The sequence below is a fragment of the Henckelia pumila genome, chromosome 2, assembly GCF_033568475.1.
Source record: "Henckelia pumila isolate YLH828 chromosome 2, ASM3356847v2, whole genome shotgun sequence".
NCBI classification, from domain to species: Eukaryota; Viridiplantae; Streptophyta; class Magnoliopsida; order Lamiales; family Gesneriaceae; genus Henckelia; species Henckelia pumila.
In genome coordinates this window covers 113,499,944-113,572,032 of record NC_133121.1, presented here as the reverse complement: position 1 = coordinate 113,572,032, position 72,089 = coordinate 113,499,944, and the positions used below count along the sequence as shown (strand labels likewise).

Here is a 72,089-nt window from a genome sequence, read left to right as displayed (position 1 = left end):
TATGGCTTGAAGCTATGCAATCGAAAATAGACTCGATGCATTCTAACCAAGTTTGGTCTTTAGTAGATCCTCCCGATGGAATTGTTCCAATTGGGTGCAAATGGATCTACAAGAGAAAGCTTGGGCCTGATGGAAAGGTATTGACCTACAAGGCACGATTGGTGGCAAAAGGTTATACTCAAAGACAAGGAGTTGACTATGATGAAACCTTTTCACCAGTCGCAATGTTCAAGTCCATAAGAATCCTTATTGCCATAGCAGCATGGTATGACTATGAGATATGGCAAATGGATGTAAAGACTGCATTTCTTAATGGAAACATTAAGTAAGAGATCTATATGACGCAGCCTGAGGGATACACATCCATGGGAAGCGAGCATAAGGTATGCAAGCTTCAGAGATCAATCTATGGTCTCAAACAAGCATCAAGAAGTTGGAACCAGAAATTTGATGAAACGATAAAGGATTTTGGTTTTATCAAGAACCCGGAGGAACCATGCGTGTACAAGAAAGTATTTAAGAATGCGGTAACATTCTTAATACTTTATGTTGATGACATCCTACTCATGGAGAATGATGTAGGGATGTTGCAGTCAACAAAGATATAGTTATTCTCGATGAAGGATTTAGGTGAGCATCCTATATTCTAGGAATTCAGATCTATAGAGATAGATCTAAAAGAATGATAGGACTCACTCAATCAACCTACATCGACACCATATTGAAAAGGTTTTCAATGGATGGGTCCAAGAGAGGACATCTACCTATGTGTTATGGAGTTTCTCTATCCAAGTCTATGTGTCCCAAGACTGATGAAGAGATAGAGAAGATGACACACGTGCCATATGCGTCAGCCATAGGTAGTATCATGTATGGGATGATATCTACCAGACCGGATGTGGCCTATGCTCTGAGCGTCACGAGCAGATACCAAGCCAATCCCGATCAAATGAATTGGAAAGCCGTGAAGGATATTCTTAAGTACTTGCGAAGGACTAAGAATTTGTTCATGGTTTATGGAGGGAGAGAATTGAAGTTGGAAGGCTATACCGACTCTAGCTTCCAATGTGATGTGGATGACTCGAAATCAACCTCTGGATTTGTATTCGTGCTCAATGGCAGTGCTGTCTCTTGGAAAAGTTCCAAGCAGGACACCACAGCGGATTCCACCACTGAGGCAGAATACATTGCAGCATCAGCTGCTGCTAAAGATGCGGTTTGGATAAGGAAATTCATCCAAGAGTTGGGTGTAATTCCTGAATCTGTTGGTCCAGTCCCGGTGTACTGTGACAACACGGGTGCCGTTGCTCAGGCAAAGGAGCCAAGGTCTCATCAGAAGTCCAAACACGTACTGAGGAAATACCACATCATCCGGGAGATCGTGGAAAGAGAAGACATCAGTGTCGAGAGAGTGGCCTCTACAGACAATATCGCTGATCCGCTTACTAAGCCCTTGCCAGGACCATTGTTTGACAAACATCGCGAAGCAATGGGATTACGTAGTATGACTAGTTGGCTTTAGGGCAAGTGGAAAATTGAAAGAGTGGGTGCCCGGTTAGCCAACTTGTGGCTAAGGGCTTTTATGACTCTATGTAAAACAATCTTTTGTTTAATATAATTTACACTTTTATAATGGCATTGACTTTATCTTTCTTCATAATGTTATATTATGATATACTATTGTTGTTTTGATAAAGACCTTAAATATACTATAGTGTATGTAAGATGTGGTAGCACATGGGGATGGCTATCATGAAACACATCTTATAGTCACTGTATATTCTAAATTGTTCCTAGTCAATTGAGCCGTCCGCAAATAAGGATAAGGATCGCTCGAGATTGAGACTAGCATTTGCGATGCCGAGTACCACGTTTCATTGGTATGGAACATAGAGATGTTCAAAGCATGCAAATGGATATTCATATGATGAATGATCGAACTACCCTATTCGGACTTTCCAAGTGGTTATCACTTATCGAGTGGATAAAGTCCACGGTTTTGGTTGTACACCATTAGTCCTTATTACTTAAAATATCATTGAGACTCTATATGCTAGTACTGTACTTTGACTCGTTTACCGACTCTATTGGGGTCATCAGGTGTCGGGATTGGGTACAGTTACGACACATATAGGATTCGATGCTTTGTTGTCAAGGATTCACCACATACTTGCGAGTGTGGATATCCTATGCGATCTGAGGAGATATTAGTGTGACGAATCTCTGGCCAGAGTACATGATGTGTTTTAGGTTAATGGGTTATCCTAGTAACACATGCGATGTCACTAATAGATCTCCAAGATGTTATGCATAGTTATCGAATCTCGAACGACTCTCGATATACCAATGGTTGTTGATTCGATCGGGATATTTGGATGAAGGGACCGTACTGTACGCTAACCAAAATCTACTGGTTCTTGCAGGCACTATCAGTAATACCTAGGGAATCATGGGGCGATGTTGCTAGGCGCACTTACCATGATTCGATGGGTAAGTCGGAAATTGTTGTTCCAAGTCACAAGGAGTTGTGAGCCCACGGCTAGCTGTATTCCTGAACCATTGAGGGTTACACAAGTAATGGATTACTAAAACCCCGTAGAGATAGTTAAATTTAAAGAGTTAAATTTAATGAAAGAGAAGTTGGACTTCTTAACTAAAGGGAGTGAGATTTCCTAAAATGACATAGGGATGGGCATTTTTGGAAATCACTGAATTCGGATTCAGAAAAATTATCTTGACTCTAAAAGATGCAAAAATGGTTTCTGTGCACATTGGTGAAATCAGTTTATCAATCGGAGTCACGATGAATTTTATATTAATTTTTATAACAACAGGCTTGGCTTGTTGGGCTTAAGTTATGGATTGTGGGCTTTAAGGGGTTAGAGTCCTGATACAATTATAACTAGAAATTATCTATAAATATATGTGCAGTGTTCGAAAATTACATGCAATTCATTCATCAAATTTTTGAAAACACACATATTATTTTTTAAGGGTTTTTCGAAAATCCTTGTCCCTTTTCGGAGAAAATTCAGTCTTGTGGTTTTTGTGAAAAATTACAATTCTGAATTAACAGATCATATCTGTTTATTCTCTACGCAAACTTCTGATTGATTTCTAGTGCAGTCAATCAGAGGGTTTCTGTTTTCCATTCGTGGACCTAATTCCGGAGAAAGATCGTGACGCCATCAGTTCCCGGGATTTACAAGAAGAGCAGATTAAATTTTGTTGGAGTCCACAATCAAGCTTTTGCTTGACAAAGGTAAAATATTTAATAGTGATTATTTGTTTTACTTACACAATTTAATCGTAAAATTTTTGATACCCAGATATGGAATCGTTCCATATTAATAAAATAAAATTTTAAACTTCCGCTGCACCGGGTATCAATTCTAATTGATCTGAACACCGTTTTCCAACACGATTATTATATGGAGTCGACCGAAGGCATTCTTTATTTATTTACTATGTATAATTATAATTGTAAAATAATACGATGAGTACGAATATTATTAGGAGGACGAGGAATATAAATACTATTATTTTAATCAATTGATATATGTAATTGTAATCTGGTCGATAGCAAAATCATCAACGATCGATTATTATATGGAGTCGACTGACGTTATTCATTCTCGATCGAAGGCATTCTTTATTTATTTACTATGTATAATTATAATTGTAAACTAATACGATGAGTACGAATATTATTAGGAGGACGAGGAATATAAATACTATTATTTTAATCAATTGATATATGTAATTGTAATCTGGTCGATAGCAAAATCATCTACGACCGATTATTATATGGAGTCGACCGATTGGACCTTCGATCGACCGGATTCCTGTTTTATTTAATATGTATAATTATAATTAAATTTGTACAAATTTTCAAAAATAATAATAATAATTAAATTTGTACCCGTGAATTTGGCATGGAAATTACCTTGAGGATAGCATAATCAATTTTAAGGTATTCCTTGATATCCCCAACAGGCAACAACACCTTGAGGATGTTTCAGTTTCTCCTGCCATTCCGAGCAAAGTTTTTGGGTACCATGTCTTTCACAAACCATGATCATGCAAAGAGAGTTCTCTATCAATCTGAGTGAAAGATATAATATAGTTCTCTCTCAATCTCAGTGACAGATAACTCTATTTGCATTACCGCTAAACTTTGCTTCGACTGGCAACAAAAAGCTGAAAATTTCGAGGCTTCTGGCATAATCTGCTTTGTGGGTGATCACCTTAAAGAATCATGATCAATCTTGAGGATAGCATAATCAAGTTTAAGGTATTCCTTGATATCCCCAACAGGCAACAACACCTTGAGGATGTTTCATGTTTTTCCTGCCATTCCGATCAATGTTTTTGGGTACCATGTCTTTCACGAACCATGATCATGCAAAGAGAGTTCTCTATCAATCTGAGTGAAAGATAGAATATAGTTCTCTCTCAATCTGAGTGACAGTTAACTCTATTTGCATTACCGTTAAACTTTGCTCGGAATGGCAAGATAAAGCTGAAAATCCCGAGGCTTCTGGCATAATCTGCTTCGTGGGTGATCACCTTAAAGATTAAGATTAAGATTTTCTTTTTTTTTTCCGTCATAATTCACAATAAAAATCTAACAGAAAAAATAAAAAAAATAATTTATATAATAACAATAATAGATTGTTGATATGAGATTTAATATAAGTACAATATAAAACGTATTTTAGATCGTAATAAATTATTAAACATTGAATACGAATATTATTCGTAGGTCGATAGCAAAATCCGTGACGACTGGTTAATATATGGAGTCGACCGACGTTATTCACATTCGACCGAGGGCATTCTTTATTATTTAATTATTCTCCATTCGATAGCAAAATCATCGACTACCGCTTATTATGTGGAGTAAACCTTCATTCACAATCGACGATAGTTTATAATTAAATATAATATATTAAGCCTTTTTTTAGGGGGTATAATAGTTTGAACTAATACTGTTGACAATTAGGTTGTATTGTTATTATTATCTTCATTACAGTTTCAAGAATTATCAACGCATGTGTAACGAAAAACTCATTAACGAAACATAATTTTATATAATAAAATGAAATTTTTACAACCCTAATTCTTGAAGTAGTGAATGTTTCCATTCAGCAACCCAAGAGTACAAGTCAGAGTTAGGGTGATCATAGGCGATTTTCATAAAATGATAAGAGTAAAAAAATTTCCTCACATGTTTAGACTCTTTCATTAACATTAAACGGCGAACATTTTCATCTTTGAAAATGTCCATGGAATTCGAAATGCGGAGCTTCCTCTTAAATTTTTCCTCTATGCGATCAAGTCTTCTGGCGTCTGACATTCGCCGAGGAGGTATTGGCGCTTGTCTGTACATCCTCAGCTCCTCAATCTTCGACCACGTAGACATTGTTTTCTCATAGACAAAGTCTTCGTACATCCTCTTCACATGTTGTATGTAGTGGTTGACATTGGAACCTTCGCCTGCCATTGGAAAGTGAATGCGAGAGAGGAGAAGAAAATAAAGAGAAGAGTGCAAGAGTTTGAGCAGAACGTAATATTACGTAAACACGTAAATGCACTATTTATAGATAAACATTGAAAGTTGCAAATGTGTATTCATCCTTATCGTGAGTATCCGATGCGATGGGACGTTTTGAATGCATGTTCTCAATTAATACGCTATATTAATTGGTTGACGTCTCTTCGGTGAACTAATCGTAAACGTTATTTCGTAAGTACTGTTTACACGCTATTATTATTATCATTATTAGTATCATTATGAAAATAAATGAAAAAAAACCCTACTAATGGAAGCCCAGTTACACGCAGGTAAGGTCCGTAAGGACTCTTCTTGTATTACCAACATAACCAACATAGTGGAAAATAGATATTATTTAATATTACAATGCAAGAAAAACAAAACAAATTACTAATGGAAACACGAAATAATACGATATCAGAATAAGAAAAAAAATCTATCAGTATTGATGGAACCCATAATACGTATTTTGAAAATAGATACTATTCTGGGGAGATGTCAAGGAAGAAATACAGACGATGAGAGTTCAGAGCCTCTTAGAGTGCGTGTACCGGCCTTTTTAACAAATTTCGCCTATAAACATTATATATTTATAATAATAGCATAATAACATTAAGATAATAATGGGAACCTAGTAACCAGCAGACAAAAGAAAAAAAAATGAACAACGGGACAAAAATAAATACAATTGCGGTTCTTAAATCCCTCGATTTGCGTGTCATCTTCGGGTTGCGCATGCGTGCTGAGCCCTCGGTGTGCGTGTCTTCTTTGGAGTAATATTATTCATGAACTGAATCGGGAAATAAATAATCATGTGCATGCGTGCTGATCCCTCGGTATGCGTGTCTTCTTTGGAGTAATATTATTCATGAACTGAACAGGGCAATAAATAAAGTCTGGCATTTCCGTCCGTGTGTACTAAAATCATCATAATGTAGGATTAAATTGGATTCAAATTTGGTGAAGAATAATCTATCGTTATCACCATGGGTTTTGGATTGGAGCAAAATTGATCACAGTGGAATTGAAAACCCTAAACCCTAATTGAAAACTCTAAACCCTAAATTCCATTATTATGAAATTTGTTCCATGGAGATTGTATCATATTATTTCAAAGGTTATGATTGTGATTATTCGAATTTATAAACATGATTACCTCCCTATCATAATGTAAGATTGAGATTAGTGCGACATTTGGTAGAGAAGAAAGTATCGTTCTCACCATTGGATTAAGACTGGAATAATCATGTGCGACCAGAACCTATTCAATATAATGTGATACAACATGATTTGACCCATATTAAACACCAAGGATGCCCACGCTACCGTCTCGACCGCTGTCCGACCGAATATAATGATTGATCGACCGAATATATTTGCTTGTCGACCCATTTACGTTGAGCTTTAAAAAGGCTCTGTTTTGACTCCTATTTCCCCAACATTTGTATGTGCTTAACCATAGTCCTCTGACCTCTCATATCTAACAAGCATCGGCCTCAAGAATAAAATACCATATGCAATTTTATCTGAGATTACGATACAATTCAATAATCAGAGATATGCTAAAATTTTTCTAAAAACTTGAGAGAAAGTATATATATATATTTATTTGTCCTGCTTGAGAGAAAGTATATATGTTTTTTTTTATTTTAATTTTTATGAAAAACCATCATATAAAAATAAATTTGGTTATTCAACTAAACCAATTGGGTTATGATTATGAATAACGTTATTGCTTACAATTATGATTAAGATTACAGTATTATGTAATATGTATATGTTATTAACCAGTTGGCGTCTATGTAATAGGCAACTGATCATTATTTGGCTGTCGACTGTTAAAAACTTGATATTTGACGTGATCGATTGATATTTATGAGAAGGCCACGTGACAATCCTGTGAATATTTGTACTTTACTTTGCTATATAACCTCGAATACCGCGAAAGTAAAATAGCGATAAAGAATCGAATCCAGATTCAGTAGCGTGTCTTTTTGGGGATGCGCGCTTGAAATTGTCGGGTTTCACCGGACCCGCAATAAGACACCCTAAACCCCAAATAATGCTAAACCCTAAACCCTAAATTGAAAACCCTAAACCCTAGCTGTTCTGATGTTCTAGTTGTATTTTTTTCGATACCCTAGCTGTTCTGATGTTACTATTACTTTTGTATAGCCTTTTGGGGAGGTCTTGGCCTAGTTCCCCTCCTCCGTTAGGTTTTATTTGTACCGCTTTTTAATGTTTATATATACAAGTAGGGGTCTGCCTAAACACCCCCCCCCCCCCACTTCCGGCGGTGTTTCCTTCCCAAAAAAAAAAAAAACCCTAAACCCTAATTGAAAACCCTAAACCCTAAATTCCATTATTATGAAATTTGTTCCATGGAGATTGTATTATATTATTTCAAAGGTTATGATTGTGATTATTTGAATTTATAAACATGATTACCTCCCTATCATAATGTAAGATTAAGATTAGTGCGACATTTGGTAGAGAAGAAAGTATCGTTCTCACCATTGGATTAAGACTGGAATAATCATGTGCGACCAGAACCTATTCAATATAATGTGATACAACATGATTTGACCCATATTAAACACCGAGGATGCCCACGCTACCATCTCAACCGTATGGATTATGATTATTCACTCACCCATCCAATCTTCTTCTTCTATAAATAAAGATAAAATGCGTTTAATATTTCATATTCATATTCACCATTATTAAAAAAAATTTCATCTCTTCGTCTCCTTTTTCGTCTTCTACCTACTCTTCTACTCTTCTCCTCTCTCGAATACAAAATTACAATAATTAATATTTTATCACTATGATTGTTGTTGATCAACTTATTATGTTGGACATTCCACACCCCGTATGGATTTCTGCCGATGATACCTAACCTGGGTTACAAGTTCCATCCAACTACAATAATACGAGTGGAGTCCTAATTGCAGTCCTACGTAACCTCTGTATTACCTAATAATACAAGAGGAGTCCTAACGCTGCCTGCTACCGCCATGGTCACTTCAAGATGGCAGCTGCGTTAGGTTTTTATTCCAAATCGCCTATCTCATCCTGCATGATTTCATGATTTCATGAATCAATGTAAGGCTTTCGAAGACTTGGGCATCAATGTTTTATTTTCGATCGTCGAATAAACCGTTTGAAGGCCGAGATAGGTGGTGAAGAAGAAGTACTGGGATTCGAGTTAAGAAGAATTGTTGTTGCTCCTTGGTAATATCTTTATTTAGGCAATCAGTTTTTTTACACCTAAACCCTAAACCCTAACGTTTGAAAACAACAAAACAGATTTCCGTAATAATTTTCATTTATGTTTATGTGGAATTTTAGCTAACAATATTATTTATTAACAAACTTGTACCATTTTATATTTTTTTTATACCAACCGACACTCCTGGATGTGTTAGGCTTCGTTAAAACTCTACACTCAAAGCGGTCGAGTTGTTTATATTAACAGTCGACACCATACATTAATCGGTCGACACGTTTTTCGCGCACAGACTACAAAAGTTAAATACGAATAAAATGCAAATAATAATAAATACGAAAAACCCTAACGTTTGAAAACAACAAAACAGATTTCCGTAATAATTTTCATTTATGTTTATGTAGAATTTTAGCTAGCAATATTTTTTATTAACAAACTTGTACCATTTTATATTTTTTTTATACCAACCGACCCTCCTGGATGAATTAGGCTTCGTTAAAACTCTACACTCAAAGCGGTCGAGTTGTTTATATTAACAGTCGACACCATATATTAATCGGTCGACACGTTTTTCGCGCACAGACTACAAAAGTTAAATACGAATAAAATGCAAATAATAATAAATACGAAAAACCCTAACGTTTGAAAACAACAAAATAGATTTCCGTAATAATTTTTATTTATGTTTATGTGGAATTTTAGCTAGAAATTTTTTTTATTAACAAACTTGTACCATTTTATATTTTTTATATACTAACCAACTCTCCTGGATGAATTAGGCTTCATTAGTAACGAATAACGATCGATTGAAAAGAGAAATAAAACTCTACACAAACCGGTCGAGTTGGTAATATTAACAGTCGACACCATACATTAATCGTTCGTTGCATGCTGAATGAGTGACAAAACTAAAAATCAACGTCTTCTGGCATACTCCCCGACTGAAGGTATTCTTTTTACTTTTTTCCGTCCACGTCGGGGAATGACTAGAGGCGGCAGCACCAATATTTCCTCCTGCACTGTCCATTCACCTGGTACTGGATAGACAGGGTCTGTATATGCTTCTAACCAATAACGTGTGGTGTAATAATCTGTACAAAATTCATAAACAGAAATATTTGCATTGTAGGCAGCAGCAATGGCATGTGAACATGGAATCCTGTCAATGTTGAATTTACGGCATGTGCAAGATTTACTCTGTAAATCAACTAACTCGTTGCTTGTGCTACCGTACACGCAATACTTCCCCTCAGTTTCTTCAATGACTTCATATTTTCTAGAAACGATGAAATTCTCACGAACGATCGACTCTATCGCTGGTGTGAGATGTGTAGTTGATGCAACCGCTTCTTGACGATATTTACTTCTCCAGGTTGATGTGATTCTTTGCAGTGCTTCCAATAATGCAATTATTGGAAGCTCTCTCTCCTCACGCAACCTACCATTTATTGATTCCACTCCATTCATGGTCATGATGGAGTAACGGTTCTCGGTTTGTTTCGCTCTAGACCACCTTTCGGGAGAAGTGTTATCCTCCAAATATTTAGCAACCTCTGGAAATCTCTCTCTCAATTCTGTATACAAGAAATCAAAATCACTTTCCTTGTATGCTTTTGCCACCCGAATGAATAGCTCGGCAGCTCCCTTTTTTTGTTGCTCTTGCCTTTGATGTTTTGTGACATGTGCCACATACAAAACACATGATGTGCACGATTGTATAAAGATGCAACTGCATTTATGATGCCCTGGTGTCTATCTGATATTATCACCAATTCATCGTCGTCCTCTACTATGATTTTCAATCTGCTTAGAAACCAAGACCATGACTCAAAGCTTTCCTTGTCGACAACACCCCATGCAATGGGAAATTGGTGGTGATTTTCGTCCTGTGCGGTTGCTACAAGTAGCACACCGTCATACTTTCCTTTCAAGAATGTACCATCAATGCAGACAACTTTTCTCATGAATTTGTATCCCGTAATACATGCACCATATGCCAAGAACATGTATTTAAATCTTTTTTCTTCATCGACTTCTAAATCCGTGAAACTACCAACATTTACTTTCTCAACCATTTTCAAAAATGATGGCAACTTCCTAAAATTCTCAACAGAATCGTCCATCATGGTGTTAAGGGCCAGTTCTTTACCTCTACGTGCCTTGAAGTATGATACTTGAACTCCCTGATTACGCATCATTGTGATTATTGATTTCGGCACAGGTGTAGTCCTTTGACCACCGAAATTTTCTAGCAACACAGCTGACACTAACCCAGAAGTAGCCTGTCGATTTTTTATACTCATGCGCATCAAGTCACAGGTGTGAATGTTACAATATGTTCGAACGTTAAAACATGTTGAGTGTGGATCTTTCTTTGCACCTCGAATCCTCCAAATACAACTATCAGCAGCACATCGAACATCATACACGGACTTGTTAGATTTCACTATTTTGAACTCAAAAGATGACTTTATTGCAAGTCGGGACAATTCAATCTGAAATTCTGCCTTATTGGAAAATACCTTCCTAATAGAAATGTTGGATCCATCACGGAATGAGTAGGTACCATTGTCACATGACTCAGCTCTATCTACCAACGGAATTCTCTTTCGGATCCGATGTCCATTTAGATACCCTTCTGGCTCGGACTCAGACCGTCTTAATTGCTGCTGGTGTAATGAAGGTTCTCCTAAAATTAAAGGATCTTCAAGTTGTTCGAATGGACAAGACACGTTGAAATTCTCAGTTGTTTCCTTATCATTCTCGTTAGGAATGACAAAAAATCCATCAAAGTATTCGTCATTATGATTCAACCCCCCCCCACAGGACAAGACACTTTGACATTCTCAGTTGTTTCCTTATCATTTTCGTTAGAAATGACAAAATCTCCACCAAAGTATTCATCATTATGATTCAACCCCCCCCCCCCCCTTCCACAGGACAAGACATGTTGATATTCTCAGTTGTTTCCTTATCATTCTCGTTAGGAATGACAAAATCTCCATCGAAGTATTCGTCATTACGATTCAACCCCCCAACATTTACATCCATCGATCTGTCACGATCCTCGTCTTCACCATCAAGACCCCGCATTTCATTGCATGATCTACCACAATCAGCGAATTTACAATTGCCACATGTATCATCTCCATCTAACAACAAATTCCTCCCAGTACGATTGATCCCCCCAACATTTTCATCCATCGATCTGTCACAAACATCAAATGATTGTTCAAAATTAGCGATGTTAATAAATGTCATGCTATTATTACTGAGGTGCTGAGTGTTTTCAAATGCATGCACCTCGTTTTCCAGTCCAACGTTCACTTCCTCTTCTTCCACCATAACATTCAGCACAGGTCTCTTGTCTGGGGCACCAAAGTAAAGGTACGCACGCAGAGTTCTATCATCCTTAATATAAAAGGAAGGAGGATGGAAATTAGGAACAATCGGCAAATAGCTGAATTTGGTTCTGTTAATATCACATGCCAAATCCAGAATGTTAACAACCTCATTCTTAAAAGATTCAAAATTGCATGTCTCATCGTCCACTGTGATTAAATCCCATTAACAACTTTCATGTGAAGACCATTTGAAAACATTGTGCTCATCTCGTATCCACTTTCCATTACATTGAAGGACAACATTACTGATTGTCATAACCTATAAAAATAATTAGATTAAGCATAAGCAACTTTCAAAAAGAAAAAATAAATACACATGCGTTTTAACAAATTTTATTTGAATTACGAAGACGACATTGTCATGTCCAAAAGGTCGTCGTGCTTTACATATCAACCGAGATTTCATAATAATGGTCGAAATAATATTATGCCAATGGTGGAAACTACTTAAAGTCTTGTAGTGCAGTCTATATGCTTGAAAGAGCAGTCGAAATGATTCAAAAATCAGTCGATATTGGAGGGTATAAATCGTACTAATTATATGCAAACGGTCAGGTTGACTAAACCATTGCATTCTACACCAGCCGGCACTACAAAAAGTCGGTCGATCATTACAATAAGTCGGTAGAGATTCATGAAATAGCAGTCGAGATTACGGTCGGTATGACTTTACAAAATGCATTCTTCCTCGGTCGACGTTACAAAGAGACAGTCGAGCAATAGCCTATGTCGGTCGACCAAATGTAAACCACTCAAATTTCTTCCCCGATCCAACAACAATATAGTTACTACTAGAGTCGATACAAATATTTATTAAACAGTTAGCATTAAAGACATCATTGTAAAACATATACACTGAAAAATAAAAGATAAATGTCATTTAACATAACAGAAATAAAATAAAGGGGGCAGATTTGGAGCATTAATGATATTGCTTACTTTTTGTTCCCTCTTGGAAAATACGAGGGATAAAACAAGGGAAAGAGTTTGTTTGGTACAGGTGTGGGACTTTAAAGCAGAGTGATCCAGTTGGAAGGAAGTTTCTGAGAATATTTTGGTCGGAGAAAGGGGGGTCCCGGTAGAAAAGGAGCTGCGTTTGCACAGCAGGGGAATACGCACAAAAAAACAAAAAAAAAAAACAGGCCCCACGAGTATATGGTCGAGATAAAGGATTACCTAACCATTAACTAATCTGAGCTGGCACCACTTAAGAAATTAAGACGCATATTTAAGGGCCAACTAAGACAGTACATTAAATGAGTTCCTTTGACTTTAAAAAAAACACGCGAGTCCCTTTGACTTAAAAAAAAAACAAGACCGAGCCTATATATTTAAATGCCCCATGGAGCAGGCCCGGACCTTTAGTTCTAATTTTGAGGCATGTGCCTCAGGCCTCAAAACTTTGGGGGCACCAAATTTTAAAAAATTACTATTATATTATATAATTAATTCATGATCTCATTTCATTAATAATAATTAATGGATTGAGCGTGTGATAAAAACTTGAAATTTCACTTCACTTGATCTATTTATCGATTCGTTTCAGGATATTTTTTAACACTTGATTGCATAATTTTTGTGATCCATTGAAAGTTATATTTATCGAAAGAGGGTTTTTCAAGTTGAAGTTGTGCGAAACTCATCTCCGATCAACTATGTTATATGAAAGATAAATGATTTGACTATGCATCAATCAATAAAAAAATGTTGATAGCAGAATTAATCAATATTTTCGCTTCCAAAACTAAGAAACGATCAAATTCAAGTGAATATATACTAGTTCAAAACATGAATTTCACATTTTATTTGGATGATCTTGGTTTTATTAGTATTTGTTTATGACATATTTTTATTTATTTTTAATTTTATTTGTAGAAGTAATGTTATTTATACTATCATATTCATCGATAAAAAAATATACATGAATGTTAAGTTTTAAGGGCATCATTGTTTTTTTGATCGCCTCGGGCATCAAAAAACTCAGGTCCGGCACTGGCATGCAGCAGGGGGGAAAAGAAAGATTCGGTTGAGGAATCATGCATGAACGAAGACAATTTGAACCTAAAGAAATTAGAATTCGAATGTTTGAATCAAAGTGCAAAAAGGGGAAGCCTGAATGATTAATTAGAGGGGAGAAATTAAAATAACAATCAATTATAACTCAATCATACGAAACAAAGGAACATGATACATACATACATGTATTAAAAAGTTGGTACGTAGAATATTGGTGTCCATACTACCAGCTTTTCCGTTAGACCTGACAATAATATATGCCACTTTTGTATTCCTATTTTATTATTATTATTATTATTATTATTGTTGTTGTTGTTGTTGTTATTTTGGTTTAAAAAAATAAATAAAAATCAAGATGATATAGCTGTCACTACATACCATTTCAGCTGGGCAACGGCTAGTTGGGAAGCTGACTCTCTGACGGCCCATCAGCAGGGAATAATTTAACTCACATGTATTTGAGGCCCACATACCGCAGTTTTTTTGGGTCTGAAGCCCACTTAAATTATCAAATATCGATTATTGGTTTCAATTGGATGCTAAAATCACTGATTTTGTCAAGTGAAAGAAAAAAAGGTTTCCTTAATTTTGTGATAATTTATTGAAATAGCATATATAGTGTGCTTGTGTTGTGTGTGGTCAGCCATATTACTCTAAATTATTGATCATAATTGACATAGACTTTATCCGAAAGCGATGGATCAATATAATATTATTTTAAGATTGAACTGAATTATTTAGATGATGAAATAATTATATGTTTTTGTGTCTGGGATGGGACCTGTAATTATTTTTCTCTCTCTTGCTTTAATAATGATAACATTAATCGTGGAAAAGAAAATTCCTCCAAAAATTTTATCTTACAAAAAAGGGGAGAAGAAATTATATCTTTAAAATAGCAAGAAAATAAAGAAGAGCTTATTAAAAATAAAAAATATAGTTTAGGACAATATGTCCTCGACTATTTATTTTTCCAATAAAAAATTAATCAAGAGCTAGCTAGGTATTACCACCAACTAACTGTGAAGACGAGCGAAGTTGTAATGTCTCCGCTTCAATTTTTTTTTTTTTAAATAGAAAAATAATTTAGCCCACTATTCAAAGCTTCGATTGATTGATATTCAACAAAATATTATTTAATTTTTTAACTTGTTTTCCTTTTATGATTGAAAAATCAATGTTTCACTTGAATTCATCATCATCCTTGTATCGTGAAACCAACAAATAAAATAATTTTTTTTGCTTACAGTCTCACAAATTTATTAAAAAAATTTCACGGTAATCTCACAAATTTATTAAAGAAAATTAACTACCGAAGGAAAAGAAACAAATTCAAGAAATTACCCAAGGCAAAAGCTGAGGAGCCGCGATAAATACTTTAAAATGGGAACTATTATGATATGATATTGAATATAGATAATTATCAAGATAGATTTTTGGTTAAGATAGATATCTCAATCTTATCTATTTACATATTTGTATCTTGTAATTGTACCCTATAAATAGGAGTTCTCAGTTATGAATGAAACAGTTCTGAGTCATTCTCGGAACTCACTTTTCTCTATATTCTCTTCTTCTCTCTCTTTCATTATTAAATTTATAACACGTTATCAGTACGAATGCTTTATATTTTAATTGTTCTCATGAAGAGCACAACATATTATTGAAAATATCATATTTATTATATATAGACATTGATGCTCCAGAAGTAGCACAATTTATAATTTTGTGTTAATTTTCTTGAAGCAACACAACTTTTTGTTTATGTTATTGCATGCTTTTGAAATTGCAAAAAAAAAAAAAAAAAAAAAAAAAATTAGTTTCATGTTGATGCATGTAGCATACCATAAATTTGTATTGACTATCTAGCCAGATCTATGATTTAAGATCTGAAATCTAATAATCTTCAATATTCTTGCAGAATATTGATTAAAGATCTAGAATGATAAATTTTTCTGAAGAATGTAAATATCAAATATGATATCTATAAGATTTATAATCAAATATATTTCAATATTCCTGAAGAAAAATATTTTTGAAAATATTGATATTAGATCTAATATCAAAAAAAATATTCCAGGAGAATATTAATTTGATTATAGATATATATTTATTGATTACTCTCGAAGAAGTATTATATTATTTACCAATATTTTCCGAAAACTATTGCTCTTTACATCAGATCTCTCAATATTCCAGAATATTATTGATATGAGATCTATCTGTATTCGCGACGAATATTTATCAAAGATCGAAAATCTATCAATATTTCTGAAAAATATTGATTTTATATCTAAATATTTCCTGAAGAATATTGATTTTAAATCTAGCAACAATCCTGAAGAATATTGATTAAGATTTGTATCGATAAATGATATATCATCTAAAAATTTTCAATATCTTGAAGATATTGATTATTGAATTTAAATAATTCTGAAGGATATTGATGCACAGTAAAAAATAATTTTATCAATATTCTTAAATTTAATGATATAGTGCATAAGATTTGTTAATGTTCTCGAAGAATATTAAAACAACATACAAATCTGTTAATATTCTCGAAGAATATTGATTTATTGTGAATTATAAATATATATTTATGTTGTTTTCTCGATGAACGTATATTGTAATAAATATTTATTTATATATTCAATTATGCTCCAGAAGCAGTATAATTCATAAGATTTATATCGATATAAGATCTATCAATATTCATGAAGAATATTGATATAAGATAAATAATCTATCAATATTTTTGAAAATTATTGATTAGGTTTATCATTAATCATGAATAAAATCGATAAAGATGTCTATATATATTCATGTAGAATATTGATATAAAATCTAAAGATTTATCAATGTTTCTGCAGAATATTGATACACGATCTAGTATATATCAATTTTCATGAAAAATATTGATGAAAAATAGAATATGCATAATATTATCAAAAATATTGATTTAAACTTTATCAATATTCTTGAAGAATATTGAACTAATATGCAAAATCTATTGATATATCTTGGAAGAATATTGATCAATGATTTAAAATTTGTTAATATTTTCGAAGAATATTAAATGTAGTACTCCCGATATATTTATCAAAATTCTTGAAGAATATTGTTTGAGATTAAAATTTTGTCAATATATTTTGTCAATATTTCAGAAAAATATTGATCTATAATTAACAATAGATTAGTAAATAAAGAGCAATTAATATTGAAAGTCGCCTGATTGATGTGATTCATTCCCTGAAGTGAATGAGCGTAGTTTATATGTTGTGTCATGTGTAGATTAAATTTTCAAGAAATATGATTTTTTTATTTCACTAGAAGTGGAATATATAAAGATTACAAAATATCGGCATGAATATTTAGAAACTGTATGTTTCAAGTATTCTAAAAAAAAATATTCATACATGTAGTACGATAAATAAATAAAAAATATCGTAATCAAATATTGTACTAGATGTACATTGATTTATCATATCCCTATTTATAGAATAGCGTACCTGAAGTACGTTAAAAGATTTTACAGGTTTCAATGAAATAAATTTGTGGGGCAATTGTTACATACCCAAAATAATATTTTCATCCTAACCTAAATGGATTTATTAAATGATTCAGAAGATCATTAAAGTTTTGTCATTTCAAAGAAATACTAATTCACCCGCAGTGAATTAAGATATAAGGACTCAAATGAGTCGATATTTATATTCGACATATGAGGTATAAGAAGTTACTAAATCATACATGAAATACGTTAAAAGGATCTCTATCAAACATGATACATAATTTGTGGAGGAAATTGATTGCTACCCAAATTATGTTTTCAAAATAACTTAACATAGATATATTAAAGATCCAGAAGATCATTTGGTTATCATGAAAATGTGTTTGATAGTATTTGAGTTTTTGGAATCCAAAGACAATATTCACTCAATATAGTATATCATTACAAAATTGATCTAGAAGAGTTAATTTTCTTAAAGAAAAACAAGACATTATTGTTAATAATGAATATTGTTCTTATGTCTCATAAATAAATATAATATCAAGACATTTGATCTAGTAGATATCAAAATAAAATTGAGTGGTACACAAACTCAATTTCTCAAAAATAGTATTATATCAATGTCAGTATGATAAAATAGACATCAGAATAAACCAAGAGGATATTGACATTTTAATTTACTGATATTGTAAACATGAAGTTTATTAATATCGTAAATAAAAGTTTGTTGATGGCATAGACTTAAATTTGGTATCGCAAACTAGAAGTTTACATACCGATAAAACATATTGATACAAATACTTTCATAGTGTGGCATATTTGATTGGTTTTGACATCCTAATTATATAATAAATTATTGATAGTATACAAGGGTATTATCCAATTAACCAGAAGTTCTTGAATTGATAAATAAGGTGATTCTTGAACCAAAGAACCAGAGGATTCTAGCATTAATTCAATAATTCTTATGTGTTAATAGTATAGCTATCAATAGCTCAATTGGGACCGAATCCCTATATTTTTTGGAATGAAAAGTAATTATAAACGTGTGTCCATGACTCGCAACCTGATGTTTGCGAATATATTTACTGAGAATAATTTCCAGAATATACAATCAGTAAAAATGGTTTAGTTGATTAATTATCAAATGCCTCCAATCAACTAATAGACCATAGATGTTGAAAATAATGCGTCATATTTTGGGATGTGATATGTTTTCTGCAGTAAATATTGTAAATATTATGCCAACTAATTATTATTAATTTTTGATTTTGAGCCAAGTTTTATGGGTTAAAAGTTATTGATTATGCATTAAATGCACTACAAGAAATCTCCCGAAGAGACTGAAGACATGTTGGAAATACTTTGATTCTTATGATTTAGTATTTCGAATAAAAAAAACAATGAGATTTTATGACGCGATTTCTCAATTTTTGCTTAAGTTAAGCAATGTTTTCCAACATTGAGGGGGAGGAACATATAAGCTAAATATATATCAATGAAAATGTATTGTCTTTAAACTATAAAATGAACCCGATGTTCAGAGTTTAGTTTTAAAATACATCGTATGATGTAATGAGATATATTAGCTATTGTAATTGTTCGAGTTGAACAATTTTTGTTTTCTCGCTTTCTAATTGGTTTTAAATCTAAACCAATAACCCCTACTTAAAAGAATGGAAAATAACTAAAATGCCAAATTAAGGAGGCTGACCGTCTTGAAGAGATCATGACATAAATAATAGTAAAACCCCAGAAGAGGTTCATGTATCTGAAAATTATGACATCAATGTCCCTGTAGGACCATCTTACTTGCAAGTAACTTTGAAATATGCCAGAAGCTTGGTCGACCAATTAGTTCAAATATATTGTATCTTGAGAGAAAAAGATATAAGAAACAAAAAGATCAAAAACTCCAGAAGAAGTGATTTGAAAAAGGATCGATTAAATAAAATAAAAATAACATTGTTCTTGAAGAATGCTTATGGCATCTCAATATGATATCAATGAGTTTTCATACGACAAAGGGATGTGAATATCATAAAATGTAAATCTCTCTTGTAGCATGAAGTTTTTCATAAAGACTTGGAGTTTACTATGAGAAACTAGTTATATTGTCATGATTGTGTTGACTAAGTATTTATATGATTTGAAAAATCTCTAAAGATTTTAAGCGTCAAATCACCTTATATTCAACCTCATGACTATATTTTCGATAAAGCTACATAAGTCAATAAATGGATTAAAAATAATAATAATCCAGACACATGTAATACAATCGGCTTAGTACTTCAGAAGAGTTTACTAAAGCTGTCAAGTATTTGAAATATAAACATTAGATGAAAATTTGCAATATATGAAGTTTTCTTTTGAGCCATATATCCGATATTTCCCAGAAGGAATATATGTTAATTAATCATAGTACACAACAAAGTACTGAAATACATTTATATGGATATATTATATCAATTAATGAATGTTTGGTCATTTAAATGATCAAAAGATTTTTAGTCCTGAAATACTTTATATAAGCATCAATCGAAGATAATGTGGCGAATCTTTTCATATGGGCATTGCCGATATCAATCTTTGAGAAAAAAAAAATTCAATATCGGGCAACGACTTAAAGATTTCAACTGATACTTGCAATAGGGGGAGTAATTCTTATGACCTTGTTTATGATTTTTCTAAGTTATATTTTATAACAAGGTTTTTGATGAGGCAGTCAACAAGAAGCAAAAGATGTTGTACTCTTTTTCCTTCACTGGATTTTTATCTCATTGGGTTTTTTCTAGTAAGGTTTTAACGAGACACATCCGTCTTCAAAAAACATCCAAGATGAAATATCAATTGTTGTACTCTTTTTCATTCGCTCAGGTTTTTATCCCACTGAGTTTTACTGACAAGATTTTAACGAGGCAACATTTGAGTTTTCATGAAGTTTCCAAGCAACCCATCTTGCCAAACGGAAATAATCATCTAAGGGGGAGTGTTATGATATGATATTGAATATAGATGATTATCAATATAGATTTTTGGTTAAGATAGATATCTCAATCTTATCTATCTACATATTTGTATCTTGTAATTGTACCCTATAAACATGAGTTCTCAATTATGAATGAAACAGTTTTGTTTCATTCTTGAAACTCACTTTTCTCTCTATTTTCTTTTCCTCCCTCTTTTATTATTAAATTTATAACAGGAACAATTTAGTACAAAATATTTATTCGCAATATGAAGTACAAAATATTTATTCGCAATATGAAGTTAAAATGAAATGACAAGCTGGATCTTTTGCCGACACCTCGTTTCTTACCCACACATTATTAAATTAAATATAAATAAATTAATATGTATAAAAAAATTGACTTGTAGTAACCATTTAATTTCACCCCGTAACAAAATGTATTATTGTATATCCATGCTTCAATAATGATTCATTTTTCGGTTTTTGGTTTTTGTTTTTTGGTAGCCCAAATAATGGCTCAACCAACAACTATGAGGGATGTATCTGAATACTATTATAATTAAACAACCTACCTTATTATGTGTATTTTTAATATCAAATATTTATTTATTTAAATGGAGGATTGCTCTATATAATTTTGAATTATCTTTAGTTATCATCAAAAGCTAACAAAATTTTATTTTGAATCGATTCATAGTTTTTATTTTTAATAAAATAAATATTTCAATTTATAAGCAATTGTAACGTTACAATTCAAACCGAGTGCACCACCTTTAATCAACAGATCTCCTCTCTCTCTCTCATCCCCTCCTCTTCTTGCTAAATCCTCTGCAAGAAATCGCTGTCTCAAGTATAGCTGTGGGATTTGCGGGGTTTGATTCTACCGTTTATCAAAGAAAGCGAAATCCAAAGAAGAAATCAAGCGTATCGCTTTCTTGACATCACTCTCAGGTTTCTTTCCATTTCGACCAAAAGTTTGATTTTTTATCTGCATTTTTGTGTTTCTTTAAACTAGATTTTTTGTTGTTTTCGAACTGTTTGATTTTATTTATGTGTGCAATTGTGGGTTTCATGGAAGTAATTGTGAATTGGAATTTGTGATCTTTTTTTGGAGTGATTTGATTTAGTTTCGGTTTTTCTATGGAAACAGAAATAATGTGCGTTTCCAGTGATTCACATGTAGAGTTTTATAAATTTGGCTAGCTTCGTTTAGATCCGTGGCCTGGCATTTTAGATTTTTATAATTCAAAATTGTATTATGAATTGGTTCCAAAATTTTCTATTTCAATCAATGGAGTAAATGGCCACACTACTGCTAGCCTCTTTCTGGGATTCCATACCTTGGGACTTTATGATCTTTCTCGATCAATAGAACTCTGCGCGACGTTTCCTGTTTCTAAAAGACAAGACTCAATAGAAAAATATTCGAAATGTACTGTGTGGCATTCTTGACAGCAGTTTCAGTCTTTCAGAGATACTCAATAGATGAATTGTATTCGTGAAATGTATAATTGGTATGTCAAATCCCTGTTTTAAACTTTCATTTATGATTAATGGTTTGAGGGTGACAGGTGGAACTGGAAGGGATCTTATTTTCGGGCCAAGGTAGTTTGGACTTTGGAATTAGCCAGGATTGATAAATTGATTAACCCAAAATCCAGATTTTTTGTTTGTCTAATTTTGTATCTTTTTATCTTATCAATTTGCAGGATCCTTTTTTGCGGTTAGATTTTCAGACCGACAAACAGTAAACCACACTAGTTGCGTAAAACAATCTAAGAGCACTTATTCTTGCCAGACAAATCAAGAGAGAACTTTTTGCTCCAAAGCAACCTGCTATGGTAACGCTACTATTATGTATTTAACTCTGCCTCTTCCTTTTTATATGGGTATAGAAAAAGTGTTATGCTTTTTGAAACTGTGTATGGTTGGGAAGCAGTTTGAGAGATATTGATTTTACAAGTGTGAAGTGTTTCTGATCCATTCAAGTCACGATTCATGTCTAGATATCATTTATCTTTAAATGAAGTTTTAACACTAGTTGACAAAGAAGATGAATCAGCTACTACATTAGAAAGCGCCAGAGAGATTGAAAATGGTTCAATGTTCTTACAATTCTTTCATTTTGTGAATACTCAATATGGTCTAGGCAACCAATGAAAATCTACCACCAAACGTCATAAAACAATTGGCAAAGGAACTGAAAAATCTTGATGAAACCCCCCCAGAAGGCATTAAAGTTGGTGTGAATGATGATAATTTTTCAGTCATAAATGCTGACATTGAAGGCCCAGGTAATAATCAAGTGTTATTTTGCCATTTTCTTTTTTCGCATGAGAGATTATTTCCTTTGTGAATAACAATCTGTAACGTTGCAGCTGGGACACCATATGAAAATGGAGTTTTTCGCATGAAGTTGATTTTGTCCCATGATTTTCCACAGTCCCCTCCTAAAGGTTTGTTTTCTGGTTCACTTAACACAAATTCCACGTAGATAACCCGGTTCCAACTATGATTACCATATTTTCAGTTGTAAAATTCCATTTTGGTCGAAGGTAATTGTGTGTTCTTCAATTTTAATAGCATTTTGTGCGTGATATACTACAAACCATTGAATTTATCTAATTTTCTTTTCCTTTCAGGCTATTTTTTGACCAAAATTTTTCACCCAAACATTGCCACCAACGGTGAAATATGTGTTAATGCTCTGAAGAAAGATTGGAACCCAACTCTTAGTTTACGGCATGTATTAACTGTAAGTTCAGTCAATTTTGTTACATCACTTACATGTTCTTCAAGCAAGTGCCATAGTGAATCATGCATTGTTTCACCTTGCTGATCTTTGTAACTTTGTCATAATTTACGTTGATGTCACTAACTTAGGTTATCAGATGCTTGTTGATCGAACCCTTCCCTGAATCAGCTTTAAACGAACAAGCTGGCAAGATGCTGATTGATAATTATGATGAGTACGCCAAATATGCAAGGTAAATTTTGTATCATTAAACTGCCTTATTCAGACATGATTGCTTATGCTGCTGAGTTTGTGGGATGTAACTTTTGTATCTTTCTCATGATAATGGAACCATTAAGTTGGAGTGCTTTGTGTGACATCTAATCTTTTCCAAAAAAAAAAAAAAAAAAAGAACAAAATCATGTTAAATAGAACTAGATTAGATAAAGTTGGGAGTTATTTTCCTTGCATTCGATGTTGTATGAAAACTACTAAATCCAGCCAAGACTTGAATAATCCACTGACAAAGAGTGCAAGGTGATTGAGTGAGAAAACCAAAGATATACAGAAAAAGGAAATGATATTATATTTCAGATAGGCAGGCGTCTTGGTTCAGTCTTATTTTCAATCACTGAGATGATATTTACAGTGTTCATCACTTTATAGGCTATAGCCTACATCATATGTTTAGATGATTCTTTATCTTTCTGGTTTTGTGATATAGTAGACGCTATACGCATTGAATAACCGTTAAATCAACAGGCTTTACACCGGACTACACGCTCTGAAACCAAAGCCAAAATCCAGGAGCGGAACCGTGTCTGAGTCCACCACCAAGAACATGGACCAGACGAATTCTTCACTGAAGGGCGTGGACCCGAAAAATACTGTATCAGGTATTGTCACACCTTATCCGTTGACCCCTAAACCAGGAAATGTGCAAGATCTTCCATCTGTCATAACTTCATCAAATGGTACTGGAGTTGGCGAATCAACAGCGGCTCCAGCAACGCAAAAGAAAGAATCTGGGATGAATAAAGTTCCGGCCGACAAGAAGAAGATTATGGATGCCAGAAAGAAGAGCTTGAAGAGATTATAAAGCTCCCGTGGATGTTTTCTGTTGAACTGTTTGGAGTGATGTCTGATAATTATGGATTACTTTGTTTACTCCGCTGGTTATTGAGCTGCTTGTTCTTTGTGCATGATTTATTTTTACTTCTCGGACGGGTTTAGTTTCTTTTAATTTCTAATTAATTGCAGTAGTCGCATTTGAAAAATAAGGATACAGCGACCATGAATTCACTAATTCTTGCCGAAAAAATATATGTACGACTTGGTTGTTTTTTATATCTTTCGATATGATTTACTTTTTTTTGTGCCAAAATGCAATCTCAATCGTACACTAGTAGATGACATGAATTCAAAACTAAAACATATGGGGGAAAAAAAATTTAACAGATGCTGAACAATTTACGAAAATGGGGCGAACTTGAATTGATTTAGCATACATTCCCCTAAAATAGACTAAACAGTGCTTCAAAAGAGTCACAAAATACATCAAAATGAAATGAAGATTTCATCACCACCACCAAAAGACAACAGGCCACAAACATCGTCAAAAGCTTGAAAACCATAAAAGAAACGATGAAGAACGGAACTAGGAAAGCATTACGCTAGTCAACCCTTCTCTGCTCCCTCTTCTTCTCTAGATATTATCCCCAATTTTATACTCATATAATATAGTAATAATTTACTAGTGGTCGGAACATTACTTGGCCATCATCACCTTGACAAACTCTTCATAGTTAATTTGCCCATCTCCATCAACATCTGCCTCTCGAATCATCTCATCAACCTCGTCATCGGTTAGCTTCTCGCCAAGATTTGTCATCACATGACGCAGTTCAGCAGCAGAGATAAAACCATTTTGATCTTTGTCAAAGACACGAAAAGCCTCTTTCAGTTCCTCCTCAGAGTCAGTGTCCTTCATTTTCCGGGCCATGAGATTCAAGAACTCGGGAAAGTCGATGGTTCCATTACCATCGGCATCAACCTCGTTAATCATGTCTTGGAGCTCGGCCTCCGTTGGATTCTGCCCCAAAGATCTCATGACCGTGCCAAGCTCCTTGGTTGTTATGCAACCTGCATTAGGTGTCGACTATGATTAATGGTATGTAAATGCTGGGATACCTCACATGTGAGGTCGTAGCTTCTTCATATCTTTAAAACCAACCAAACCAATGAGGTGAAACAAATAGCAATCATAAATCAAAACACAAACCATTCATCATATGAAACGACAATCACAAGAAACTTTTTCCAATGCATCATTGCATACCAAAAACAATCAACCAATGGTTTTACATGATGAGGACTAATGAGGCAATCCATACCACGCAAACATGTTACCAAAAAATACGAGAAATAACTGGCAAGATCGATCCTTCCCCTCACAAAAGAATACATAGTAATACATAAGTAAAACCAGTAATTAAGTAGCATTTGCTTGTTCAGTTTTTCGTATATTTGGAAAACAACAGTTGTAACATGTTTGCATCATTCAATACAATACAATGTATTTTTCTTCTGCTTGATTTTTCATCATTGCATATCTACCTTCCCCTGCCCGAGCATACAATCCTAATGAGGGAAGCTCAACAAAATTAGCCCGCATGCTAACAAGATATTCCCCTGACACCCATCTGAATCTATAACACCTAAAGAGCTCGGGAATTTAAAAATGAAAACCTACACACATAACATTGGTTTAAAAATCCAACGAAACTAAAATGAAAAGGAATGCCAATGTAGAAACCCGGAGATCAATTGATAAACATAACCGAAAAAATGCCATAAATGAAGAAGCACATCCGACATTAAAAAAAAAAAAAAAAACAGAACACACACACCCCTATAATTTCCCTACCTAAAAACGACACACAAACATAAAAACCAATCCATGCACCAGAATACAATAATTAATGCACAAAACGAAATGATCGAACCATCGCCATCCTTGTCGAAGAGGCTGAAGGCCTCCTTGAACTCAGAGATCTGGTCATCTGTCAACTGATCCGCCATTTCTCCACCTCCAAATCCTTCCTTCACAATCTCGAATCCGACAAACAACTACACCAACGCGAGAGAGTGGAAAATGAGATTGAGCTGTTTCGATTGGCTATGTATATATATATATATGTCAGCAGAGCAGCTACGGCTAAATTAAAGAAAGAAATACAAGCAAAGAGAGATTTATTAATTTTGTAATTAATTAATACGTTTCAAAAAGCTTTTTTTATAGATAGATAGATATACACATAGATAGCGAGGTGTCCGGGCCGTTCTCCCCGCTTTGCCCTTGGCTCACAATGAATTAGCGATGCATTCACGCAGGGGCTCAATTGTAATTTCCCATTTTTCTTTACGCGGTTCGCACGCGGTGTCCCCACGTTTCACTTTTATCACAATTTATTACAAATATAATAAATAATATACGTACTTGGTCTGGGCTTTTTGTCTATGGGCTTGATCCACTCATTTATCATGTCCAAGACCAAATCCATGTACAAATCCATTATTACTTGGGTTTATCATTTGTGTCCAAGTCAACTTCTTTTTGAGTTGCGGAAAAGCAAATGATAATGATAAAGCCAATGGAATAACGAACCTTAATTTCAACACGTCCAATGTTATATTTTATTCATCATGCAACTTCAATTCCATTATATATATATATATATATATATTATATTATATTAAAAAAATATATATAGAAGGATATGGATTTGGTATTCCTAACCACAAAAGAATGGAAAAGAAAAGGAAAATGTCCTCCATCGATAAAGCAACAACATACTTCAATACTCCACTAACTGCTACCATTAATTCTATATTACAGCATCTATATCTTTCTTATAACTTTAATATTTTTTGGGTAGTGTAAAATTATCATTTTGTTTTTTGTTTTTTTTTTAAAATAAAAATATAATATATTATCAGAAACATTAAATTTTAAACTAATTCATTATAGACTATATGCAGTCCAATTTTTGTTTTTGACTTGGCTCCAGTCAAATATGAGTAACGTAGGGGTTTGATTTAAAAAGTGTCGACCACTCGTTTTCCACATCATATTTGGTCATTTTGACTTCAACAAAATAAATTGGCTTAATTATTAAAATAATGGCATTGATAATATTTTTTTTAAAAAAAAAAAACTTGATTTCATTTCCATTTAAGAAATAGATCAGGCAATATACTGAAATCATAGTATACATTAATATTAATTGATTTTGTAGGAAAATAACCAACATATTCATCTTCTTGGCGGACCCAACTTTTGTTCTCTAAAACTGATTGGATTCTCCACCTTTTCACCTTCCGTTCTTCCTATATAGCACTCTGTAAATTTCTATGTTTTGGAACAAAAACCAAAATTGAATCTTTGTTCAATCTGAAACCATGGGTCTCACGGATTTATGGGTTTTTGTCGCTCTCGCTCTAACTATTGCTTCAGCTTCACTGGTGCAAGGGAATTCTGAAGGGGACGCACTTTACGCACTTCGCCGGAGCTTGGCCGACCCGGATAACGTGCTACTGAGCTGGGATCCGAACCTCGTGTGTCCTTGTACTTGGTTCCATGTCACCTGCAACCAAGACAACCAAGTCACCCGCCTGTATGCTTATATAAATCCCCCATAATTGATTTGATTTGTCGTCATGTGTGCTTGATGCTCTTATGTGTTCTCTCTGGAATTGGAGGGTTTTTTTAATGGGTTGTACGCTGCTTGATATTTGGCTTGCTTTTTGCTAGTTTAAATCGGTTGTCTGTGTTATTTGTGTGAATTAGTACAATCTAGTACTGATTTTGATATAATTCTTGGGAAATCTCTGCATCAAACTTTTTGTTGAATTATGTTATGTTTGGCACTCTCTCTAATGTTTTTGGTGCATTCAAGTAAAGATATGATTGTATTTTAGTTTGATTTTTTATCGTTTGCTGTTATTTGAGGAAGTGGGGCGGCTGATTGATAATCCATGGAGGTTACATAACAGTTCCATCATTGATCTTGATTGAGAACTAAGGGAGTAATTCCACTGCTAGCTGTTGTGGAACATGGAAAAATTATATCATCTTTTTGCAGATTTAACATAATCTGTTTCTAGTATCACATGTCCACAATTGTGGTACAGACTGAGAAGAAAGATCAACTGAAAAATATTCGCTGACTTGCTTTTTCTTCCCATTTATGTTTAGGTGTTGTGTTTCTTTTGACAAATGAGACACTGTTCTTCCGCAAATCACATTACAGTTCTCTGGTTACATGGTGTACAGAGTTTACTTTTTTACTTGTATTATGATGTCTATTGACCACAAGCATTTTCTTTTGGTGTTTCTTCAGGGACCTTGGCAACTCAAATTTGTCTGGTCATCTTGTGCCTGAGCTTGGGAAGCTTGAGCATCTCCAGTATCTGTGAGTATTACGAGTATTATGCGACTCATGCTTTGTTTTGCTATTAGGCAGTGCATTGTTTCACTTCCATGCACAGGATTTTACCCATCGTTAACCATCTATTTATTCGTTTTATCAGATGAAAACAAAATTTTGTTTATCACTTTCATTACTTTATTTATGCGTTTAATCACCTATTGCTTACTATATTTTACAATACACGGAAATGTAACTTTCTTTTATTTTCTTTTCGTTTAATATATTTCAGAGAACTTTACAAAAATAATATTCAAGGTACTATTCCAGCTGAGCTTGGTAATCTGAAGGGCCTAATAAGTTTGGATCTGTACAACAACAATATTTCAGGAACAATCCCTCCATCATTGGGAAAATTGAAATCCCTCGTCTTCTTGTAAGTTTGACCTCGATTCTCCATACCTATTGAATTCACCAACATTCCCTGGCAGGCTGGTATATTTTATGGTGTGATTCACTTTCATATACCAATCATAAACAGCGGATTTAAGTACCCACCCCTTCCTTTCTCTTCTATTTTCTTCTTTGCACTGTGCATACCCATGTGAGTTCATGAGTCATGACTACTTCCTATACAACATTGAAGTAAATAAGTACTCTTGCAGGCGTCTGAACGACAATCAGCTAAACGGACCAATCCCAAGAGCACTTGCTAACGTATCTAGCTTGAAAGTTGTGTAAGTGCGCTTATGATTTGTGCTTCTACACGCCCCACTGGCTCATTTAACAAGTCCAGGATGAGATTGATATATCTCCATTTGTTTTTTCAGGGATGTATCTAACAATAACTTGTGTGGCACAATTCCTACCTCTGGCCCATTCGAGCACATCCCCTTGGACAAGTAAGATACATATCCATTTTATTTATTCCATCGCCGCACTCTTTGCATCTATCTACCAACAAATAATCTGATATATGATATATCTGTTTAAATTATTTTGTGCTTGTATATTTCATTCCCTAACCTTTCTTTGGTTTCTTATTCATGAAATCCCTTGGCCTTCTTGTTTCTTGCAGCTTCGAGAACAATCCTCGCCTAGAAGGTCCGGAGCTGCAAGGACTTGCAAGTTATGATACCAACTGCGTGTAAAGAAATGGTGTTAGATGCCGAACATTTTATATTTAAGGTCTCATATTGTTACTTCCTTGTATTGTCAAGTTGGTGCATTGGTTATCTGCTTTGTAAACTTGATATCATTCCTACTGTAGGCACTGGTTGATCGAGAAAAATTGACCATTAATCATACTCCTATAATTTGAATTGCATCTAATATCGGAGCCTCCCTGTCCGAGCTATTTCCTTCTTGTCGATCACGCAAGGACGGTTTTTTTTTCCTATTTTATTAACGTCTGAGCTATGTCAATACTCCACTCAAGCTCGATTTGACTTACATTAAACATGATTCTAGTAACAAAAGCCAAATGGTGTTCATAAATGTTTTGATTATTCGAACAAAGATTTTAGTTCGAAATTAAACCATCAAATGGAACAATCGGACGAGAAATATCTAGTAAATAAGAACAAGACGCCGAACCACAGATACATGTATTAATTATAAATAATTCACCGTACAGACAAACTAGTTTGGCTACAAATAAATATAAATCCCGAATCCTCTTTCAGCGGTATCTCCATTTACAGTCAAATTCCTGAGGCCAGTCAGATGGTCTTCCATCGAACAGGCAAAACGAGGCACAACATCACAATGCTTTATATTATTTATCAACGAATACAAAAAAAATAGAGAACAAAGGAAAGTTTTACAATCTACGGAAATAACAAACGGCTAGAAAAGATCCAATAATAGCTATATCAACTGAAATATAAAGTTGGGTGCTATGCAAAAGGATTGCCTCCAATAGATGCTACATGGCCTTGAGCGGGGACATTCCTACAAGAATAGCAACCAAAATCATAACTGGCACTACATTCACTCCATAATTACTAAATACCGCATTCCTTCAATAGCTGCATTGCATAAGTACACACTTCACCTTTAACAGGAAGTACGTGAGGTTGACTGATTGAGAAACCATGTTTTCTAGCTCATTTTACATTTTTTTTATTCAAACAAGTAAACTACATTTCATAGTCAATTTAAATTTCTTTTATAATCTCATCAAATACCATAAGAAACAAATGGATTCCCGATCAAAAATGAAACATGTGAGTTATATTCATTGATCGAATAAAGCTGACGAAGGAAACAAAGGAAAATACAAAAGGAAAGCCCAGCCATCTTTAACCTGAGTTAAGTGCAGAAACAATAGCTGAAAGGTGACATAAGTTCATATGTATGCACACAAATGCACATCTCTTGCTTAACTGCACAACTTTTTTACAGATCAAATCACTCAACACAATCTTATTTTCTACCTAAATATTAACTAGTACACCTGAAGCCCGCCCAAGCTCCTTAAAAAAGATATCGGATTCGATTATTCTGAATAGGAAAAAAAAATTAGCGGACTAAGATTTAAAATATAATTGCAGCTATTGACACACAATTTTGTATCCTGGCAAAATTCGTATTAGCAGACAGCTCTGAACCACAACCACAACCACAACCACAACCACAAACAGAACATAAAACTGAACATTACACACCAAATAGAAATTAGTCATGAGAAAAAAAAAAAAAAAAAAGCAAAGGGAGAGACGTAAATAAGACTTACGATATTTGAATGCTTGGCGTTTGACCTGCCATAAATCCCAAAGACCCTGCAAGAAGTGGAAAAGACATAGTTAGGTGAGATGGATAGTGGGACAATTATCAATTTTCCTCAAATAGATGACAGTCAAACAGAAATGTATTTCCACTTGGAGAATCAAATGTAACTCCACCAGGGACAAAGGAATAAGGATGCACCTGAATTTTGGGGAAGCCAGGATGTACTCACACCACCAACATAGGAGGTTGGCATCGGGTCATTTGGCATCGCAGCCGGCAAACAGCCCATTCCCCAAAACTGCAACCAAGCACACAGCGTCATAACCAGAACTACACCCAGCAAAATATTTGGCATAATAAAATATATGTACGCATTGGGAGAAAAGAAGCATGGCATTTCTTCGAGTCCGTGACAATTTTACTAGCGATTCTTGTTATTATTTTACTACGACAATACATTAACAATTGTGGAAATGACAAATGATTGAAAACACAACTAAATCCGGAAGACTGAAAGGATGGAGTGATCCACCGTTGCCAAAAGCGCAAGGCACATTAATGCACTCATGTGTCTTGGGGCTTTAAGCACAATAAATAAATATTCTAAAAAATAAAAATAGAAATAAATTCAATTTTTTGAAAAAAAATTATTATCTAATATTGAAATCATCTTCATCTTTCAAATATCAATATCAAATATTAAAATGCAAGGGCAAAAACCAAGGGGCCAAGGAGCCACAAGGGCACGGGCTATGGGGGGAAAGGCGACGTGCTGTTGGGCTTTTCTGTGCTCTTTTATTATGGTAAATAGAGGAGAAATTGCACTTCAAAAGGCAACACATTCATTAGAATTTCTTTTTTTGAAAAAAGTCTTTTTTTTTTTGGCTTCATGGAAGTCGTGCACTTCGAAGTCACTAGCTATTTTACATAGTTACTAGCTATTTTAACTCCAGCAAAACAAGTCACTTGGAACACAAACTTAGGTGTGCAAGTTTCTTAAGATTGCTTGCAACTAGATAGGAATAAATGCAAAAAGAATAACTTGTTTCTGTTTGGAATGACATACAATCAGAACTCAAACAACTGAGGCATCCATGGTGAATTGGTGACCCAACCTACTGAATCAAATATATAGACCACAACATGGCCAGACATACCGTATTGCCAGATTCGACTTCAGAATCATATGGAAGATCAAATGGATTGGTAGGTTTCGGATCAGTTGCAAGTGGATGCACTCCAGCAACCTACCAGCAAAACAAATTATATCATGAGAATTCAATATATCGATGGGATCAAGGTGGTTATGAAATATCATCAAGCTCAAGTAAAATGGAAGGAGCAAACCACTGGAGGAACGATGCAGGAATCATGCAATGCCATATTATGAAACTGTGATGATAAGCTAGAGGATGGAGGTTCGCTGCCATCCAAAGTCCCAACATTTCCACTGTTATTATCCAAAGCCTGCAATTATAGAAAATTTCAAATAAGTTCAAAATACACAAATATCAGATTCACAAGGGGTATTAACAACCTCATATACACCAAAGCCGAGGGATTTATCAATGTCCAAAGCATGATTGCCTGCAGCATGTTCGCTACTTTTTGGCATGTTGTGGAATGACAGAAGTCTGGCAGGATCTTCAAATGCATTCCATGGCTGCAATTTCTAAAATTATAATCAGTCCAAAGTTGTTTTATATATGCCATTCATATTGCGACAACTAACCCCTAAAGCATCCAACGGCTGTAATCTGTTCATTACCTTAACACTAGACAAAATAGGACAGTGCTTACATGAGTTTTATTTGGGTTTCCTTGAGCATTTTGCAGACCTTCTGACCAAAAAGTAGGTCCCACTACCAAAGGTTCATGACTGACAAATGCTTGAACAGAAGAATTCTGAACAAGTGAAAAAGGGTTGAGGCCTTCTCGAAGTTTTCCATCAGAAGGTGGCAATGCAGAAGCGGCAGAATTTCCTGTACTCACAGGCAGTATGTTCTGAGGTCTATCAAATGTCGCCCATCCTTCATTAGTTGGCATTACCACATCAAAAGCCTTTGAATTGAAAGATGGAGCTGATTGTTGCTCAGGCGGCAGAGCAAATAAGTCTCTTGCTGATGGCTGAAGGGTTTGCAATGGTTTTGGCTCATCCACTATTGGAACTGAAGCAGGAAACTGTTGGAAGATATCTGTATATTGAGCTGATGATGACTCTTGCTTTTGAGAGTCACTGACAGTTGGGGTTGGAGGAGCAACAACCTGCGGTGCAAAGGGAGCACCAAAAAGGTCCACATTGTTGAAGTTTCCAGACACGGAAGATTGCAATGGATGAGGGGAGATTGAAGTATTGTCACGGAATATTTCAACTTTTTCGGATTCAAAAGCAACTTCCGGCGAGCCTAAGGAAGTGCCTGATTTGAAAGACATGGAATTGCTATCATATGACCCAACGCTTCCCAAAGATACTGTCCTCTGTATAAAAGAATATTGTCCAATCAGGCAGTGCGAGTAGGAGTCTACCACAGAATGCAACACAAAACCATAGCCATAGAGTAATATAATAACGGAAAATAAAATAGAGTAACTCGTCAGCCTAAAAGTACGTCACACTTTAAGAAACAAATATTGAGCTTTTGCGCCTTTAAAGGATAATGGACACGTATTTGTGAAAATACATCCAAAATCAACAATAAAGCAATTAGCAACGCACCAAGGCATAAAATACTTCTATTTCAAAGTTATCACTTGGTATTGTAGAAACACAACCTGTGGATGCAATGGTCTTCCTCCAGCATTTCTGCTAGTAGCATCTGAATTAGGTAGAGCTGCATGATGCTTTGGGATTTCTCTTGAGAGTTCACCACTTGGACTCTCAGTTTCTCTCTGAGATCTTGGTGATAATGCATCAGATCTGAGTGGATCACCTCCACTAGAAATAGAATAGTCAGAAGCTCTGGGATTAGAACCTTCATTTGCAAACCTGTCATCGTTTGTGTGATCGCTAAAACGACTAGGACTCAGGAAACCAGAGAGTTTTCCCTCATAAAGGCCTCGATCTGAACCGGGCTTTCGAGTTAGTGCAGGTGCATGTTTCCCATAGCGCCGTTCTTCATACTGGAAATCATATGGTGGACTTTGGGAATAAGAATGATACGAACTTGCACGCCTTGTGTCCTCTTCATGACTTCTTAAACTCTGAAAAGACAGGACATATCATCATGAGTTTCCATTCAATGTCAGTGAAATTTACCGTGAACAAAATAATATTAGCAGCCTCGCTAACAAGTCTTAGTCCAAAATTCTTAAGAATAATTTTCAACTCAAGAGATATTACTTGTGGATCTTTAGGAGGCCTATCAGATGGCTTTTCCAGAGTATACTTTTTTTGCACGTAAACATTCTTAATAAACTCACGAACTTTATCAACATTGCTACAAGAAAGAAAAATGATTAAATGTCAGTTACTTGAATCACCAGTTCCTTTATCATGAAACACGGTAAAAAATAGAACCTATTATCTGGAAGTCTCTGCCTCTGTGGATCCCATGCCTTCAGAAACAATTCCCTTGCACGCTGGATCATTGATATCTCGAGTTACCAAATAAGAAAAGAGTCTGTGAGCAACAATCAGGAAAATGTTTATACCTGATTACCACCATTTTGAAGAGCCTCCACTTCTTGAGAAGTAAACTTAGCCATTGAAACAGACTTGACACGATGAGTAAACTCACGACTGCAACATAAACATGGTGAAATTTTTCGTACTCAATATCTAGAAATAATGAAAGATTGAATCTATCACCAAATATTGACAAAAATAAGAATTGTGCACTGGATTGATCAAACTCATGAGGTGATGACCGACTTACAATGAATTCTACATAAAGGATACACATGTAAGCATGACATAACTGGACACGTGCTTCCTAAAAATCTGTAAAGGACAGGTCTCTGAAGACAGAGAATCACACGTGCATTCTAAAGATCTGTGAAGGACAGGTCTCCGACGACATAGAATCAAACATTGAATTATTAACAATGTTTTTTGGTGCTCAACTAATGCCATCATCAACATTTAAATATTTGATGCCTTCGACATAATTTTCTACAATTTAATCACTGACTTCTGTCTAGCAACATTTCGTCAGTAATTACCTTGCTAAATCCCCTTAAAAAACGTCTCTATACTCCAAATGTGCCAGAATATCGAGACGAAGAAATGAAACTCTGTTTGGGTATAGATTTGAAACACAAAAGAGATCAATTTGATAGGGGAAAATTGTCAAATTCGAGCAAATATATCTCCAACACTTTCACTCCTTCATATCAACGACAGCTTGAATGCTGAGAAACACCAAGTCATGTTGAGAATATCTCACTTAAAAATCCAGTTATAATCAATGTGGTGCTTTACTTGATCAAAAAATAAAAGATTGTGCGAGGTAATGAAGAAAGTTGAATTCTTTATAACAGATTATACTCACTGTATTCCACTGCATGTCGTACAAACAAACGTCCAGAAGTTTGTGCACACATATTGAGGGCCCTGCACCCAGAAAATAAACTTGAGATACAAACCTGAACACATCGACACTTTTATTGAGGCTAAAATTCTCAAATAATAAGCAAATCAGATTTTTGAAGATTTTCATTGCAGTAAACCAGAAATCACTTCAACTCACCAATTAAAAAATTTATACGATTAAGAAAATACAAGAATTTGCTCTATTTTAAATTTCGAAACAACTTAAAATCATGCCATTTTTTGTTCTCTGAAACCACCTAGAGGCCTCACTACCTTAACCCGAGTAATAATCCTGTATAAAATAACTTGTAGAAAATGATAAAATTCAAACCAAAGAGAACCAGAAGGGGTCTATTTAAATATAAAAAAATAAAAACAATTACCAAGCTGTTACAATTAATGCATCGGCGATTCGGAGGGAGCTTCATCAGACCCCTGATAATCTTTTCATTCTTTTCCTCTTCTCTTTTGGTACTCATTTTCAAAATCTCCAACCCGCAACTCAAAACGAAGAATTCGAAACCACAGTACTGTTCCCCGAATCAATATATATACACAAAATAAGAGGGAAAAACCATAAAATTCGAAACCCCAAAGCTATTAAATAAGGGAGAGAGAGGAATTATCAGAATTATTAAGAGTTTAGCTCAATCTTTTGAATGGGATTGAGAGAACGGACTCCGAATCAGCCTCTCTCTCTCTCTCTCTCTCAGTTTCAATTTTGTTAATGATGATAATCATTGTACAATTATTGCCGTTAGAAAGTGCTAATGCCAGAGATACTCTATCTTGAATTGTTCCATGCGCTTTAGGGATTGTGAGTTGATTTGGAAGGACCGGTGCTATTCTGGCATTAGCAAATAGCAATGTTTTCAAACCGTAAATTATAGTTATACCCTGGGCTTTTTCGTTACTTGCGGAAATTGGCCCAAACTTTTTTTTGTGTGGAATTTCACTATTTTGGAAGCTAAGAACTAAAATGAAAAGCCAATGCAATTGTAAAAAAAAAATATAATAACAAGGGGGTGACATAATTAATTTTGTTGTGAAAAGTAAAATTTATAAAACTCAAAAATTCAAAATATTCTCAAACTCCACACTTTAAATGTATTCTCTCAAATTGTGTTTTTCTACACAAATGGAGAGACCTATTTATAGATCTCAATGGGAGATTAGTCCAAAAATTAAATCATTATCATCTACATCATCACACACTAATTTTCAAAATAATACAACTCAATTTTCAATAATTCTAATATAATATAATATATTTTCAACACTCCCCCTTGTGATGATGATCGTCATATGATGATTGTCTTTATTACGTGTTTTATGCTGCCTCGTTAAAAACCTTACTAGGAAAAACCCAGTGGGATAAAAACCATAGCAAGAAAAAAAGAGTGCAGCCACGTAAACTCCCCCTCATGTTAATATGAGTGATTTTTTACATATTCCGTAGATTGCGCATCTCAATGTTGTATATATGCTTTCTGAATATCGTCGTGGGAAGTGCCTTTGTGAAGAGATCTGATGAGTTCTCACTTGATTGAATGTAACATATATCAATATCTTTATTCTTCTCAAGCTCTTGAGTGTAGGCAAAGAACTTTGGGGGATATGTTTGGTTCTGTCACTTTTGATGTATCCTTCTTTCATTTGAGAAATACATGCAACATTGTCTTCATACAACGTCACAGGCTTCTTGTCTACTGATAATCCACAAGAAGTTTGGATATGTTGTGTGATTGATTTTAACCACACACATTCACGACTTGCTTCATGTAATGCAATAATCTCGGCGTGATTTGATGAAGTTGTTACGAGTGTTTATTTCTGTGAACGCCAAGAAATTGCAGTGCCTCCACGAGTAAATACATATCCGGTTTGGGAACGTGCCTTATGTGGATCAGATAAATATCCAGCATCAGCATAACCAATGATACTTTGATTGGTGTCTTTTGAGTACAAAAGTCCCAAATCTGTCGTTCCTCGTAGATAACGAAATATATGTTTAATTCCGTTCCAGTGCCTCTTTGTTGGATATGAACTGAATCTTGCCAATAAATTTACAGCAAAAGATATATCAGGTCTAGTGCAATTTGCAAGATACATAAGGGCACCAATGGCACTTAGATATGGTACTTCTGGACCAAGAATAACTTCATCATCCTCACATGGACGGAATGGATCCTTTTTTATGTTTAATGATCTTACAACCATTGGAGTACTTAATGGATTTGATTTATCCATATTAAAACGTTTAAGGATCTTTTCTGTATAATTTGCCTGGTGAACAAAAATTTCACATTCTTTTTGTTCGATTTGCAAACCCAGACAGTACTTGGTTTTTCCAAGATCCTTCATTTCAAATTCTTCTTTCAAGTACATCATAACTTCTTGAATTTCTTTATTCGTTCCAATGATGTTTAAATCATCAACATATACAGCAATAATTACACATCCGAATGTTGTTTTCTTGCTGAAAACACAAGGGCATATTGGATCATTTACATATCCCTTTTCATCAAGTGATCACTTAGCCGATTATACCACATTCGGCCTGATTGCTTCAACCCATATAATGATTTTTGCAATTTTACAGAATAAAATTCTCTGGGTTTTGAACTTTGTGCTTCAGGCATCTTAAATCCTTCAGGAATTTTCATGTATATATCACTATCAAGTGATCCGTATAAGTAAGCTGTAACAACATCCATAAGACACATTTCCAAATTTTCAGACACTGCCAAACTAATCAAATATCGAAACGTAATTGCATCCATAACAGGATAATACGTTTCTTCATAATCAATTCCAGGTCTTTGAGAAAAACCTTGTGCAACAAGTCTAGCTTTATATCTGACTATTTCATTTTTCTCATTTCGCTTTCGAATAAAAACCCATTTGTATCCAACAGGTTTTACACCTTCAGGTGTGAGGACTATAGGTCCAAAAACATTACGTTTATTCAGCGAATCCAATTCAACCTGGATGACATCTTTCCATTTGGCCCAATCATGACGAGTTTTACATTCACCAAAAGATTTTGGTTCATGATCCTCATTTTCATTTATGATGTCACAAGCCACATTATAAGAAAATATCTCATCAATATCTTTTATGTCTTTTCGGTTCCATATTTTTCCAGTATTAATATAATTGATAGATATTTCACGATTCTCGTCAGTTTGCGGTTCTGACAGAACATTTTCATCATCAGGTGTTTCTTCTGGAACACCATTTTCTATTTTATGATCATCGTGCTTCTCTATGCCTTTTCTTTTTCGAGGATTTTTATCCTTGGAACCGACTGGCCTTCCACGCTTCAGGCGTTTAATGACATCATGAGTGTCTTCAATCTGTTTCTTTGGAATTTCAATTCGAGCTGGGGCATTTACAACATGTATATATGATTTTTTCACCCCTTTTGTGTCTGCAAATACATCTGGCATTTGATTTGCTATTCTTTGCAAATGTACAATTTGCTGTACATCTTTTTCACATTGTTTGGTCCTTGGATCCAAATGTAATAATGATGGTACATACCATGTGATTTCTTTTTCGATGTGTTTCTTTTCTTCCCTAACACTGGGAATATTTCTTCATTAAAATGACAATCAGCAAAGCGTGCTGTAAACACATCGTCTGTCTGAGGCTCAAGATATCGAATGATTGATGGACTATCATAACCGATATAAATACCGATTTTTCTTTGAGGACCCATTTTTGATCGTTGAGGTGGTGCAATAGGCACATACACCATACATCCAAAAATTCTTAGATGAGAGATATTTGGTTCTTTACCAAATGCAAGTTGCAATGGGGAGAATTTATGATATGCACTTGGTCTGATGCGAATTAATACCGCAGCATGTAAAATTGCATGTCCCCATATAGAAATAGGGAGTTTTGTTTTCATAATCATTGGTCTAGCAATCAGTTGTAGACGTTTAATCAATGATTCAGCTAATCCATTTTGCATATGAACATGAGCTACTGGATGTTCAACAGTGATTCCCATTGACATACAATAATCATTGAAAGTCTGGGATGTAAATTCTCCAGCATTATCAAGTCTTATTTTCTTGATTGTATAATCGGAAAATTGATTTCGCAATTTTATTATTTGAGCCATCAATCTTGCAAATGTCACATTCCGAGTTGACAATAAGCATACATGTGACCATCTGCTAGAGGCATCGATCAATATCATAAAGTATCGAAATGGTCTACATGGTGGATGAATTGGCCCACAAATATCACCCTGAATACGTTCAAGAAATATGGGTGATTCAGTTTGGATTTTAGCTGGTGATGGTCTTATAATAAGTTTTCCAAGTGAACATGCTTTACATTGAAACTTATTATTCTGAAAGATCTTCTGGTCTTTCAGTGGACGACCATGTGTATTTTCAATAATTCTTCGCATCATTGTTGAACCAGGATGTCCCAATCGATCATGCCAATTTGTTAATATTGATGAATTATCCATCACCATATTTGATTCAATTGGACTTATATGTGTATAATGCAATCCAGTAGGGAGCATTGGTAGTTTCTCAACTACAAATTTCTTTCCTGACTTATATGTGGTAAGACACATATATTTCTGATTTCCATCAGTCATTGTCTCAGTATCATACCCATGAGAATATATATCATTAAAACTCAACAAATTTCTTTTCGATCGTGGTGAATATAAAGCATCATTTTATCAAAAATTTTGTACCATTAGGTAACAAAAATTTCGCTTTACCAGAACCTTCAATCAAGTTTACAGGACCTGATATTGTATTCACCATTGTTTTTGTTGGTTTTAGTTCCAAGAAATATCTTTCATCTCACAGAATAGTGTGCGTTGTACCACTATCCGGTATGCAAATTTTCATGATATTATTTCCATGTTTGCTCATAGCATTTTTCATATCAAACTTCACAATAATGTAATAAAAAAAATTAAGTACAATACAAATGTAAAATATAACATGCTTTATAATACAAAAATGCATGAAAAATACAAATTTGTTACAATCTAGTCCCACCAATCTTTTAATCAATGTCTTCGAAATCATTCAAAAAATCTGCAGCACTGAAACTAGTTGAACCAATTAAATGGTCACTATTTTCAACAAAATTGGTCTCTTTTCCTTTCCCATTTATCGATTCTTTATAGAGCTTACAAAGGTGCTCGGGGGCTCGATAAGTTCGTGACCAATGTTCCGGAGTGCCACATCTATAACAAACACTCTCGGTTCTTTTTGAGTGATTTTCATTTTCACTCATGTTTTCATGCTGCCTTTTTAGTGGGTGGTGTGTGACGCTCTTTTGAGATGAGTTACTGAAATAACTATCTCGATTATTTTCATATCCACGACTGCATTCACGACCACGGTCATTTCTACGTCCACGTCCACGCCCACGTCCTCGACCTCGTCCACGACCAAAATCTGGTCTATTCCTTTGATTTTGGTTTTCATTTTTCATTACGACATTTGCTTCAGGAAATGCCGTTGATCTAATGGGTCGGGATTGATGATTTCTTACTAACAATTCGTTGTTCTTTTCTGCCACAAGAAGACATGCGATTAGTTCGGAATATCTCGAAAATCCACGCACTCTATACTGTTGTTGTAGAGTTATATTCGATGCATGAAAAGTGAAAAATATTTTCTCAAGCATTTTCATCTCTGTGACTTCAAGTCCACATAATTTTAATTGCGAGACTATTCGATACATCGCAGAATTATAATCACTGACTTTTTTAAAGTCTTGGAATCTCAACGTATTTCATTCATCACGGGCGGTCGGGAGTATCACTTCCCTTATATGCTCAAATCTTTCTTTCAGCCCTTTTCATAAAGTCATTGGGTCTTTTTCTGTGAGATACTCACATTTCAACCCTTCATCAAGATGTCGGCGTAAGAAAATCATAGTTTTTGCTTTATCTTGTGAGGTTGATATATTATTTTCTTTAATGCTTTCACTTAGACCCAATGACTCAAGATGCATCTCAACATCAAGAGTCCATGACATATAATTTTTTCCAGTGATATCGAGTGCAACGAATTCAAGCTTTGCCAAGTTTGACATGGTGGTACTAGAAAAATAACAATGCATTTTATTAGTTAATTTCCATTAATATGACAATAAAAAATAATGGATAAACGATGAGTATAAGTAAGTGTACAAATAGAGAAAAAGCATGTGTTGGAAAATCGCTGGTGAGTACAAAACTCGTGAGCATGAATCACATAATTGTTATGAAAAATATCTTTAGAAAAGCCAAAAACTCCATCTTCTTCTTTTTAAAAAAAAAACCGAGGAGAAAATGTTTTGAGATGAAGAATGAATTTTGGTGTGATTGAAAATGAGTTTAAGTGAAAATATTTATAGGCCAAAAACTAGCCGTTTGTGACCGTTAGGGGTAAAGAAAAATCGAGTATGTGTTGAATAAAAATTTGTGATAATGATACAATGCATATAATAATAATCATAATTAAATAATTATGTATATCATATCACATTATTATAAGATCGGTGTCGTAGACAGCCTTTTATATAATATTGTGAAATTATACCAATATAGTTAGTATAAAGTCAGGTATAGTATATCATATCACATTATTATAAGATCGGTGTCATAGACAACCTTTTATATAATAACATGACATTATACAAATATGATTATAATGTTTAAAAACCTTAGAGACTTTTATACTTGTCGTATCCCTTACCGGGAGTGTGGGATGCCGTCTTAACATCCTCCCAGGATTTATAACAAGTTTTTTAAAAAATTCATAACATGATATTATATATTAATATATACACAATAAAAATATATAAACAGTAAAATAAAAATTCTTACTTGTTGAATATTTTTGACTTCTTCTTGTATTTTGGAGCGTCAAAAATTATAGATAACCTTCGAGCGATCGTGCTGATAACGTGTTGTGAAAAGTAAAATTTATAAAACTCAAAAACTCAAAATATTCTCAAACTCCACACTTTAAATTTATTCTCTCAAATTGTGTTTTTTTACACAAATGGAGAGACCTATTTATAGATCTCAATGGGAGATTAGTCCAAAAATTAAATCATCATCATCTACATCATCACACACTAATTTTCAAAATAATACAACTCAATTTTCAACAATTCTAATATAATATAATATATTTTCAACAAATTTAAATTATTTATATATAATATGAGTGATGTTAAAAATGATACAATTGGAAAACTTTTTTTGTTAGGTTTAAATCTATTAATTTAACAAATATTTTATATTCACAAAAATTCTGATAGGACTGTCAATTTTATCAAACTTTTTAAATCGGATTTGAATGTATTATTTGTATTATTTTTATGTCAAAAAAATTAACTTCAATTAATGGACATACATTATTTAATTATTTTGTTTTATTTTGATGATTGTGAGGAAACTCACAAAATTTATATAATAAATCATAAAATAATGGTGAGAAAAGAATGAGATTTGAAAGCCCAGAAGTTTCTTATTGTTACCAAATGTGATCCGATCCAACAAGAGACGAAGCCAGTCCCCCAAATTTCACACCAAACCAAACCTCATTTCATTTTATTATCCTCTGTTCTGTTCTGTAATGGCATCCACAGTGTTGAACACGCCGCCTACTTTCACCACACATGCGGCGTGCCTTAGCGCCGGCAGCTCCTCCCCTTTCTCCCGAGTGTCGTTTCCAACGAGTAGGATTCCTCGGCTATGGTGTCGTATCCATCCTTCTGGCTACGACAGGAGAAGTGCTCGATCGCCAACCTACTCGCGTCACAAATTCTCTTCCTTTGCTGCAAATGAAGAAAATGTTGGGGTTCAGACCGAGACTCAAGGTGAAGACCCGGTGCAAGGTTCTGAATCCGAGTCCGAACTCGATTTTGAGGTAGCTTCTGAAGGAACTCATTCATCGTCTGTTCTTTGCCCTTGCCCTTCTGAAGTGGTTGAGATGTCGTAGTTCTATTGATAAGATTTCTTTTACATGTATTACCTGCGGATAATGTTGGACTGAGTTTAATGGAGCTTTGAATTTTGTCTGAATTTTATTTATTGTTCATAGACCTGTGATTATTATGCGGTGTTATCGTGAAGACTTTACAGGTTCTTTTTTTTGAGTTAAAATGGTTTTCATGGTAGACTTGAATGTTTCAGTTAACACGCCTAATGTTTGGATAATGAAACGGGTTGCATTTTGTTGAATTCAGTTACCGTTGCTATTAAGCATTAGCTAGTCATATCTCGGAAAGAAAAAGAAATACATGGTAGAATGGACATTTCACACTGTTTACTGGAAATGAAGCAGATAGAACTGAGTTACTTAAGCTGACGAGAAGTTGGACAACACGGGGGGAAACAAGGATTGATGCACAGTATATTCGTTAGCTCCCAACTAATGGCTTAAATTACTAGGTTGCATAAATGGCACGACACACTTCGTGCCTGACGAGAGAACTTTTGTGATTGTGAAATTGCTAAATAGAGAATTTGGATGTCCTTTAGTTATGGAATGGGATCAAATGTATACCAAAAATGCAGTTGCATTGGTTTAAAAAAATTTGAGGTTCTCTTTTTGTTTTCGTTTTGTTTTGTTTTTTTAAAAATAAAAAAGTTCTAATGTTTGTTGCCCTAGAACTATAACTTTTGGATATCCATTGAACACTCTTAAAAAATTTGTTTGTTGCTTTGTGTTTGCATGTGCGGAGATGATGTAAAATTTTTCTTTGTTTCCTCGTGTGTATCTACTACCTAAATCTAATAGTTTGATGAGGAATCCCTATATTCAAGAAGTTTTACTGTAGTTGGTGTATATGCATTATGGTTAAGCTGTGATTCTCTGATCAAGCTTTGAAACTGTGCATAATCTTTGTAATTTGATGTACAGGGGACTATAGATGGTGCCTTTGCCGATGATGCTTCTGGTGAAGGCGAAGATACAGCAGAGGAAACTAGTTCTGTTGTCATATCTTCATTAAATTTGTATAAAGAGGCTTTATTAAATAACGATGAATCAAAAGCTGCCGAGGTAGAATTTTTCCTCAAATCTATTGAAGACGAGAAAATGGATCTCGAGAAAAAAGTTTTAACTTTATCTGAGGAATTATCGAATGAGAGGGATCGAATCCTTAGAATAAGTGCTGATTTCGATAATTTCCGTAAGAGAACTGAGAGAGAACGGATTTCATTGGTGAAAAATGCGCAAGGAGAAGTAATGGAAAGTTTGTTGTCTGTTTTGGATAATTTTGAGAGAGCTAAAGCCCAGATCAAAGTCGAGACTGAAGGGGAGGAGAAGATAGTTAACAGTTACCAGAGCATATATAAGCAGTTTATTGAGATTATGGGATCCCTTGGTGTTGTCCCTGTGGAGACTGTGGGGAAACCATTTGATCCCACGGTAAGTTCCTATTAATTTTTTTCCCCATCCGTTAAGTTCCTATTGTTTTGTTTGTATTTTGCTTAGTTGTCTAATAATGCAATTATGTGAAATCAGCAGTCTTTCGTTGGGAATTTGTGTCTTCGATAATTAAACTCTTCAGCTTACCTTGATTGTTACTGCCACTACCATGTTGCCATTGACTCCATGCAGGTAAACTTCCATGTTGGCTCAAAATTCAGTCGAGTAATAGATGAACTCGTTGAAAAGCTGTATAAGGTCTGTTCAGGTTATTTGAAGACCTGGATATGATTTTAAGTCAATCTAATTCTCAACTGATTAGAGCCAACTTGGTGAGTTTACTGGGCAGAGGTTGTATGGCATCTCAAAATCTTATTCGAGATTTCTTCTATTTTCTTCCCAGTATGATCCTATATTTGTTGTGGGGTTTGGGGATCCTTGTTGGTCTTCTATCGCGTTGGGGTTTGGTGGGTGGGGTTACCTGTCCAATATTTCTAGTTTGTCCTTATGCTTATTATCTACCCGCGGCAATGAGGACCATTTGCTCGTGTTCATTATGGCTTCATTTGCTCATGTTCTTTAGCATGTGTCCAGATCTTGCTTTAATTTGCTGCTACTTGTCATTTTCTCATTACAAAGTCGCACCAGATATTGTTCTGCTGTAATAACTTCTACCTCCTGTTCTCTTGACAAAGCTGCATGAAGCCATAATGCGTGAGGATTCCTCGGAATATGAAGAAGATGTTATCATTGAAGAATACAGGAAGGGGTTCCAACTTGGTGAGAGACTCCTACGACCATCAATGGTGAAGGTGTCAGCTGGTCCTGGTCCTGTGAAACCGGAAACTGGGCCTTTAGAAAACGAAAGGGAAGACAAAGTAACTGATGACAAGGGTAACACCGAAGCCACGGTTGCTGAGGAATAGTTGTCCGGTTCTAAACCAATTTTGTACCAAAACTACTTGTTACAAGAAGTGGCTCTGTAGGAGTAGACTGTGTGGTCGTCTTGGTAATTCATTGGGGCGATGATAAATACAGATCAAGAGAGGATGACTTTTGCCTTCATATTCCATTACTTGGCTATTATCAGAGTGAATTTTAATTGAGGTTGTATTCGGTTTCAAAGAATATTTGATCTGAAAAATTAATTTATCGGGAAAATTGCAAATTTAGGTAGTGTTTGAAAGTGCTTGTAAGAAGCATTTTTCAGCTTTTTCGTTGACAAAAATTTAAAATTTTGTAAAATATTGTTAACGAAAAGCTGAGAAGTGCTTCTTAAAAGCTCTCCCAAACACTACCTTAGTCGTGTATGTTTGTCACTTTGCGATTTTGGTTTTCTATGTTTTCACATTTCAGTTTAGTTGGCAATTTCGGTTTTTTTTATTAGAAAATGTTTACGTGGTATTGTACACGTCAGCTCCACATCATCACTAAATTGGTGTCACGTCCGCGTCACGTCGAAAAAGGGACTAAAATTGCCAAAAAAAATAAAGATAGCGGATTAAAACTAAAGTTTTAAAATATAAAAGACTGAAATCGTAAAATAACAAACATACAGGATCAAAGAAATAATTTTTTCAGCGTGAAATTGTAATTGACGCATCATTTTTTGCGATTTAAGAATAGTATAGATAGATATAGATAATAGTATAGATATAGATTTATAATTGGGTAAATTCATTTTACTGAACTATATATGCTACCTTTCACTTCACATATATTTTAATCTGTATATATCGAGGGATTTTGCAAGAATATAATAGCATCTTCATGTGACATTAGGTTCTAAGCTTGAGTGATCAAACTATAAAAAATAATTTATTTTTTACTCGTTTCATAATTTACTGCACACGCTTGTATGCATTGTGTGTTTGTATTATTAGTTTTATGATGATAATTATTTCCGTAGTTTAGTTAATTTTTATATAAAACTATTACCTATATATTATATTGAAAAAATTTGTTATTATTTTATAATAATTTTATTTTGTTTGCATAATGGGTGAATTTTTTTTTTCTTGAAATTTCATGGTGCTACCATATTAAACATTTTTGTAATTTGTATAGATAATGTGTAAATTTTTTTTGTTTTAAAAAATTGATAAAAGAGGGTAATTATGGTTCTTCTGGATATATAAGTTATAAATTTGGTAAAACTATGACGTGCAATGTAAGTGGGTTACTAATAACCGAAAACGTAATAATGAGGTTTACAGGGGCATAGGCGAGTTGGTAAGGTCTGAGGTGACGTGGAAAGAAATTCCCCAGCGTTGCGGGTTCGATCCTCGTGTGAAACATATTTCCCGCTGAAATATTGTGGGAGGTATGTTCTGGGGATTGGGTCATGTGCTCCCTCCTTTAGGTCCCTGCCGCTCGTGCACATCCCTCGATTTACCCTCCGCATGAGCCAATGGGCCTCTGACTCATGTGGAATGGGGTCCCCTTCGGGGTCAACCTTTTAAGAAAACGTAATCATTAGATTTAGATAATATTTAAATTGTTTGAATAAAATTATGTTTATGAATATTTATCGACTTAAATAGATCAAAGCACAATTGATAAAAATACATCATGACCATAAATCATATGTGTTCATTTATTTGTATGACACACTTTTAAATCGACGAGATTACGATCAAATCCGCAAAAATACTTTTTCATCAGATTGGAAAAACAATAAAAATAAAATTAACAGGAAAATGAATTTTACCAAAACCAAAACTACAGTGTACTTAAAAGTACGCATAAACTAGGTCCAAAAAAAAAAAGTACACATGAACAATCAATATTTATCAAATAAAATTCTTTTAATTAACTAAATTATCATACTAATGTCAAAATAAAACCACTAAACTTGTTATTAGGTTAAACCAAAATCCGCAAGAAGTTGAAAGTTAGCAAAAGCACAATTGATAGAATGAGAATTTCGATTCATACTTTATTAATTTAGTTAAATTAACATAATTGAATCGAGTTATATTAGACTTAAATCAAATCTTCTCATCCAAAAGCAGATCAACATACTATTACACCCATCCACTCCCACTATTTCATCTCGACAAATTTTGAGTTGTGGTGGTAGTGATAGTCATTTGTCCACACCTACGCTTCATTGAGTTGGAGTGATGGAATTATAATAATAAATATGAATTAATTAATGGTAATATAGAATGATAATCAACGGTTATGTCATTTAAAAATGAGATTAAAGGAACGACTAAGACAATATAGAAAGTACGAGATTATAAAAATTAAAATTATTCACTAGAAAAGAACTACTTAAAAATTTCATATGCAAAATAGTTTTATTTTTTTAGATATATTTAAAATTTATGATAACATTATAGAACTATTATATATATAACTATTTACATTACTTTCATAATATTATACTATTTTTGATAATTTTGACAATAAAAAAATCTTATGGTACCAAACACATCAACATCTTTAAGTTGTTAAAAATAAGTTCATCCAAACACTTTAACATCTTATTTTTTAAAATAAGACCTGACAGCTTATAAGTTCCTAAAACGGCTTTTAAGCTCTAGAAACTTATAAGTTGTTTTCAATAAGCTTAGTCAAATACTTTTTAAATCAAAGAAACCAATGTAACATCAAATAATTAAGTAAAAAAACTCATAAGAGAAAATAGATAATCACTTAATGTAGTAAAACTAAAATAAATGTAGACTATAGGTAGTTTGGATGAGAGGAACTCAAAATAACGATCAAAATAAATCCTTAAAGACCTAAATAATCTCCAAATTTGGTTAAATCAAAGACGACAAATATATTTTATTAATTAATTAGCCAAACTATGAAAAAAGCAAGAAGAAGACAAAATGAAAACTAAGCAAAACTTATCGACAAATTAACTTAAATTAATTAAATCCAAAGAAAAATATCATAGCATCAAATAAACCAAAAACCCACATAAAAAGGAAAAATTAATCAAGAAAATGATTTTAGTATTTTTTTTATCACACGAGAAAAATTATGATAATAATTTGAGAAGAAGTTAATAACTTATCATTTGTCACAATTATTAAATTAACATTTTTAATAGTATAAAATAAATTTTGAGGGAAGTTTAACTAATTTTTCTCACGGAAATTTCAATGTTTAGTGGGAAAATATTTATTAACCATTTAATATAGTGCATATAAAAATGACAAAAACTAATAAATAATCATTAGAGGAAAATTATCAGTGTCCATTAATTAATGGTTAGTCATTACATATTTAAGATATATTTCATCTGTATCATATATATTGTTTTTTTTTTTTTACACAGATTAAAAAAAATTTATTGAAAAAGTAAATTTTATATAGACTTCCTATTTTATTCCTATTTAATGTATTAAAAAATGATTGCACAATTTTCAATGTGTAGTTAATATGGATATATTAGTAAAGAAGTGTGAAAAAATATTACTAAATATAATATATGACTATATATTTGAGACAAAAAAAACGTAAACAATATAATTGGGACAAAAAGAATATAAGAAAATTACAAATAACTAATATAATAAAACAATTCGCTAAACTAAATACCGAAAGATACATGTGAAAATCCACACAAATGGGAAGTATTATATTTATATACTAGCGGTGGTGACGCACACACAATACGCGTATAAATTTATGTGTTGTGTATATAGTTATGGTTTTTTTTGTTGTTTTTTTTTTTTTTTGCAATTTAAAGTTGAGCATACCAAGAGATCAACTAAGGTGTTGTTGCTTAACTAGCAAAAGAACACACACGATGCGTGTGTAACGCTGATACTGTAACTATCAAATCATTTGTTAAAAGAATAAGAATATTGTGAAATTTCAGTAAGAGTGAGAAAGAATAAGTTTACATGGAGAAAAATTCCAGCGGTTGTAATGATAATATAAAGGAAAGCAGTTGTGTTTTTTATATTTTCACAGTGGTGTGCTTATACATATCAATTGGTTAGTAAAAGGGGCTGAGCTTTTATAATGCACGTAGATAGATTCTAATTTTTATACGCAATTTATTAATTTATATGTTATAAAAATAGCATCACAACTTACGATTCCATGTTCTCTATATATATAAAAAAAAAGTAAATAAATATGGGATACATATATCAATTATTAAAAGTTTGGGGGTAACCTACATGTTCGAATTTGGATTAAATAATAAATTAATTAATCTCAAATTTTTAATGGAAAATGTGGCGCTCAGAATCGAGAGAGGTGCCAAGATTTGACTCTAAATATAATATAGCAGCAGATTTTATTTTAATGAAAGAAAAAACGTGCATGACTGTGCGTAGCTCGATCTAGTCCAATGTTTGTATGTAAATAATCCATCCAGCTAAAGATTCTCAATTTCTGATGTCTCTCGATTATTTATTTTTTTAAAGTTAGAAAAACAAGAATGTTAAACAAAAAGTTTCGAGGAAGAGTTCGTGATAATGTAGTCTCAAATTCAATCGAATTTTATAGTAACATTCTGATAATATATTTTTGTCGGTACTATCGGAATTCAAATTTTTTTTTTGAAGTTGAGAGAAAATTACATCAAAATACAATTCAATACAACGCTAGATGACCAAGAGAAAATTAAAACAAGTGGTATGAAAGAAAGATCCTTGAAGTAGTTGAATGTAAAATGAAGTAGCTAGAGATACAATAATATAATGCGAGTCCTCTGACTGCCAAATATATATATTATATATAAAGTCAATTCATTGAAAATATATTAGTTATATAGTACTTCATATTGTTGTATGATTATTATATTTTTATCTGTTGGATAATAGTGAGTGATACATTTTTAATTAACAATCAATAAATATTGAACCAACCACATATAAATTAAAATAAGAGTCGATCGGATTCCTTTCCATTTGCCACTCTCCATTATTCTATATAGAAATTAAAGTGCACATCCTGCACCTACCCACGACCTTTACATCAAATTCTTAACTTTATACAATTTGGAATTTTAGATGAAAATAAAATGTCGAGACTCAATAATTTAATTTGGAATTTTCAAAATAATAATAATAATAATCAATATTATTATATTTATTGAAGTATCACATATCGACAATTTTATTATTATAGTCATAAATATATATTTTTATTCTATTTTTCTCGATCATATCCAAATACATAGATATATATTTTACATTTGTTCAAAAAAAAAAAGATATATATTTTACAAGAGTGCAGAAAAATAGAATAAGATATCAAAATATATAAATATATATATATCAAATTAGTTACAATAATATTTATATATTTTGATATTTTATGAAATTTTTCTGCACTCTTTTTAAATATATATATATATTTTTTTGAACAAATGTAAAATATATATCTATGTATTTGGATATGATCGAGAAAAATAGAATAAAATTAAATTCACACAAGCGAGTTGATTAGGTGCGGAGCACGTGTCATGGAGGTAGGTTGGCAAAAGAGATCTATGTTTCTAGGTCCCTCTGCATATATTATTATTATTATTATTATTATAAAAAACTGGAACCGAATATTATTATTATTCATTATGGCCGATTGGAAATAAAATATTAGTTAATTAATTAAAGTACAATAGTTTATAACAAACTATCACACATATTTAATATCGATAAAAATGTGATTTAAACTAATTTTCAAGCACAACATGCAATATGGCCAGGCCCTTCGCAAACGTCCAAGTGCAATTAAAGGAAATTATTCGTCCAAATTAATATACATTTAAAGATTGGCAGTGGACGATAAATAATTTTGTCCCCACGATAACTATTGGTTTCTTGTTTTTTTTAATCATATTGTGAGAAGAAGCAGCCACCTTCCCTTGTTAGCTGCCTAAATTCAACGCTCCTCTTCTTTAATTCCATCTGCTCTCTCCTCTTCTGTGTGAGATTTAAGTGATATTCTTGTTTTTGTGGCCATTAAATTCATCCATGCATTTAACTGTGACAACAATTTTGTACATGATTGAAGCTCAGGCACCGCAACTCCTATAACTTTGCTAACTAATCTTTGCATATACAAGGAGCTAGCTAGCTAGGTGACCAATCCAGCCACAGATTTCTCTTCTTGTGTAAGTTTTCTTTGGTTTTTTTCATCAATCTAACTGTGTCTTTCTTTTGTTCAGATTTTGGATTCTTTGGTTCAAGTTTCAGTTTTATTTCTTCCCATTCAAGTGTGTTTCTGTCTTGTTTTAAATAGTTGTGCTTTTTTCTTGATGTTGCCAACTTTTTTTCTTTTGCAATCCTTGTTCTTTTAGCATAATTGTTTACTTAATTATACAATAACGTACTTTTTTTGTTAACTTGTTTTTTTTGTTTTTTTTTGGGTTTTCTCAGCTGGTAGGTGTACTCGTTAAGGTTTTAACCAAGAATCTGGCTGTCAGATTCCTGAGTTTCCGATTTTGGGTTCAAGTTTTCTTAGTAACCAACGAATTGTGTTGAAATAGGACCACTTGCTTGTATCGATGTGTTAACAAGGAAAAATATAGCCAGGCAGATCTAATTAGATTTGTTTAGTTTGTATAACAATTAAGATCCTTAATTCACTGAAAAGAGATTTAAAAAGGTTTTGAAATTTATAGTGGCATAACGAAACGAACGGTGTTTGGTGTTTCTTGAGGTTTCATTTTGTCATATGTTTCAACTTTATAGCTGCAGGAAAGTCATATTTTCTCTGAAGAATCGAGGAAAATTATATTTTGGGCCAGCTTTTGTATGGATTTTTTAAATAAATTTTGTACTTATTTTCTCCATTAGACAAAAGGCCAGAATGTCATATGTTCACTTATTATTAAAAAAAAAAAGAAGAATTACAAACTGAACTTTGGGCAATTTAATATAATGTATACTCATCAATCAATATCTAAGGTTGGTATCTATTGTGCATGAATGCGGGGTGGATACGGCCTATGGAATATCCGAATAATAAAATTAAAATGAGTTATGCCACAATTCTGAGAGGATAAGACATGGACTATTCTATAGTTTCAAGGATCTTATGTAAGATCATTTTGCAATCATCTGAAGAAGATTATTATCATTTTACTAACTCAAGTTCTTATGCCTTGTTGAGAAAAATTTTATTCAAGATATCTTTTCTTTAATGCGAGTCATAATCTTTAAAGTTTTCGAAAATTTTTGTGCCCTGCTCCCATATTGTGCCATATCAGTGCATGAGAAGAAGTAGAGCCTATCTTTAAAATGTATGTAGTCGCTGACAAATTACTGTATTTGCGCAATTTTTATGTTTTGGGGGCTTGTGTTACCGAGATCAAAGATAAGCCATCATGGAAACCAACAATGCACATCCAATACTGATTATTTCACCCGGTTCTGTGTCACATAGTGTAGAGAAATCACAGTTTCATGTAATATTATATGCTGATCATTTTGTTAATTATCTTAACTTTACAGAAACATGGATAATGGTGTGCATGAGAAACTCATTGTTCCTTCGGAAGGAAAGGAGGTGGTTGATTTTAAAACAAAAGTTCGTGATGAATCCAGTAAGATTTGGAGGGTAGCACTGCCTGGCATGTTAGCAAGAGTGGCTTCATTCGGAACCATAATAGTGACACAGTCGTTTATCGGACATCAGAGTTCCGTTGCTCTTGCTGGTTATGCGCTCGTGCAGACTTTAACAGTTCGCTTCGTGAATGGAATATTGGTATAAACCTTAATTCTTTCGGATACTAGATTATGTTATTCATTCAGAACTTCTAGTTCTAATGCAGCTTGAATACAATCATATTAATTATTTAGAGTTCATTTTGTTTGTGTTGTTCTAGATTGGAATGTCGAGTGCGACTGAAACACTCTGCGGGCAATCCTACGGTGCACGACAATATCACATGATGGGAGTTTATCTGCAAAGATCGTGGGTTGTGGATTTCATAACTTGCACCCTCCTACTTCCACTCTTCATCTTCGGTGCGCCCATGTTTAAACTATTCGGTCAAGAAGAAACCATCTCAAATGCTGCAGGATACATCTCGTGGTGGTTTATTCCTATGGTCTACAATTTTGTGTTCACTTTGACGATGCAAATGTATCTGCAAGCACAACAAAAGAACAGCATCGTTGCGTGGATATCGATCGTTCAGTTCATATTACACGTGCCCCTGTCGTGGTTGTTTGTCTATGTTTTGCATTGGGGGGTGGATGGAGCAATGGCGGCGTTGTGCATATCTTCTTGGTTCGTCGTGTTTGCAGAATTAGGCTACATTATCGGGGGTTGGTGCCCTCATACGTGGACTGGATTCAGTACAGCAGCGTTTTCAGATATTTGGCCTGTCATAAAGCTCTCAGTATCATCTGGGGTTATGGTTTGGTAAAAAATTCTCTATAAAACTCTTGTATATGTTGTTACCCCATCCACATTGGATTTAAGGATATCTACGAAAAAATGTACGAGGCTGATGATAAATTTTTATAGTAAACAAGAACTGTTATTCGATAATTTCTAGTAGAACCGATCTCCTAGAGTCTAGGTGCGTGAGCTATACGTTTGTTTACTGTTTGACTACATAAAATGCTTACGGATCATGGCCGCCGCCCCTTCGGATTCTCTTTGTTTTCTTCGTATTTAAACTTTGTTTGTCATTTCCACAACTAGTTTTCCAATACTAGATTTTCTCAAACTGTCTCATCATAATGGATTTGCTTCCACCATTCAAACTTAATATGCATTTGTTTTCAATCTTCTAGCTTGGAGTTGTGGTACAGTTCTGTACTAGTCTTGTTAGCCGGTTACATGAGCAATGCAGAGGTCGCCATATCTGCCTTCTCCATATGGTGAGTTAGCTACAAGTAAACTTTGTTTTTAATTTTATCTCTCCGATGTGATGCATCATAATCTCGTTGTTGCAGTCTTAACATCAACGGATGGGAATTCATGATTTGCCTTGGATTTCTTGGTGCTGCATGGTACGTGTTAGCTACACAATTCCCTGCTCTCTTTTTTTTTCAATCTTATACTGTACATCTTCTTCATGACCATGTAGTGTGCGGATTGCTAATGAGCTCGGAAGAGGAGATGCTAAAGCCACTAAATTTTCGATCAAAGTCCTTATAACCACGTCAGTGGTGATTGGGGTGATATTTACTATCATTTGCTTGGTATTCGGAAAAACTATTGGATATTCGTTTACGGATGATTCAGAAGTTGCCAATGCGGTGTCGCATCTCTCTCTTTTGCTAGCTATTTCAGTATTGCTTAACAGCATTTATCCTGTACTTTCTGGTTAGTACCACATTCTTCACTTTGTGTTTATAATAAATTCTTTTGTCCAAACCGAGTTGTGGTGGACAAAGGGCGCACCAAAATATACTTTCCTAATCTAAATTTTTGGATTTGTCCCGATGGGTGTGATTCTTGATTACAGGGGTGGCGGTAGGTGCGGGTTTGCAAGGAACTGTTGCACTGATCAATCTTTGCTGCTATTATTTGATTGGATTACCTCTTGGAGCTTTGCTGGGATACGTTGCTAATCTTCAAGTCGAGGTAACATGCGAGTTATTTTCACGGTCAAGTCTATACGCGATCAGTACTTCAAAATTTGAGTCGGAAAATAACGGTTGTTTGAATCTCAGTGGTTGTATTAATTAATGATGTGTTTGTTGGCAGGGTATATGGATTGGTATGAACTTGGGAGTTCTTGCCCAATCACTTGCACTGACCTACATGGCTTGGAGAACAGACTGGGATAAACAGGTCAAGCTCGCCGCGGAACGCCTCCAAAGATGGAACCTTAAATCTGACGGAGAGTCAAATCATAATAATGGGCATGCATAAGATGTGAGAAAATGATGGAGATATTTTCGAATTTTTGGGCCATTTTTTATATGTGAATTGAGCGTAAATTGAAGCATTTGCTTGCTCACCTTTGATTTTGTTACTTGGGAGCTGGAAACTGGGCAACTTCTTGGTTTGTTCAAATGCATATTCATATATTTACAACTTAAAGATTCAAAGTCTGAAACAGAAGAACAGCAATATGCATGTTACTTCAATAGATTTTGAAATTTGACTCGATATATGATGGTTAGTTAAATTATGTAAACAACCTCCAGCTCAAAATTGTCGAGTTCATCCGATGGATCGGAAAATGGCAACCGTTAGCCGGATTCCTATTAACAAAAACCTTCTTATTCAAAGAAAAACGTCAGACGAAGCTAACCGCCCTGGCTCGCGTTTTATTGATGATTTCTCGGTTGGCTGGTCCAGGGAAATAATGATACAAACAACAAACTGCTATGTACATGCAAAAAAATTCTTAGTTTCCTGGTACGAACCACTAAGGATCTTCACCTAGGTAAAGTATTTATACATTCGGCAGAAAAAAAACATGTATCTATCAAAGAAAAGAAATTAAAACGTCGGTTATATGCCGTCAAGTCTCTTTACTCAGCCGTCTTCCGGTACGAGCTCCCTGTCACAAACCATCTACTTCGTGTGCATTTTTGGAGTTTTCTTAGAGATTCGGTTCTTCTAGAACATTTTTCATCATTCGTCAGAAAGTTTTTTTAAATCAAATTTTTGTACATAAAATCAAGGTTTTAAAAAACGTGAAGCGTGTCGAAGCGTGGGAGCCAAACTTCAAGCTTTTTAAGCTTAAGCGCGATTACTGCGAGCTTAAGCGTATGCTTAAACGTAAAAAAACGTTTTCAAAATAAACTATAATTTTAGTCATCTCAAACAAATCAGTGTAATGCATTAATTCTTTGTGAGATTCTAATTCAATTTATTTTATCATTCATTTCATATCATGTGTTATTGAACATAAACTAAATTAATTGGTCTAATTTAAAACATTAGCTGTAAAAAATCTCTCAATATGTACTGCATTCACATCATCTAACATTGCTAACAATCACTCAATAGTAAAAAAACGCTAATTTATATCTTATTAATCAATTTTGGTTTTAAGAAAAATCACATTTATGCGTATTTAATGACACTTGATATAGTCAACCTATGTCTGACCGTTTTTTTACCGCTTTTGGCCGAAGCGAAGCGTTTTAGAGAAGTTTCAAGCTTAAGCGAGATTAAGCATAGACTAAATCAAACTTTTTAGAACATTGCATAAAATAATCGTCTAGAGTATTGTACATGAAACTACTAAGTTGGGAAAATATTAGTAGAATCTTCTTGAAACTAAATATCCATTATTAGATTAAGTAGATCTTAGTCGTACACCATAGAGTTTTCAGAGTATAAATAAGACGAAATCTTCGTTTGTAAACCATCCAATGTCGAGAGTTCAATTTTATTTACAAACACTGTTTTGGTAATATTTTCGAGGCGAAGTTAAATTACGAATTTCACACTTGAACTTTCAAAAGACGATATGAGGTTATAGTTGTGTTCGAGTAAACTTTTGAACTTTCTACGTACAAAAAGAGATGTCCGACTGATCCAGCCGATCCAATCATACAGTCGGACCGAAATACTATTATATTATATAAAATACTAATTTAATATAGTAATTCAAATTTTTTAAAGACTTTAAATATTTATTATCTATATTATATATTAAAATAGAGTACCCATTGACCGTAAAACCTAAATGGAAATTACATTGTCATGTATACATACAATATTTTAATAAGGTTAAGGGTTTTAGTCTAATTAACTTATTTGTAATTTATTTATAATTACAATATCTTATCTACTTTTAAAGTTTTTTAAATTATTTGTAAGAATTATCTTCGCAGGTTATTAGCAAAAACATATAAAGTCAGATACTCTAATGTTGTCCTACGATGTCAGCAACATCAAGGTACAACATTATTCAAAATAAATTAAATAATTATATTCAAATAGATCAAAAATTACGAAAAATTATTATAAATTAAGCATAATTACGCAGCGGAAATAATAACACAAAAATTATTGTCCACAAGTACAAAGACTTGTGCGATGCCTCATGGCAAAAATTATTACTAGGACAAAGTAATATTCAATTACAAAAACCAATCCTAGTAAACCTATCAAAGTTAGATTCTCAACATTTTGAGAAATCTTAACAACACTCTAAATTCAATCAAAGATTGAAAACGAAAACTATGGAGTGTAAACTAAACAAACAAATATCTCAACCAATCGAGATATTAAAACTACACCCTAAATACTATGAAAGTAGTATAAAAAAATTCAGAGGTGTAGTAAAAGGAAGAAACAAAGCCACATGAAGAGTTTGAAGTCTCTTCGTCAGATAGTCTTCACGATGACAATGACTGAAATTCTTCAACCGAAGATTTAGATCTTCAAACGCTTGGTCTCCGAATTCTGGAATCAGTTTCTCCTTTTTCTTCTATGCTCTTCACGCTTATGATCTTTTATCTAATCTTGCTTTTTACGCTCCCTCCACCCTTCCGCTCCTTCTTTACGCTTAAAATAAGTAGAATGATTTATTTCCTTTAGATAGAGTCCTATAAAGATGGAAACAAATCTTCAATTAAAAAGTAAGCATGATCAAATCATATATCAATATTACTTGAATAAAAGATTATTATCTTTTAGTTAAAGATAATATCGAATACAAGAAAGGCAAAACATGTAGATAAATATTAATTAAAAGGAAAACAATTGAATAGAATTTATGTCTTTATCTCCAAGACATATTTTCATTTCAATCTTCCTTTTTTTGCCTTTTTGGACAAAAAAGCATATTAATGATTATCAGTTGCTCCCCCTGAGGTAGACAACTTAGGCTCCCCCTAAATTTGATCATATCAGTTCATGGTGTTGTCACCAGATGTGGACAACATGGGAGGAACAACATCAACAATGAAATCATAATGAGCAGAGAACAGAATTCGTAATTCAAATGAAATCAAACAAGCCCTATTTATAGGCAAAATTCCCGGCCAGGATCGGAACTTTCGATTTTGGGATCGGAGCTTCCGATCCAGCTTACTGCGTGCATGCATGACACGCCGGGATCGAAACTTCCGATCCGATGATCGGAGCTTCCGATCTGCCCTCCGTTCGACACTTGTCAAAACTCGCGGCTGAGTCATCGAGCATTGCTGGCAGCTGGAGATCAAGACTTTCGTTCCTGGATCGGAGCTTCCGATCTCTGTGCTTCCGATTGACTTCCAAAGTGGCTGGGATCGGAGCTTCCGATCTGGGTTCGGAGCTTCCGATCCGGCCCAAAGTCAAAAGCCCAAATTTTTTTTTCCTGAAGTCCAATTACACTCCGAAATTGGTTAATTACTAACCCTTGATCATGTTTAACATATTATTATTTTAAAATGGAATCTGGGTTACTACATTCTCCCCACCTTTAGATATTTCGTCCGCAAAATAACATCTAAAGATAAATCAAGATAACAATATGAAACATCAAACCATGTTTTATTACAATAACTGTAATTACATCTTTACATGGTAATCAAAAGTACAAAGTAAACAACTCAGGATATTCTGCTCGCTTATGGCTCTCGGTTTCTCAGGTTGCTTCTTCAACGCCTCGGCGTTGCCATTGTACCATCACAAGTGATATAACCTTGTTCCGAAGAACTTTCTCCTTCCTGTCTAGGATACGGAGTGGTTGTTCAACAAAAGACAGATCTGGCTCTAGCTGAATATCAGTAGACTGAATCACATGAGATTCATCAGCTATATACAGTCGAAGTAACGATGCATGAAAAACATTATGTATACTGGAAAGATTTGGCGGCAACGCCAGACGATATGCAACATCTCCGATCTTTTCCAGTATCTGGAAAGGCCCAATGAAACGAGGAGACAACTTGCCTTTTACACCGAATCTCATCACCTTCCTGAAAGGTGATACTCGTAGGAACACATATTTACCAGGCTCAAACTGAAGTGGCCTGCGGTGAATATTAGCATAACTGGCTTGTCGATCTTGAGCAATTTTGATCCTCCGTTTGATCAAATCCACCTTGTCTATAATCTGTTGCACCAACTCAGGACCCTCGACTTGTCGTTCCCCGACTTCATCCCAGAATAACGGAGTAGGACACCGTCGATCATACAATGCCTCAAAAGGTGCCATATCAATACTACGATGATAACTGTTATTGTAGGCAAATTCGATCAAAGATAATTGATCCTGCCAAGATAAGCCAAAGTCCATAACAGAAGAACGTAGCATATCCTCCAAAGTACGAATCGTCCGCTCTGACTGCCCGTCAGTCTTCGGATGATATGCAGTGCTCAAACTCAAAGTGGTACCCAATGCCTGCTGAAAACTACCCCAGAAACGTGAGGTAAATCGCGGGTCTCTATCACTGACTATGCTTACTGGAATCCCATGCAATCGCACTATCTCCTGGACATATAAGCGTGGCATGCGATCATAAGAATACTCCCGGTTGTAAGGAATAAAGTGTGCTGATTTCGTCAAACGGTCAACAACGACCCAGATAGCATCACACTAACCATGAAGTCATAGGTAAGTGGGTGACAAAATCCATAGTCACGTGCTCCCACTTCCATTCGGGAATCTCAAGATTCTGCAGTAATCCACCTGGTCGTCGGTGTTCAGCCTTGACCTGTTGACAAACCAAACATAGAGAAACAAATTGATACACACTACGCTTCATCCCCTTCCACCAGAATCTAGTTCGCAAGTCCTTATACATTTTCATGCTTCCAGGATGAACTGATAATCGACTCCTGTGAGCTTGAGAAAGAATATCATTCTTGAGCTCCGCAATATTAGGTACAACCACTCGATTAGATAAGCACAATAATTCATCTGCCTGAAAATGGAATCCAGATGTATTAACCCCATTGGATAAACGTGTCAAACGCTGAGTCTTAACATCAGATATCTGAGCATCTCTGATTCGAGAATACAATGCTGGCTCAGATAAAATAGTATACAATCGAATTCCATTCCTCCTTTTTCTGTGCTTGAGCGTAAAACTCAAAGAACCACTCTTGTATCATATGAGATACTTCATTAGTTTGAAGTGCAGAAAGTCTCACCTGCCGACTCAAGGCATCAGCAGTAAGATTAACAGAACCTGGATGATATTTGATTTTACAATCATAATCCTTCAAAAGATCCATCCAGCGTCTCTGTCGCATATTCAACTCTGCCTGAGTGAATAAATACTTCAAACTCTTGTGATCCGTGAATATCTCAAATTTCTCGCCATAAAGATAATGCCTCCAGATCTTGAGTGCAAATACAATGGCGGCTAACTCGAGAACATGTACTGGATAATTATTCTCATGCGTCTTCAACTGTCGAGAAGCATAGGCAATAACATGTCCATGCTGTGTCAGAACACATCCTAAACCCTGACCAGAGGCATCAGTGAAAACAACATATCCTCCTGATCCAGAAGGTAGAGCTAGCACCGGTGCAGTAGTAAGACGTCTACGCAGCTCGTGAAATGACTCCTCACAATCCGAAGTCCAAATGAAGGTAACATCTTTCCGAGTAAACTGAGTCAAAGACCTGACCAACTATGAAAAATTTTCGATGAACCGACGGTAATAACCAGCTAGACCCAATGATATGGTTATCAGGTAGATTCTCGATGAAGGATTTAGGTGAGGCATCCTATATTCTAGGAATTCAGATCTATAGAGATAGATCTAAAAGAATGATAGAACTCACTCAATCAACCTACATCGACACCATATTGAAAAGGTTTTCAATGGATGGGTCCAAGAGAGGACATCTACCTATGTGTTATGGAGTTTCTCTATCCAAGTCTATGTGTACCAAGACTGACGAAGAGATAGAGAAGATGACACACGTGCCATATGCGTCAGGCATAGGTAGTATCATGTATGGGATGATATCTACCAGACCGGATGTGGCCTATGCTCTGAGCGTCAAGAGCAGATACCAAGCCAATCCCGGTCAAATGCATTGAAAAGCCGTGAAGGATATTCTTAAGTACTTGCGAAGGACTAAGAATTTATTCATGGTTTATGGAGGGAGAGAATTGAAGTTGGAAGGCTATACCGACTCTAGCTTCCAATGTGACGTGGATGACTCGAAATCAACCTCTGGATTTGTATTCGTGCTCAATGGCGGTGCTGTCTCTTGGAAGAGTTCCAAGCAGGACACCACAGCGGATTCCACCACTGAGGCAGAATACATTGCAGCATCAGCTGCTGCTAAAGAGGCGGTTTGGATAAGGAAATTCATCCAAGAGTTGGGTGTAATTCCTGAAGCTGTTGGTCCAGTCCCGGTGTACTGTGACAACACGGGTGCCGTTGCTCAGGCAAAAAAACCAAGGTCTCATCAGAAGTCCAAACACGTACTGAGGAAATACCACATCATCCGGGAGATCGTGGAAAGAGGAGACATCAGTGTCGAGAGAGTGGCCTCTACAGACAATATTGATGATCCGCTTACTAAGCCCTTGCCAAGACCATTGTTTGACAAATATCGCGAAGCAATGGGATTGCGTAGTGTGACTAGTTGGCTTTAGGGTAAGTGGGAGATTGAAAAAGTGGGTGCCCGGTTAGCCAACTTGTGGCTAAGGGCTTTTGTGACTCTATGTATAAACAATATTTTGTTTAATATAATTTACACTTTTATAATGGCATTGACTTTATCTTTCTTCATAATGTTATATTATGATATACTATTGTTGTTTTGATAAAGATCTTGAATATACTATAGTGTATGTAAGATGTGGTAGCACATGGGGATGGCTATCATAAAACACATCTTATAGTCACTGTATTTCTAAACAGTTCCTAGTCAATTGAGCCGTCCGCAAATAAGGATAAGGATCGCTTGAGATTGAGACTAGAATTTGCGATGCCGAGTACCACGTTTCATTGGTATGGAACATAGAGATGTTCAAAGCATGCAAATGGATATTCATATGATGAATGATCGAACTACCCTATTCGGACTTTCCAAGTGGTTATCACTTATCGAGTGGATAAAGTCCGCAGTTTTGGTTGTACACCATTAGTCCTTATTACTTGAAACATCATTGAGACTCTATATGCTAGTACTGTACTTTGACTCGTTTACCGACTCTATTGGAGTCATCAGGTGTCGGGATTGGGTACAGTTACGATACATATAGGAGTCGATGCTTTGTTGTCAAGGATTCACCACATACTCGCGAGTGTGGATATCCTATGCGATCTGAGGAGATATTAGTGTGAAGAATCTCTGGCCAGAGTACATGATGTGTTTTAGGTTACTTGGTGTTCCTAGTAACACATGCGATGTCGCTAATAGATCTCCAAGATGTTATGCATAGTTATCGAATCTCGATCGACTCTCGATGCACCAATGGTTGTTGATTCGATCGGGATATTTGGTTGAAGGGACCGTACTGTACGCTAACCAAAATCTACTGGTTCTTGCAGGCACTATCAGTAATACCTAGGGAATCATGAGGCGATGTTGCTAGGCGCTCTTACCATGATTCGATGGGTAAGTCGGAAATTGTTGTTCCGAGTCACAAGGAGTTGTGAGCCCACAACTAGCTGTATTTCTGAACCATTGAGGGTTACACAAGTAATGGATTACTAAAACCCCGTAGAGATAGTTAAATTTAAAGAGTTAAATTTAATGAAAGAGAAGTTGGACTTCTTAATTAAAAGGGAGTGAGATTTCCTAAAATGACATAGGGATGAGCATTTTTGGAAATCACTGAATTCGGATTCAGAAAAATTATCTTGACTTTAAAAGATGCAGAAATGGTTTCTGTGCACATTGGTGAAATCAGTTTATCAATCGGAGTCACGATGAATTTTATATTAATTTCTAGAACAACGGGCTTGGCTTGTTGGACTAAGTTATGGATTGTGGGCCCTAAGGAGTTAGAGTCCTAATATAATTATAACTTAATCTAGTCTAAAAATTATCTATAAATATGTAAGCAGTGTTCGAAATTCATCAGAGAATTCAGTCTAGAAATTTCGAACACTACATATAATTTTCAAGAGGATTTTCGAAAATTCCTCTGTCCCTTTTGGAGAAAATTCGACTTGGTGATTTTTGTGAAAAATTACAAATCGAATTAACAGATCATATCTGTTTATTCTCTACGTAAAACTTCTGATTGATTTCTAGTGCAGTCAATCAGAGGGTTTCTGTTTTTCATTCGTGGACCTAATTCCGGAGTTAGATCGTGACTGTCATCGGTTCCCGGGATTTACAAGAAGAGCAGATTAAATTTTGTTGGAGTTCACAATCAAGCCTTTGCTTGACGAGGTAAAAATTTAACTGTGTTTTATTTTTACTTGAACAAATTTAATCGTAAAAGTTTTGATACCCATATATGGAATCGTTCCATATAATAAAATAAAAATTTTAAACTTTCGCTGCACCGGGTATCAATTCTTAATTGATCTGAACACATTTTCCAACAGTGGTATAAGAGCCAGGTTGCTCAGATCAAACGATTAAATTAATCGATTGTACAAAATTTTTAAGCCTCGGTTTTTGAAACAAAACGAAAATTTTAAAATTGAATTTTAATGGGCAAATCGGGCAGCGATTGGGGCGCGGGCTGCCCAGGATTGTCCCGGGCAGCACGGAAAAATTATTTTTAATTTTTAATTAAAATTTTAATTTTTTTTTTGAAATTCTAGTTTTGATCCGATCGAAAATTGTTTTTGATTGGTTCACGAGGCATCGGATCGAATTGTTCGAGTCCGAAAATTTTAAAATTGATTTTTGGATAAATTTGAATTTTTGGAAAATTTATAAATTTTATCCGTTAAATTAAAATTTATAAAATTAATTATTTTGGTACAATTGTTGATAAGATATGATCTTATGGTTGGATAAGATAAAATATGATTTTATCTTTTAAATTATGATGCCTCTGCATGTTTATCCAATTATTTAATTATTGAATTAATTATTGGATAAAGGATGATCGATTGCCATGACCAATGTTTTAGGTGTATGTTAGATAATTTACATTTGTCTTATAGTTGTTGGATTTTATTAATGGGCGTGGTTTATAGCCCAATATGATTGTCATATGTAATAAAAGTGGGCCTGGTTTATGGCCCGTTTCCACCCCTAAAAATGTATCCCATATTTGTCATCGAAATTTATTGTAAATTTATTAGACTTAGTGGGAGACAAAGATTTGAATAAATGGTGGGCCCAGCAGACAATGAAGACCGAAGAAATGTAAATTGGAAGCTCAATGTAATAGGATTGCATTGCATACTTGCATATCACCTAAGATTGGACTTAGACTCGTGATTGGCAACCACGGGTCGATTAGTTAATGAGATCGATCATCCTTAAATAATATATGATATTATTGATGTATGCATGTTTAGACTAAATTGTATGAATCCCGCAAGCATACATAAATTGCATGATGAGACAAATTTTCAAAATTAAAAATCCCTCCTTTTAAATATGATTTAAAATTGATATCAAGATTAATAAAAAGGGAATTTAAATATTGTTTAAATATTCCTACCTTCCATCAACGATCAATGTATGAGATGCTACCCGTGGATACGGTCCGGCTCATATTATTGGGGGGGCCCGTTCGTCGGAAAGCTGTACATTGGATCGACACATGTTGTAAGTTCGGTGGAACTCCCATGGGATTGGCTCATATTATTGGGGGTCCACATGGCGACCGTCCATCACAACTTAATATTGATGGATTATCTTGACATGTCGCAATAAACGGCGTCATATTATTGGGCCCTTATTGGACATGAGGTAAAAATATGGGGGTTACTTGGGAAGTAATTGGGCTCTACTTTTTGAAAATTATGGTTGGCTGATATTATTCGGGATCATGATTTGTCAATTGGACTCCATGTTCTCACTAAGGAAAACAGTTTCCCGTTTTCACTAGAGGGTAGTGAAATCGTTAAAATAGTGGGAGTGTAATTCATAAAATTAAAATTCGCCATATTTTATGTCTTAGTAAATTAATTAAACAATAATTGATTATTGTCTGTTTCCTTTTCAGTATACTATTACAATGACTTCTCGCAATCCACTGTTTTCAATTCTCGAACAAAACAAATTGACTGGCGCAAACTATACGGAATGGTTCCGTAAGTTGAAAATTATTCTTACTTCGGAAAAAGCTTTCTACGTGTTACAGAAGCCGCCTCCAAAGGAAGCCCCGGCTAATACAAGTCCGGAAGAGTTAGCCAAACTTGATTTATGGTGGGACCATGATATCAAGACCAAATGCTACATGCAGGCTTCGATGTCTGATGAGCTTCAAAGGAGATTCGAGGATGCCGTGAATGCTGCTGACATTCACAAGAACCTCAAGGAACTCTTTGGAGCTCAGTCAAGGTCGTAGAGGTATGCCACCTTCAGAGAGCTCATGACGAGCCGCATGCGAGATGGGACTTCGGTCCGTGAGCATGGGGTGCACATGATTGGGCTCATTGAAAAGTTGGTAACACTCGACTTGACTTTGGAGCATGAACTTAGCGCGGACTTGTTGCTTCTATCACTTCCTTCATCGTTTGACGGTTTTGTGATGAACTTCAATATGAACAAGATAGAGGCCACCCTTGAAGAGATGGTCAATATGCTTGTCACATATGAAGCCACACTAAAGAAGGATAAACCGGTATTCTTGGTTGGCTCCTCTTCTAACTCTAAGAAAGGACCAAGTGGAAAGGGTAAGAAACGTTCTGCCCCGCTCAAGAAGATTGTACCAAATAAAAAGGGAAAGGCCAAGGATTCAATTGGGATAAAAGATGAAAACGTTTGCCATTACTGCAAGAAACCCGGTCATTGGAAACGTAACTGCAAGAAATACCTCGAACAGTTGCGAACTGCAAAGGGTATGTTTTACATTGAAATAAATGTTTCGCTTAATACTTATTCTTGGGTATTGGATACCGGATGTGGATCTCACATTTGCAATGATTTACAGGTGATGACAAGAAGTCGTAAGCTAAGGATGGGTGAGACCCAGCTAAGGCTCGGGAAGGTTCTAGAGTCGAAGCCAAAGCTATAGGAGACATTTATTTAGTTTTGCAGAACAATTTTAAGTTATTTTTGAGAGATGTTTTATATGTTCCGGATTTGGTCAAAAACATTATATCTATTTCTATGCTTGATAGAGATGGTTTTTCTTGAAATTTTGTGAATGAGATTTGCAATATTTACAAGAATGAATGTTTGATTGGAAATGGACAACTTGAACACGATCTATATAGCTTAAAATTAAAAGACGTTCCAATTAATTATGTTGATAAACCGGTAACAACAATTAAAAGGAAAAAACGATAGTCAAAACCCGGAAAACCTTTGGCATGCTAGGCTAGGTCATATTTCTTCAAGAAGGATGAACAAGTTAGTGGGAGAGGGCATGTTTGATATGTCTGATATTAACTCTCTACCTACTTGTGAGTCATGCCTAAAAGGAAAAATGACTAAATCTCCTTTCAAAGGAAAACCTGAGCGTAGTCAAAATCTGTTGGATTTGATCCATACAGATGTTTGCGGTCCATTTAGGATTGGTACTAAATGTGGCAACACCTACTTCATTACCTTTACTGATGATCATTCTAGGTATGAGTATTTATATTTAATGAAATATAAGTCTGAAGCATTTGAAAGGTTCAAAGAATTCAAGGCTGAAGTAGAAAACAAACTAGGTAAAAGTATTAAGGCACTTCGATCGGATCGAGGTGGAGAATACTTAAGTACCGAGTTTTTTGGACTATCTAAAAGAGAATGAGATTCTCTCTTAGTGGACTCCTCCTATGACACCTCAGCTGAATGGTGTTTCGGAGCGTCGCAATCGAACTTTGTTGGACATGGTTCGATCCATGATGAGCTTCACTGAGCTCCCACCTTCGTTTTGGGGCTACGCGCTTGAAACGACGGTATTGTTGTTAAACAACGTCCACACTAAAGCAGTAGATAAAATACCATACGAGTTATGGAATGGCAAAGCTCCTAAGTATTCGTACTTGAGGATTTGGGGATGTCCTGCTTACGTGAAGCAGACAGTGGGAGATAAGTTGGATAGTCGATCCACCTTATGTTATTTTGTAGGGTATCCGAAGAATTCAATCGGATAATATTTCTATCATCCTGCTGAAACAAAAGTGTTTGTTTCAAGGAATGCCACCTTCTTGGAGAAGGAGTTCTTATTGGATAAGAAAGGCAAGATGATGGAACTCGAAGAAATTCGAGAAGAACCCGAGATACAAAATAGCGATCCTACACCTCAAGAATCATAACAAGACACGCCTAATACTAGGAGATCCGAGAGGACTTCTAGGCCTCCTATTAGATATGGTCTTCTTCTTGAAGGGGATCAAAGTGAACCCGACATTGGATGTGATCCAAGAAACTTCAAGGAAGCAATTTCTGATGCGGATTCGAATTTATGGCTTGAAGTTATGCAATCGGAAATAGACTCGATGCATTCTAACCAAGTTTGGTCTTTAGTAGATCATCCCGATGGAATTGTTCCAATTGGGTGCAAATGGACCAACAAGAGAAAGCTTGGGCCTGATGGAAAGGTATTGGCCTACAAAGCACGATTGGTGGCAAAAGGTTATACTCAAAGACAAGGAGTGGACTATGATGAAACCTTTTCACCAGTCGCAATGTTCAAGTCCATAAGAATCCTTATTGCCATAGCAGCATGGTATGACTATGAGATATGACAAATGGATGTAAAGACTGCATTTCTTAATGAAACATTAAGGAAGAGATCTATATGATGCAGCCTGAGGGATACACATCCATGGGAAGCGAGCATAAGGTATGCAAGCTTCAGAGATCAATCTATGGTCTCAAACAAGCATCAGAAGTTGGAACCAGATATTTGATGAAATGATAAAGGATTTTGGTTTTATCAAGAACCCGGAGGAACCATGCGTGTACAAGAAAGTAGTTAAGAATGCGGTAACATTCTTAGTACTTTATGTTGATGACATCCTACTCATGGGGAATGATGTAAGGATGTTGCAGTCAACAAAGATATGGTTATCATGTAGATTCTCGATGAAGGATTTAGGTGAGGCATCCTATATTCTAGGAATTCAGATCTATAGAGATAGATCTAAAAGAATGATAGGACTCACTCAATCAACCTACATCGACACCATATTGAAAAGGTTTTCAATGGATGGGTCCAAGAGAGGACATCTACCTATGTGTTATGGAGTTTCTCTATCCAAGTCTATGTGTCCCAAGACTGACGAAGAGATAGAGAAGATGACACACGTGCCATATGCGTCAGCCATAGGTAGTATCATGTATGGGATGATATCTACCAGACCGGATGTGGCCTATGCTCTGAGCGTCACGAGCAGATACCAAGCCAATCCCGGTCAAATGCATTGGAAAGCCGTGAAGGATATTCTTAAGTACTTGCGAAGGACTAAGAATTTATTCATGGTTTATGGAGGGAGAGAATTGAAGTTGGAAGGCTATACCGACTCTAGCTTCCAATGTGACGTGGATGACTCGAAATCAACCTCTGGATTTGTATTCGTGCTCAATGGCGGTGCTGTCTCTTGGAAGAGTTCCAAGCAGGACACCACAGCGGATTCCACCACTGAGACAGAATACATTGCAGCATCAGCTGCTGCTAAAGAGGCGGTTTGGATAAGGAAATTCATCCAAGAGTTGGGTGTAATTCCTGAAGTTGTTGGTCCAGTTCCGGTGTACTGTGACAACACGGGTGCCGTTGCTCAGGCAAAGGAACCAAGGTCTAATCAGAAGTCCAAACACGTACTGAGGAAATACCACATCATCCGGGAGATCGTGGAAAGAGGAGACATCAGTGTCGAGAGAGTGGCCTCTACAGACAATATTGCTGATCTGCTTACTAAGCCCTTGCCAGGACCATTGTTTGACAAACATTGCGAAGCAATGAGATTGCGTAGTGTGACTAGTTGGCTTTAGGGCAAGTGGGAGATTGAAAGAGTGGGTGCCCGGTTAGCCAACTTGTGGCTAAGGGCTTTTGTGACTCTATGTATAAACAATTTTTTGTTTAATATAATTTACACTTTTATAATGGCATTGACTTTATCTTTCTTCATAATGTTATATTATGATATACTATTATTGTTTTGATAAAGACCTTGAATATACTATAGTATATGTAAGATGTGGTAGCACATGTGGATGGCTATCATGAAACACATCTTATAGTCACTGTATATTCTAAACAGTTCCTAGTCAATTGAGCCGTCCGCAAATAAGGATAAGGATCGCTCGAGATTGAGACTAGTATTTGCGATGCCGAGTACCACGTTTCATTGGTATGGAACATAGAGATGTTCAAAGCATGCAAATGGATATTCATATGATGAATGATCGAACTACCCTATTCGGACTTTCCAAGTGGTTATCACTTATCGAGTGGATAAAGTCCGCGGTTTTGGTTGTACACCATTAGTCCTTATTACTTGAAACATCATTGAGACTCTATATGCTAGTACTGTACTTTGACTCGTTTACCGACTCTATTGGGGTCATCAGGTGTCGGGATTGGGTAAAGTTACGACACATATAGGAGTCGATGCTTTGTTGTCAAGGATTCACCACATACTCGCGAGTGTGGATATCCTATGCGATCTGAGAAGATATTAGTGTGACGAATCTTTGGCCAGAGTACATGATGTGTTTTAGGTTACTTGGTGTTCCTAGTAACACATGCGATGTCGCTAATAGATCTCCAAGATGTTATGCATAGTTATCGAATCTCGATCGACTCTCGATGCACCAATGGTTGTTGATTCGATCGAGATATTTGGTTGAAGGGACCGTACTGTACGCTAACCACAATCTATTGGTTCTTGCAGGCACTATCAGTAATACCTAGGGAATCATGAGGCGATGTTGCTAGGCGCTCTTACCATGATTCGATGGGTAAGTCAGAAATTGTTGTTCCGAGTCACAAGGAGTTGTGAGCCCACGGCTAGCTGTATTCCTGAACCATTGAGGGTTACACAAGTAATGGATTACTAAAACCCCGTAGAGCTAGTTAAATTTAAAGAGTTAAATTTAATGAAAGAGAAGTTGGACTTCTTAATTAAAAGGGAGTGACATTTCCTAAAATGACATAGGGATGGACATTTTTGGAAATCACTGAATTCGGATTCAGAAAAATTATCTTGACTTTAAAAGATGCAGAAATGGTTTCTGTGCACATTGGTGAAATCAGTTTATCAATCGGAGTCACGATGAATTTTATATTAATTTTTAGAACAACGGGCTTGGCTTGTTGGACTAAGTTATGGATTGTGGGCCCTAAGGAGTTAGAGTCCTAATATAATTATAACTTAATCTAGTCTAGAAATTATCTATAAATATGTAAGCAGTGTTCGAAATTCATCAGAGAATTCAGTCTAGAAATTTCGAACACTACATATAGTTTTCAAGAGGATTTTCGAAAATTCCTCTGTCCCTTTTGGAGAAAATTCGACTTACGATTTTTGTGAAAAATTACAAATCGAATTAAAAACTTATGATTGATTTCTAGTGCAGTCAATCAGAGGGTTTCTGTTTTTCATTCATGGACCTAATTCCGGAGTTAGATCGTGACTGTCATCGGTTCCCGGGATTTAAAAGAAGAGCAGATTAA

At 34.8% G+C, this 72,089-nt stretch overlaps 6 protein-coding genes across 10 annotated transcripts; 4 read left to right on the top strand and 2 right to left on the bottom strand.

Annotated features, from left to right (window-relative positions):
- Positions 1-21,465: 21,465 nt before the first annotated feature.
- Positions 21,466-25,053, top strand: LOC140883445 (ubiquitin-conjugating enzyme E2 22-like). Of its 2 annotated transcripts, XM_073289911.1 has the most exons (8): positions 21,466-21,639; positions 22,260-22,293; positions 22,398-22,529; positions 22,838-22,982; positions 23,067-23,144; positions 23,331-23,443; positions 23,572-23,675; positions 24,185-25,053. In XM_073289911.1, the coding sequence occupies exons 3-8, from the start codon at positions 22,527-22,529 to the stop codon at positions 24,519-24,521; spliced, it is 780 nt and encodes a 259-aa protein (XP_073146012.1). In that variant the 5' UTR covers positions 21,466-21,639; positions 22,260-22,293; positions 22,398-22,526; the 3' UTR covers positions 24,522-25,053. The 2 variants fall into 2 exon arrangements, with proteins under 2 accessions (XP_073146012.1, XP_073146011.1); XM_073289910.1 differs by lacking the exon at positions 22,260-22,293.
- On the bottom strand, positions 24,859-26,676 carry LOC140883447 (calmodulin-7-like). Its single transcript, XM_073289913.1, has 2 exons — positions 26,428-26,676; positions 24,859-25,564 (listed from the first exon to the last, which is right to left on the bottom strand). The coding sequence occupies exons 1-2, from the start codon at positions 26,501-26,503 to the stop codon at positions 25,191-25,193; spliced, it is 450 nt and encodes a 149-aa protein (XP_073146014.1). The 5' UTR covers positions 26,504-26,676; the 3' UTR covers positions 24,859-25,190.
- Positions 26,677-27,674: 998 nt separating this feature from the next.
- On the top strand, positions 27,675-30,183 carry LOC140883446 (leucine-rich repeat protein 1-like). The gene is made up of 6 exons (XM_073289912.1): positions 27,675-28,098; positions 28,825-28,896; positions 29,144-29,287; positions 29,517-29,588; positions 29,682-29,753; positions 29,930-30,183. Exons 1-6 carry the CDS (start codon positions 27,884-27,886, stop codon positions 30,000-30,002), a joined length of 648 nt encoding a protein of 215 aa, XP_073146013.1. The 5' UTR covers positions 27,675-27,883; the 3' UTR covers positions 30,003-30,183.
- Positions 30,184-30,428: 245 nt separating this feature from the next.
- LOC140880491 (probable ADP-ribosylation factor GTPase-activating protein AGD14) lies at positions 30,429-36,835 on the bottom strand. Of its 3 annotated transcripts, none has more exons than XM_073284985.1 (13): positions 36,499-36,835; positions 36,075-36,136; positions 35,236-35,323; positions 35,102-35,163; positions 34,925-35,021; positions 34,357-34,785; positions 33,385-34,062; positions 33,122-33,256; positions 32,932-33,051; positions 32,742-32,831; positions 31,783-31,882; positions 31,589-31,634; positions 30,429-30,804 (listed from the first exon to the last, which is right to left on the bottom strand). In XM_073284985.1, the coding sequence occupies exons 1-13, from the start codon at positions 36,592-36,594 to the stop codon at positions 30,750-30,752; spliced, it is 2,058 nt and encodes a 685-aa protein (XP_073141086.1). In that variant the 5' UTR covers positions 36,595-36,835; the 3' UTR covers positions 30,429-30,749. The 3 variants fall into 3 exon arrangements, with proteins under 3 accessions (XP_073141086.1, XP_073141087.1, XP_073141088.1); XM_073284986.1 differs by having other exon boundaries at positions 32,935-33,051; XM_073284987.1 differs by having other exon boundaries at positions 33,122-33,247.
- Positions 36,836-43,661: 6,826 nt separating this feature from the next.
- Positions 43,662-46,689, top strand: LOC140883632 (uncharacterized). Of its 2 annotated transcripts, XM_073290179.1 has the most exons (4): positions 43,662-44,031; positions 45,028-45,537; positions 45,730-45,869; positions 46,233-46,364. In XM_073290179.1, the coding sequence occupies exons 1-3, from the start codon at positions 43,738-43,740 to the stop codon at positions 45,826-45,828; spliced, it is 903 nt and encodes a 300-aa protein (XP_073146280.1). In that variant the 5' UTR covers positions 43,662-43,737; the 3' UTR covers positions 45,829-45,869; positions 46,233-46,364. The 2 variants fall into 2 exon arrangements, with proteins under 2 accessions (XP_073146280.1, XP_073146279.1); XM_073290178.1 differs by lacking the exon at positions 45,730-45,869 and having other exon boundaries at positions 46,233-46,689.
- A 5,617-nt stretch (positions 46,690-52,306) lies between these two features.
- LOC140881477 (protein DETOXIFICATION 24) lies at positions 52,307-56,591 on the top strand. Its single transcript, XM_073286821.1, has 8 exons — positions 52,307-52,627; positions 53,970-54,222; positions 54,344-54,885; positions 55,263-55,349; positions 55,425-55,481; positions 55,559-55,797; positions 55,940-56,058; positions 56,182-56,591. Exons 2-8 carry the CDS (start codon positions 53,974-53,976, stop codon positions 56,347-56,349), a joined length of 1,461 nt encoding a protein of 486 aa, XP_073142922.1. The 5' UTR covers positions 52,307-52,627; positions 53,970-53,973; the 3' UTR covers positions 56,350-56,591.
- The last annotated feature ends 15,498 nt before the right edge of the window (positions 56,592-72,089 follow it).

Excerpts from the sequence above, each read along its gene's own strand:
- LOC140880491 (XM_073284985.1), bottom strand. The coding sequence starts at position 36,594 with ATGAGTACCAAAAGAGAAGAGGAAAAGAATGAAAAGATTATCAGGGGT. Across the intron at positions 34,786-34,924 it reads GGCCTCCTAAAGATCCACAA|AGTTTAAGAAGTCATGAAGA; the intron begins GTAATATCTCTT and ends CTGTCTTTTCAG. Across the intron at positions 33,257-33,384 it reads GAAACCCAAATAAAACTCAT|AAATTGCAGCCATGGAATGC; the intron begins GTAAGCACTGTC and ends TTATAATTTTAG.
- LOC140883447 (XM_073289913.1), bottom strand. The coding sequence starts at position 26,503 with ATGGCGGATCAGTTGACAGATGACCAGATCTCTGAGTTCAAGGAGGCC. Across the intron at positions 25,565-26,427 it reads CTTCGACAAGGATGGCGATG|GTTGCATAACAACCAAGGAG; the intron begins GTTCGATCATTT and ends CACCTAATGCAG.
- LOC140883446 (XM_073289912.1), top strand. The coding sequence starts at position 27,884 with ATGGGTCTCACGGATTTATGGGTTTTTGTCGCTCTCGCTCTAACTATT. Across the intron at positions 28,099-28,824 it reads GACAACCAAGTCACCCGCCT|GGACCTTGGCAACTCAAATT; the intron begins GTATGCTTATAT and ends GTGTTTCTTCAG. Across the intron at positions 29,589-29,681 it reads GTATCTAGCTTGAAAGTTGT|GGATGTATCTAACAATAACT; the intron begins GTAAGTGCGCTT and ends TTGTTTTTTCAG.
- LOC140881477 (XM_073286821.1), top strand. The coding sequence starts at position 53,974 with ATGGATAATGGTGTGCATGAGAAACTCATTGTTCCTTCGGAAGGAAAG. Across the intron at positions 55,350-55,424 it reads ATATCTGCCTTCTCCATATG|TCTTAACATCAACGGATGGG; the intron begins GTGAGTTAGCTA and ends TCGTTGTTGCAG. Across the intron at positions 55,482-55,558 it reads GGATTTCTTGGTGCTGCATG|TGTGCGGATTGCTAATGAGC; the intron begins GTACGTGTTAGC and ends ATGACCATGTAG.
- LOC140883632 (XM_073290178.1), top strand. The coding sequence starts at position 43,738 with ATGGCATCCACAGTGTTGAACACGCCGCCTACTTTCACCACACATGCG. Across the intron at positions 44,032-45,027 it reads AGTCCGAACTCGATTTTGAG|GGGACTATAGATGGTGCCTT; the intron begins GTAGCTTCTGAA and ends TTTGATGTACAG. Across the intron at positions 45,538-46,232 it reads GGAAACCATTTGATCCCACG|CTGCATGAAGCCATAATGCG; the intron begins GTAAGTTCCTAT and ends CTCTTGACAAAG.
- LOC140883445 (XM_073289910.1), top strand. Across the intron at positions 23,145-23,330 it reads TCCACAGTCCCCTCCTAAAG|GCTATTTTTTGACCAAAATT; the intron begins GTTTGTTTTCTG and ends TTTTCCTTTCAG. Across the intron at positions 23,676-24,184 it reads GAGTACGCCAAATATGCAAG|GCTTTACACCGGACTACACG; the intron begins GTAAATTTTGTA and ends TTAAATCAACAG.